The sequence below is a fragment of the Stegostoma tigrinum genome, chromosome 25 (genome assembly GCF_030684315.1).
Source record: "Stegostoma tigrinum isolate sSteTig4 chromosome 25, sSteTig4.hap1, whole genome shotgun sequence".
NCBI classification, from domain to species: domain Eukaryota; kingdom Metazoa; phylum Chordata; class Chondrichthyes; order Orectolobiformes; family Stegostomatidae; genus Stegostoma; species Stegostoma tigrinum.
Genome location: NC_081378.1, coordinates 42,862,984 through 42,935,072, shown reverse-complemented (window position 1 = coordinate 42,935,072; position 72,089 = coordinate 42,862,984). Strand labels below are relative to the sequence as shown.

General features: G+C 42.9%; 2 protein-coding genes across 6 annotated transcripts; both read right to left on the bottom strand.

Moving 5' to 3' along the window:
* Window positions 1–30,254: 30,254 nt before the first annotated feature.
* LOC125463293 (microsomal glutathione S-transferase 1-like) lies at window positions 30,255–39,875 on the bottom strand. Of its 2 annotated transcripts, none has more exons than XM_048554390.2 (4): window positions 39,738–39,875; window positions 39,323–39,451; window positions 35,036–35,136; window positions 30,255–30,654 (listed from the first exon to the last, which is right to left on the bottom strand). In XM_048554390.2, the coding sequence occupies exons 2-4, from the start codon at window positions 39,437–39,439 to the stop codon at window positions 30,408–30,410; spliced, it is 465 nt and encodes a 154-aa protein (XP_048410347.1). In that variant the 5' UTR covers window positions 39,440–39,451; window positions 39,738–39,875; the 3' UTR covers window positions 30,255–30,407. The 2 variants fall into 2 exon arrangements, with proteins under 2 accessions (XP_048410347.1, XP_048410345.1); XM_048554388.2 differs by having other exon boundaries at window positions 39,323–39,448; window positions 39,738–39,872.
* Window positions 39,876–60,647: 20,772 nt separating this feature from the next.
* On the bottom strand, window positions 60,648–67,959 carry LOC125463296 (microsomal glutathione S-transferase 1-like). Of its 4 annotated transcripts, none has more exons than XM_059654676.1 (4): window positions 67,763–67,959; window positions 67,454–67,580; window positions 63,220–63,320; window positions 60,648–62,778 (listed from the first exon to the last, which is right to left on the bottom strand). In XM_059654676.1, exons 2-4 carry the CDS (start codon window positions 67,568–67,570, stop codon window positions 62,532–62,534), a joined length of 465 nt encoding a protein of 154 aa, XP_059510659.1. In that variant the 5' UTR covers window positions 67,571–67,580; window positions 67,763–67,959; the 3' UTR covers window positions 60,648–62,531. The 4 variants fall into 4 exon arrangements, with proteins under 4 accessions (XP_059510659.1, XP_059510657.1, XP_059510658.1 ...); XM_059654674.1 differs by having other exon boundaries at window positions 67,715–67,830; XM_059654675.1 differs by having other exon boundaries at window positions 67,685–67,804.
* Window positions 67,960–72,089: the final 4,130 nt, after the last annotated feature.

Sequence of the window (72,089 nt, the reverse complement as noted above, 5' to 3'; positions counted from 1 at the left end):
CAGTCAGTTTCAAGATTCTTAGTTTTGTAGATTGATTAAGATTCTCAGCAGGTCTGGCAGCATCTATGGAGAGAGAAACAGAGCAAACAATCTGAGTCCAGCATAACTCTTCTGAAGAATGATCTGGACAAAGGAACTAGGGACATTGTTGCTAAGTTTGCAGATGACACAAAGATAGGTGGGGAAACAGAGAGGCTGCAGAAGGGCTTGGACAGGCTAAAAGAATGGACAAAAAAAATAGCAGATGGAGGCAAACATCATCACTCAGTGTGAGGTTATGCACTTTGGTAGGAACAATAGAGGTGTAGACTATTTTCTAAAAGGGGAACAGCTTCAGAAAACTGAAGCACAAAGGGACATGAGAGTCTTAGTTCACGATTGTCCTAAGGTTAACATGCAGGCTCAGTTGGCAGCTAGAAAGGCAAATGTAATAATAGCATTCATTTCAAAAGGGCTAGAATATCAGAGCAGAAATGTAAAGCTGAGGCTGTGTAAGGGTCAGGCCGCATTTGGAATATGGTGAGCAGTTTTGGGCCTCATACCTAAAGGAGGATGTACTGGCCTTGGTGGGGGGGTCCACAGTGTGTTTACAAAACTGATTCCATGGATTGCTGGGCTTATCATATGAGCAATGGTTGAATACTCTAGGTCTGTACTCAATGGAATTTAGAATGGTAAAGGGAGATCTCAATGAAACGTAGCAGAATAACGAGAGGCCTGGATAGAGTGGATATGAAAAAGGTGGTTCCATTGGTAGGAGAGACAAGGACCTGAGGTCACAACCTCAGAATGAAGGGACAACCCTTTAGAACTGAGATGAGGAGGAATTTCTTCAGTCAAGGGGTGGTGAATCTGTGGAATTCATTGCTGCATGAGGCTGTGGGTGTCTTTAAAACAGAGATAGATAGATTATTGTTTAGTTAGGGGATAAGGGGCACAGGGAGAGCCTTGGAGCATGGGGTTGAGAAACCTATCAGCCAAGATCAAATGATGAAGCCGACTCAATGGGCCAAATGGCCTGATTCGGTTCCTATATCTTACGATTAGATATCGTCTAAGACGCTGGAGATCTGAAATATAAATATTAACTGTCAACAGGCAAGAAAGTAGCTTTGGAAATGGAAAACCAGGATGGCTTTTCACCTGAGAAGCCAGGTGGAAATCTCATTCAGAGAAGTTAACTATTTTACACAATGTACAGTTTTGCATCCCAGTGTATACAATAGACAGGAAATAGACTAAAATTACCACAAATGTTTCAGATATATCTTTCAACAGAACTTAGTTACGATAAATTTAGAATCATAGAGGTACACAGATCGGAAACAGGTTCTTCGGCCCAACTCAACCATGCCAACCAGGTTTCTTAAACTGAACTAGTCCCATTTGCCTGCGGTCGGGCAACACCCCTCCAAACCTTTCCTATCTTGGAACCTGTCCAAATGTCTTTTAAAATGTTGTGATTGTATCCGTGTCTACCACCTCCTCTGGCAGTTTGTTCCATTTACCCACCACGTCTCTCCGAAAAAGCTGCCCCCGAGGTCTCTTTTAAATCTTTCCCCTCTCATCTTAAACCTATGCTCTCTAGTTTTGAACTTGCCTATCCTGGGGAAAAGACCTTGACCATTCACCTTATCTATGCCCCTCATGATTTTACAAACCTCTATGAGGTCACACCTCGGCTTCCAACATTCCAGGGAAAAATGTCCCAGCTTATCCAGCCTCTCCTTATAACACAAACCCTGTACTCTCAGTAACAGCCTTGGAAATCTTTTTTTTGCAGTCTTTCCTGTTTAATAATACTCTTTCTGTAGCAGGATGACCAGAATTGTATACAGTAATCCAAATGTAGCCTTACCAATGTCTTGTACAGCTATAAATATGCTTTCTTCATAAAAGCAGCCTGACAAGCTGAGTAGTACTGCTCTTCTTAGAAAGTGAAGTAAGCATCTGCAGAAACCAACAATACGATCTGAGAGAGAAAGAGAACAGGATGGATGACAGGAGCCTAATCTTCAAAGTGGTTAATCAGTACAAGTACTGAGGTCATGTGCTATTTTAATGGCTCCCATAAGAGTGCCAGGCCTTCATTTCACATTTTATACTGCTTGTCTAAATATTAACATGGAGTTTACCAACAGCACTAAAGCTGCATCACAAACTGAACCTGAAGTCACACCAGACATCCTGAATGAACACAACATGAAAGAAGTGTGAAAGCTGGAGGTCTGAAACGAGAACTGAAATTGCTGGGGAAACTCTGCATATCTGTCAGCATCCATAAGGAGAAAACAGAGTTAACATTTTGATTCCAGTTCTGAAGGACGACAGACTCAAAATGTTAACTCTGTTTATCTCTCCATAGATGCTGCCAGACCTGCTGAATTTCTCCAGCAATTTTCGCTTTGATCCAGAATTAAATGTTGCCCAATTATATTTAGCAATTAAATTGGGTTTTTAGCCTATTTCATTTATGTGTCGAGCAATATTGTTCAGGTTCCTGTTAGGATTTAACATACTTCTCCCAATCATAGTTGCATTTTATATTTCATCAACAGTAACTCTGATATTCTCTATGATGGGCAATGAATCATTTTCTTTTCATAATACCACATATATTTAATATTGGTAAATTAAAGATGTTAGTGTTTCAACATCTAGTGAGATGTTTCTTCCCCAGTAGGTCATACTTGGTGTGAATCATTGGAAGTCATGTGTAAACATGATAAATAAATTGTCATTTTGATTTTGCTGAGTAACAAAATAATTACAATGAGAAAACATGGGGAAATACCATAGATAATAGGAAATTTCCCCAAGCAATATACAATTGTTGACATTTTTTGATCCAAGATAACAAAGTGTGGGGCTGGATGAACACAGCAGGCCAAGCAGCGTCTTAGGAGCACAAAAGCTAACGTTTCGGGTCTAGACCCTTCATCAGAAAAGGGGGATTGGGGGAGGATACTGAAATAAATAGGGACAGAGGCGGAGGCGGATTGAAGGTGGATAGAGGAGAAGATAGGTAGGGACGGGATAGGTCAGTCCGGGGAGGACAGACTGGTCAAGGGGGCAGGATGAGGTAAGTAGGTAGGAAATGGAGGTGCGACTTGAAGTGGGAGCAGGGGATAGGTGAGAGGAAGAACAGGTTAGGGAGGCGGGGACAAGCTGGGCTGGTTTTGGGATGCAGTAAGGGGAGGGGAGATTTTGAAGCTGGTGAAATCCACATTGATACCAATGGGCTGCAGAGTTCCCAAGCGGAATATGAGTTGCTACAGGTGGCATCATTGTGGCACTGCAGGAGGCCCATGATGGACATGTCGTCTGAGGAATGGGAGGGGGAGTTGAAATTGTTCGCGACTGGGAGGTGCAGTTGTTTACTGTGAACCAAGCGGAGGTGTTCTGCAAAGCGGTCCCCAAGCCTCCGCTTGGTTTCCCCAATGTAGAGGAAGCCACACCATGTACAGTGGATGCAGTTTACCACGTTGGCGGATGTGCAGGTGAACATCTGCTTGATATGAAAATTCATCTTGGGGCCTGGGATGGGGGTGAGGGAGGAGGTGTGGGGGCAAGTGTAGCACTTCCTGCGGTTGCAGGGGAAGGTGCTGGGTGTGGTGGGGTTGGAAGGGAGTGTGGAGCAAATAAGGGAGTCACAGAGAGAGTGGTCTCTCCAGAAGGCAGACAAGGGTGGGGTGGGAAAAATGTCTTTGGTGGTGGGGTCGGATTGTAGATGGCGGAAGTGTCGGAGGATGATGCGTTGTATCTGGAGGTTGGTGGGGTGGTATGTGAGGACGAGGGGGATTCTCTTTTGGCGGTTATAGCGAGGGCAGGGTGTGAGGGATGAGTTGCGGGAAATGCGGGAGACACGGTCGAGGGCGTTCTTGACCACTGTGGAGGGGAATTTGCGGCCCTTGAAGAACGAGGACATCTGAGATGTGCGGGAGTGGAATGCCTCATCCTGGGAGCAGATGCAGCAGAGGCGAAGGAATTGGGAATAGGGGATGGAATTTTTGCAGGAAGGTGCATGGGAGGAGGTGCATTCCAGGTAGCAGTGGGAGTCGGTGGGCTTGAAATGGACATCGGTTTGTAGGTGGTTGCCTGAGATGGAGACAGAAAGGACCAGGAAGGTAAGGGATGTGCTGGAGATGGTCCAGGTGGACCTGAGGTTGGGGTGGAAGGTGTTATGGAATGGAATATTAGCCCTTATTTCAAGAGAAGGCTTACTGCTACTATACAAGGTACTGGTGAGACCATATCTGGAGGTCACAACTGTGAGGAATTTTTGGTCCCTTATTTAAGGAAAGATATAATTTCACTGGAGGCAATACAGAGAAAGTTCACCAGGATGATCCCCAGCTTGGAGGAGCTGTCTTATGAGCAAAATTTAAACAGGTCAGGAGTCTACTGACTGGAGTTAGATGAATGAGAGGTGATTGCATTAAAACATAGAGGATTCTTAAGGGGCTTTACAGGGTAAATGTTGTGAGAATGTTTCCTCTCATGGGCCTGTCTAGGACCAGCAGATATAGTCTCAGAATAAAGGGGCACCAATTTAAGACTGAGATGATTCAGGATTTCTTCTTCGAGTGGGTTGTGATTTTTTTGTAATTCCATGCACGGAGAGCTGTGGTAGAAGAGTCATTGTGTATATGAGACACATAGATTCTTGATCAGTGGGACAATCGAGGTTTACAGAGAAAGGGCAAGAAAGTTGACATGAGGAATGACAGATCAGCCGTAAAGTCTATTGAATGGTGGAACAGACTTGAGGGGCTGAAAAGTTTACTCCTGTTCTGCTACTTTTGGTCTCACGGATCTGGGATATATGAGCACTTATGTTTGAAGGTAGCAGTTAAAAATACATCAGGGCTTCTGAGTTTTACATAAACAGGCATAGAGGACAAAAACAAGGAGACTATGGTGAACATTTATAAAACATTAGTTCAGTTTTAATTGGACTATTAAGTCAAATTATCAGCACTACACTTTAGGAAGTTTGCAAAAAGAAAGCACAGTGGGAGTTTACCACAATGGTCCCAAGAGTGTGCAGTGTCAGTCCTTTTTTCTGATGAAGGGCCTAGACCCGAAACGTCAGCTTTTGTGCTCCTAAGATGATGCTTGGCCTGCTGTGTTCATCCAGCCCCACACTCTGTTATCTTGGATTCTCCAGCATCTGCAGTTCCCATTATCTCAGCGTCAGTCATGGTTGAGATCACAAAACTCCTGTTGTTTTCTTTCAAGAAGAGGTTGAAAAGGGATTTGTTAGAGATTCTCAAAATCATGAGGGATCTATAAAACTGTCCCCACTGAGGGAAGGATTGACAATCAGTGGCACTAAATTATGGTGATTGGCAAAAGAACCAAGGATAACATTTATGCAGGAAGTGGCTCTGATCTGAAGTGCACTGATTTAAGAGCCTAGGCTGACCCACATTCAAGTCTGACCTTCAAATGGGAAGCGGATAATGATCTAAAGACAAAAGTTTTGTAGGGTTAAAGGCAAACCATAAGGAAGTGGGACTAGGAGAATGTATCCAGCTTGTAACTGTGGTGCAAGCATTGAATGATTGTGAGAAGAGTCAGCCATAAAGAACAGATGGTATAAAATCATTCAAATACATGGTAAACAAAAATATATCACTCCAGAAATCATAGTTAATATGTAAGAAGTGAGCATATTATGGTGAAAATGATCAGAATTGGTTTTCTGGAAGCAACTACCAAGATTTTGTGAAATGTAGTTTTCAATCACAATGGTTACATTTTCTGTTGAAAAATCAGCCTTTCATTTGCAGTTACAATTTTTTTTAATAATGTGACCCACGTTGTTTAAAAATCAAGTTTTAGAATGAGTCCTGGGGAGAAAAAGTACAAAAGCAAATGTATAAAATGAAAGATGAAGCCTGTCAACAAAATGCAATAAATTACAAAAGCTGCAGGTTATCATCCACTGGAAGGTCATTACAAGATAAGCTTGAAATAATGGAGACCTGATTTATCCTAGAAAACTTTTCTAAATCTCTGTTTGCCAGTAATATTACACAGTTTAATGATTAGCTCATCAGTTGCAGTACTTTGCCTTGACTTATTTGACAAATGCACAATGTAAATAAAAAGAGACACTGTGATTCTGATGTTAAAAGTGAGCTGAAGAAATAGTGTGCATTAATCACACACGCACTGCTTAAGTGTGTGAAACTTCATCATTACAATTTTATTGGTTCATCCTTGGCTTTTTATTGTATTTTCTCCAATTCGGGCTGAACGAGTGCTGTGCTGATCTTCTGCCAATTGTTACTGAAGTGGATAACCACCGCATTACTGCAAATTCAATTAACAGTTGCATTGCATAACCAGCAGGAGGCATCATTTTGAGATAGGCAGACAATGCTGTGAATGGGGAGCAGCAACAGGGCAGGAGCAACATTTGGAACAAAGAGGAATGGTATTAAGCAGATGATCAGGAATATAACTAAAGTTAGGACAATGAGAAAACTGGTGAACATTTCCAAATTAATAGAACAGCATGACCAATTTGAAAATGAAGGTTTCTGATTACATTAGAAGTCCTTTGTGAGGATGGGAAATGAAGCTTGATCCACAACTAGGGGGAAAAGATATTTTTAGTTAAGTATAAGCTAGCAGACTGTAATAAGAATGTGAGGGTCTTGTTACAATTATGAATGCTGAACAGTTAGCAGAATTACTGCAAAATTATACATTCTGAGGAATGTTACGACCAGGTGTGGAGGTTTAATCAACTTTCCTCTCAGTTGATCGTAGCAAATATTTTTATTTTCTTTCAACATGAAGCCATATTGTACATCCACTAAAAATGTAGTTGTCTGCATCAAAATGACGGAATGAATTACGAGTTTTTAGAGACAGAGTCATAGAGGTCGACGACACAGAAAAAGATTCTTCAACTCTTTGAGCCTGTGCTGGTCAAAAACAATCACCTAACTCTTTTAATCCAGCGTTTGGTCCATAACCTTGTATGCCTTGAGTGAAGTAAAGAAGAATTTTATTAATTACTAACTCTGAGGATAAAAAATACAAATGCAACTTTAAACAAAACAGAAAAATAAGTAACAGGTTTAAATTAAATTGTTGTTTCCCCAATTTGCTTTTTCACTGGGCACTGTTTTCCAAAATTATGAGAGATGTGGGGAATGGGAGAATGTATTTGCTGTTATCAATCCACATTCTTTCTTTTTGCTGCACAATTACAGTTGTTGAACTTTAGCTCAATGTGTATTCCAGAGTCTAGTTCCATTGTTTTTCCAAGCTGGCTAACTGGCAGGTAAACCCATCATTTGCCCCTTTGTGAACATGGCATACAAGTGTAAATTAAAACATGAGCTGCAAATTTCTTGCTGCTGACTCTGTTGCCTGGATTTAATGTCCTTAGACAGGAATGGTGGTTTCAGTTCAGATAATTTAGTTTATTCTACAAGCATCATCTGTGGTCAGGTGGCAGCTCCAGCCATTTTAAATCCACATTTCTTCCATTTTAAAAAATTATATTTTTACCCATGGAAAGCCTCAGGTATAATAGTCAGATGATGGAAATTAAAATTAACAGTTCATATTTACCAGAATCATAACAGGCGGCACAACAGCAGCATGATAAAGGCTGGTGGAATCAGCTTCCATAGGACCTTTCAACAGCACAGCAATTGGACATGTATTTGCAGAATGCTTGCTTGCTTGCTTTCAGAAATAGGGAGAAAAACCACTTTATAGAACTCAAATTGAACAGATTTTTGTTTCAAAAAGCCCACACCGGCACAATGTCCTGAATGGCCTCTTGCCGGGCTAGAAGATTTTTGTAGATACGCTCTTTTCGTGCCTGGGGCTCAAAGTGCACCAATTTGAGAACTTAAAAAGTCCAAAGACGTATCCATTTTTGTCAGACAACTTTCTTTTTTCTGAGCCTTGGACTCTGAAATATTAATTGTTCTTGTCATGGTACATGAAAGCAAAAGCATCCAATAGCAAAGTTCCCTCATATTTCTCATGTATCGTGTGATGTCTCATAGCCACAGTTGTGGTGTTGCAATGAAGTTTCATACACTAATGCTGCAGTTGTAGTGTGTTATGGCCAAACCCCGACAATATTGCTCAAGAAGTAGCCTAGATCCTAGCATTTTCTTATTTTAAAGGTAGATGTGAAGTGCTGTGTTCCAGCTACAAAATGGTCAAACTATTTGATGTTAAGCAAAACACAATTTACTTAAATGCTATAGTTAGAATATTAAAAAAATTAGAATAACTTATCAGTTGGAAAACTTTTCCAAATAATAGATACAGTACCACTAACTAATTAACTGTTCCAATTTAGCAATAACCCATAAACACACCCCTTGGCAAAAAAGCAATTTCAGACACGGATTCTCACATGAAGTTCTTCAATCCAGGAGGGAAAAAAATATCAAAAGAAAATTGAGAGAAGATCGCAATTAGGAGACATTCACTAGAGCTTCAAACTCTTTTGAGGCCCCCAAAGGCTTCTGTTTAAAACTAAATCTAAAAACTAAGATAAGCTACCAAGCCTGGTCTCTGAGAGCTGGCCACAGCCAGGCTGGTTCTATTATTCAAACTTTCAAAGAAAACCCAAGACCTCACAAATTGCTTACCTTCGTAGTGACAACTCGACAACTCTGCCTTACAATCTCTCTCCAAAAAAAGGACAAAATAACCTGTTAAAGTGATAGCTTGATCACAAGTGCATACAACACAAATTCAGAATCAGAGCTCCAATGAAGACTTTATTAAGACCCCTTTGAATAAGTATCTAACGTGGTTTAGTGACACCTGAATTCACATTATACAAGTTTAGGAATGGCTTGAGGATGAAACTGCTTTAAACTTGTGCTGTAAGTTTACTCAGACCACTTTGTGCAATCGACCACCAAGTGAAAGAGATTAAAAAAATAAAAATATCATCACAGAGAAAGGTCTTCAGCTAAACTGAAGAGTTACAAGGCACAAAGGATTGAGCAATGTTAAAAGGTACAGGCAACAGTGCGGCATGTGATACCACAGACTGAACTGTGAACAAAGTTCAAAATCAAAAGCGTTAGCAACACAATTACTGATCAAAATATCAATTTTCAGGTTTCCCATAAATTCTGTCTTAATGTTCCCAAATAGGCACCCTGCAGTGTGGAGCTGGAGGAACACAGCAGGTCAGACAGCATCAGAGGAGCAGGAATGTCAACTTTTCGGAGTTTACATCAGGTCCCAATGCAGGTGTAAACCTGAAACATCGACTTTCTTGCTCCTGTGATGCTGCCTGGCCTGCTGTGTTCCTCCAGCTCCACATGATATTGATTTTGACTACAACATCTGCAGTTCTTGCTATCTGCTAGATATCCTGCAAGTTGAACAACCACTCTCCTAATGAATTGATGAAGAAGTTTTCACTCTTTCTAGGTCCTGTTATGCTGATGTTTACATTCAGATATGATGATGAAATGCATTTTGCTGTGGACAAAGTCAGCATTAAAAGGAATGATGGAAAGTTCAGTCTGGCTGTCCTCCCTGTGATTTTTTTTCAGAAATTGTTCAAATGATAATTGTATGAAATTCCTTAGGAGCTTCGCAGAATGATTATTGACACACATAACCACAGCTCTGCATGTAAAAAAGTACAGTGATGTTAATACAAATTCATTTTTCATGACCAGAACCTATGGACATAATCGATTCAGGACAAGAAAATCACCACCAGCTTCGTCACCAATGTCTTGAAATCTGATGTCCCCAACCTCTAAAATTACACATTCTCAATATAAAGATTTTCTTTCAGAATAAATAGAAATGTCCAATATGAATCTGTTCCCTTCTAAAGAGACAATTAATCTTAATGTCCCTAAGGCACAAAAACCAACCTTTTCTTCAGTGGTAAATACATTCATCTATTTCGTCATGCAAAGCAAACCTATATATTATACAAAACAAGCTAGTTAACCTAATTGATGAGTCTTGTAAACCTATTTGTGACTCTGTCCCTTTCATCCTTATCACTGTTTGCCTCTGCTCTTCTGCATTTACCTTTGCTTTCTAGCCTGTGTCTCTGTGCCTTTTAATGTTCTTTTCGGAGCTAATTTCCTTCGTTGTCTCTGCACTTTAAAAAAATCGCAAGTTTGCTTAATTATAAAAACTGGCCTTTATATTACATCCTTCATAAGCTTTCGAGGTGCCTACACCAATGAAGCACTTTGGAAGTGTAACAGATCCTTATGCATAGCAAGCTCCCACAAACAGCACTGTGGTAACGATCAGATCTATTTTCAAATGAATGTTGCCGTGAAGATCAATAATGCTCGGGACTCAAGGAAGAACTCCACCACTTTTCTTCAAAGATAGCACCATGGAATCTTTCTAAAATCCACGAGCACAGACCATGGTTCAGTTTGGGTTTTAATCTGACATTGCAGTACTGAGGGATCATTTGTTCAGGGGATGAAGACATCACTGGCTAGGCCAGCATTTATTGCCCATCAGGCACTTATGAGTCGACCAGATTTTTGTGGGGCTGGAGTCACATGTAGACCAGGTAAGGATGACAGTTTCCTTCCCTAAAGGACATTAGTGAACGAGATGGGTTTTTCCCCAACAATTGGCAATGGATTCATGGTCATCATTAAACTCTTCATTCCAGATATTTATTGAATTGAAATTCCACCGTCCTCCCTGGCAGGATTTGAACTCCCCAGAACTTTACCTGAGCCTCTGGATTAACAGTCCGGTGATAATACCACTAGGCCATCACCTCCCCCAGTCTCAGTGTAGATCTTGTACTCAAGTCTGCAGGCAGGATTTGAGCTCACAACTTTTGCTTCAGGTGAGAATCCTACCACTGATTCATGGTTGACATTTCAAAATTATGCTGGATACAATGGTTGCTGATTTTCTTTCCACTCTTCATGTCAACTGCACATTTAAGGCATTGGCTAGAGTTGGTGCCGATTATCTTCACCTTCTTTGTTATAGGCTGTCACAAGACCACTTTCTTACATCTTTAACTTCTAAGTTAAATACTCATGATATCCACCAAACCACATCTTAAAGGATGGCGCACAATGTAAGCTTCATTCTTTGGGTTAGCACTTTAAGAGTTAAGTACAAACAGCAAATCTGTGGGCAGCTGAACACTAAGAGGACAGACAGTGCTGAATATTATGTGTGAAAGTGACATTTCAAACAATCCACTAAAGACTACACAATACCAAAGGTAACCATTCTCAGCTCTGTGAATTATACTGTGGCATTTGGATTCAGCATGTGGTCCCAGTAGTTTATCGTAACCATTGTCTAATTTATCACCACCAAGGAAGGGGTCTAGGTACGAATGCATTAGTCTCTCCTGGTAATAAACTGGCTGTCACTACCTGGAGCACTAATCGTCTTCCTTCCTCTTTCACTAATAAATGCATCTACAAAGAGCTGTTACCCTATCTGACCCATATATAATTAGATCACTGTCTCCATATCATCTCTTGTACCGTCTATTGTAAATCTAACTGAATTTTTACCATCTCTCTCAATTTTTTACAAAAACCTAATCTGATACAGGACTATGTTTTAGCACATTAAACTAGTGGAAATTACTTAAACCTTAGTGGTTGTTTATCCATCATACCCATATGTCACTGTCCAACAGTACATAGGAGCAGATATAGAACCGTTAAGTCTCTAAAGCATATCCTATCTTAACTTTCAAAGTAATTACGGATGATATGAATTCCTGATTTCAACAGGCTCAGGAAAGATCTATTCAATGATAGAGTATCTTCTGCATTTTGTAGGAAAAAGCTCCACAATGTGACCACACTTTGCATTGAATAGTATTGGCGAATTACTTTCTTGTACGGCCAGGATCTATTTTTAACATCATGACCACTTATCCTGGACATCTGCATCAGTGGAAAAACATTTCACTTATCATATCAAACGATTTCAAAATTTTAAAAACTCCAATCACATCAAACCTGTAATTTTCTACATTCCAGGAAATAAAAGCCTATCTTAAGTAATCTTTACTTGCAACCTAGCCGTAGGTAATATTCTGGTGAATCTACACTGCATCCCATTCCAAGCTATGTGGCCCCCTCTACATCGGGGAAACTAAGCGGAGGCTTGGGGACGACATTGCGGAACACCTATGCTCAGTTCGCAACAAACATCTGCACCTCCCAGTTGCGAACCATTTCATCTCCCTCTCCCATTCCGCAGACGACATGTCCATCCGGGGCCTCCTGCAGTGCCGCAATGATGCCAGCCGAAGGTTGCAGGAACAGCAACTCATATTCTGCTTGGGAACCCTGCAGCCCAATGGTATCAATGTGGACTTCACAAACTTCAAAATCTCCCCCTCCCCCACTGCATCCCAAAACCAGCCCAGCTCATCCCTGCCTCCCTAACCTATCCTTCTCCCACCTATCCCTTCCTTCCACCTCAAGCCCCACCACCATCTCCTACCTACCAACCTCATCCCACCCCCTTGACCTGTCCATCCTCCCTGGACTGACCTATCCCTTCCCTAACTCCCCACCTAAACTCACCTTTACTGACTCCAACCCTGCGTCTTTGACCTGTCTGTCTCCCCTCCACCCTTTTTCTCCTTTATCCATCTTCTATCCGCCTCCCCATCTCTCCCTATTTATTTCAGAATCTCCTACCCCTCCCCCATTTCTGAAGAAAGGTCGAGGCCCGAAATGTCAGCTTTCCTGCTCCTCTGATTCTTCTTGGCTTGCTGTGTTCATCCAGCTCCACGCCTTGTTATCTCAGATGCTCCAGCATTGGCAGTTCCTACAATCTCCATTCAAAGCTAATGTATTTTTGCTGGAGTGTGGCTTCCCATAGCCACATTGTAAAACTCCTGAACAGCACCAGTATTTCTGACAATGGATTGTCATGAGCCTTCATATGCTCAGAACATTTTTTCTCTCTGTTATGTATATAGTTGGGTGTGCTGCACCTTTAAGAGAGATCATTAGGTGACCCAGCAGGGCAAAGCTTGGATCCAGTCTAGAACTGGCAGTGGAAGTGTGAGCATGGTCAACAAATTGCTCCTGTTTAAATTTACATCTTGTCTACCTGATCTATTATTCCCAGTTACAACAAAACAGCAGCACAACACTTTCCATTAATATAAATGATGGAGACAGAGATCAGAAGAATGGTGTTGAAGTTTACCCATAATAAAACACTAAGGGGCACAGCAAACTGTGAAAAAAGGACAAGAGATTACAGGAGGTAACAATTAATAATTGAAGTAGGCAGATGAGGGGATCCACAGGTCAGCACCCCACAGGAAAGTTAACTCTAAGCATTAAGATTCTGACAGAATATAGGCACAGGAAAGCCTTAAAGGCACAGAAAAGAATCGTCACTTGAAGTTTGTAATGCAGATAGTTTGGCAAAGTACAAAAGAGATGCTGTGTTTTATTTCTGTCCCTGCGTTACAACAGTGGCTACACTATAAAAATATTTCAATGTTGTTAAAGAGCATTGAGATGAGCTGATGTTGTGAAAGATGTATTTAAATAGTATTCATGAAAATAAAAAAAGGAAGTGATTCTCAATTTGTACAAGACATTCGGTAGCCTACACTTGAATGCTTGGGTGCACTAGTGCAGTTTTTCACAATGCATTGTCAGAAAAAAAATATAGTCCATGGGATGGGTAGAGTCAATACTTACTAATGATAGCTGGTATTCAAGGTTTTATAAAGAAAAATTCAAATAAGTTGGTTTTCTTACTTTTTCTGTATAACAATCAAAGTAGGGAAAGTCTACGAGGTTTTCAAAATCTCGAAGCATTTTGAGCAAGGAATCTACTGTTAACGAATAGAACGAACATATAGACACGGGAATAAATATCACTGCATAACTTGACAACAAAGTTTGTATTTTTAAACATTGTTCTTAGAATATGCTATTTCACCACTGAAGCGAAGATTTATACAATTCAAAAGTAAGTTAGGAAAGTATTTGAAAAAGTGTACAAAACGCCGAAGAAGTGGAATTAACTTGGGTAGCCCCACTAGTGGAGCTCCATGAATAATCTGCATGCTACATATTCTACGAGATGAATATCAGCTTAGTTTTTCCCTCCTTAGGACAAATCTACTCAGTATCTTTCACTTTTTCTGTACAGTCTTTTCGATATCTGTATTTTCCTTTTACTCTTCAAATAATGGAATGGGAATGGAGAAATCACTGTCCTATGAAAATTTTACCCTTCCCTGGATGTGGAAGCCAATAAAAATTCAGGGCCTATTCCCACATTACTGATTTGCTAACACCAGTCATTGCTAGCTAAAGTAGACCTATGATGTTGGATAGCTTCAAGATCTGATCCTATCTGTGTTCATGGAGTAATTGACCAAGACATTACAACTACGTTAAACATTACAAATGCAAAATCAAAAGCTCAAATTATTTCTGTCTAAGCAATATCATGGGAGAAACATTAATGGCCACTTTAATACAGGAGGACCAGGAATTGGTTTTAATCGCCCAAAGTGCACTACATAATCAAGATCTCACAAGAGCTTCCCTGTCAAATTACAATCCTTTTGACTTCAAGAAGTGCATGAAGTCTTGCATTAAAGCTCAACAAAAATCATCGGGATTCAAAATGCACTTAAGCAACAACTGTGATATTTGAGAATGAAACTGTCTCCACCAACCCTAGATAAAAATTACTTTTCTTCGGAAAACCACAATGAGCCGGCAGACTATAATCTGAAGAAAGTATCGAAATGTTGCTTTGCTTTCTAAGCTCAAGCAGAAGAAGATGCATGGTAAAAGTGAGGGGTGAAGAATTTTCAAAATCAGCATCCTCTTAAAATATGTTGAACACTGGAGTGTTTTCAACAATTTTATTTTTCTTGTTGCAACCTTTTTTTTGTTTCATTGAGTCTCCTGTTCATCTAGATGAGAATTAGTAACTCCGGGAAAATATTTATTCACAATCTTTCATGGGGTGTGAGCATTGGTCTAGGGTTGGCGGAGACAGTTTCGTTCTCAAATGTCACAGTTGTTGCTTAAATGTTTTTAGAATCACAGTGATTTTTATAGAGGTCAGTATATGTTGCCATCCCTACTTTTTTCAAACTGCTGCAATCAATCTGGTACACACACACACACACACACACACACGCACGCACACGCACGCACACACGCACGCACGCACGCACGCGCACGCACGCACGCGCACCAGTAAAATAGTTAGTTTAGCTTGGATGGCTGGCTGGTAATACAGAAAGTTGCCAACAATGTGGGTTCAATTCCTTCACCAGTAAACGTTACCATGAAGGCCTTCTCAAGCTTTCCCCTTGCCTGAGATAACTCTCAGGTTAAACCACCACTAGTCCCTGCTCTCTAATGATAAGTAGCCCTATGGTCTGTCAGGACTATAGTGACTTTAGCTTTACAGACACCAGCAGTGCTGATAGGAAGGGAGTTCTGATTATTTGACCCAGAGAAAGCAAAGGAATCACTTGTGGTTTGGAGAAGAACATGTGGATATTGATGTTTCATTGCACTCCTACCCTTATCCTTCTGGGTGCAAGAGTTTGAAATTCAAAAAGTTCAGTCACAAGAGGGTTGGTGAGTTGTTGGAAGGCAATTTGTGTATGGGACACATTGTTGTTACTGTGTGCTGTTGGTGGAGGGGATTAATGTTTAATGTAGTAGATTGATTGCCAATTAAGTGGACTACCTCATCCTGGATAGCACAGCGCACATTGGATTCAAAATTGACTGAGAAGCAGGAAGCAGAGGGTGATTTCAGAGAGATGTTTCTGTGGCCAGATGTCTGTTTCCAGTGGGTTTCCACGGGACTCGGTGCTAGGGACCTTGAAGTTTGTGGTGTGCATTAAGGATTTGGATTTATATGTAGTGGATATGATTGAAAAGTTCAGTAGTGACATGAAAATAGTAGTGTTGTAAATTGTAAGGATAGCTGTAAATTGCAGAAGGATATCAATGAGCAGATCAGATGGGCAGAGCAGTGGCTAATGGAATTCAACCCAGAAATGAGTGAGGAGGGCTAACAAGACAAGGGTGATGGACCTCAGGAAAGTACTGAAGATGACAAAGATCCACAGATATATATCCACAGATTCCTGAAGCAACAGGGCAGGTAAATTAATGGCTAAGAAGGCACATGAGAATCCTGAATTGTTAATCTCCTTCAAGTTGCAGAATTAGTGAATGTGCAGCGAAACGGTCAGAAAGGTACATTTTCTTTGCTCAATTCCATGTAAAATGTAAGAATGAGGAAGTTATGCTGCAATTGTATAAAATGTTGGCTAAGTCGCATCTGGAGTATTGAATGCAGTTCTGGTCCCAACATTAGAGGAAAAATGTGACTGCACTAGAAAGGACGTAGATGAGATTTACCAGGATGCTGCCTGGGCTTGACAGGTTAAACTATGAGGAAAGATTGGGTAAATGAGGGTTGTTGTCCTTTGAGCAGTGAAAGTTGAGGGAGGAATCTGATAGAGGTGTATAACATTACAAGACAGATAGAAAGGGTGGTTAGGAAAACATTTATTCCATTAGGAAAGGGAGCAATAACAGGGAGCAAAGGCTTAAATTACAAAAAAGAGGAAAGTTGAGGAGATTTGTTTTGACCAGGGATAACAAGGTGTGGAGCTGGATGAACACAGCAGGTCAAGTAGCATCAGAAGAGCAGGAACGCTGACATTTCGGGCCTAGACCCTTCTTCAGAAAGGGGAAGGGGATTCTGAAATAAATAGGGAGACAGGGGGAGGCGGGTAGAAGATGGATAGAGGAGAAAATAGGTGGAGAGGAGACAGACAGGTCAAAGAGGCAGGGATGAAGCCAGTAAAGGTAAGTGCAGGTGGGGAGGTAGGGAGAGGATAGGTAAGTCCAGGGAGGACGGACTGGTCAAGGGGGTGGGATGAGGCTTGTAGGTAGGAGATGGGGGTGGGGCTTGAGGTGGGAGGAGGGGATGGGTGGGACGAAGGACTCTTTAGGGGGGCGGGGATGAGCTGGTCTGGTTTTGGGATGCGGTCGGGAGAGGGGAGATTTTGAACCTTGTGAAGTCCACATTGATACCATTGGGCTGCAGGATTCCCAAGCAGAATATGAGTTGCTGTTCTTGCAACCTTCGGGTGGCATCATTGTGACACTGCAGGAGGCCCAGGATGGACATGTCATCTGCGAAATGGGAGGGGGAGTTGAAATAGTTCACTACTGGGAGGTGCAGTTGTTTAGTGCAAACCGAGTGGAGGTGTTCTGCAAAGCTGTCCCCAAGCCTCTGCTTGGTTTCCCCAATGTAGAGGAGGCCACGACAAGTACAGCGGATGCAGTATGCCACATTGGCAGATGTGCAGGTGAACATCTGCTTGATGTGGGAAGTCTTCTTGAGGCCTGGCATGGGGGTGAGGGGAAGCGTAGGGGCAGGTGTAACACTTCCTGCGGTTGCAGGGAAATGTGCCTGGTGTGGTGGGGCTGGAGGGGAGAGTGGAGTGGACAAAGGAGCCACGGACTCAGTGATCCCTCCAGAAGGCAGGCAAGGGTGGGGATGGAAAAATGCTATTGGTGGTGGGGTCGGATTTCGGATGGCGGAAGTGTCGGAGGATGATGTGTTGGATCTGGAGTTTGTTGGGGTGGTACGCAAGGACGAGGGGATTCTGTTTTGGTTGTTATTACAGGGATGGGGTGTGAGGAATGAGTTGCAGGAAATGCAGGAGACATGGTCAAGGACGTTCTCGACCACTGAGTGGGGCAAGTTGTGGTCCTTGAAAAATGAGGACACCTGAGATGTTTGTAGTGGAAGACCTCATCATGGGAGCCGATGCGGTGGATGCGAAAGATTTGGGAATAGGGGATGGCATTTTTGCAGGAAGGTGGGTGGGAGGAGGTGTATTCTAGGCAGCTATGTGAGTCGGTGGGCTTGAGATGGATACGGGTTTCCAGATGGTCTCTGTTTAGATCAGGGGTTTGTTGGAGTCTGGAACTCACTGCCTGAAATAGTGATTGAGTCAGAAAGACAGAGATGCAATTAAAAAGTTCATTTTCCGAACTCAACTCTACCTTTCCTCAAAAGCTTAAGGAAACATTAGTGAAACATGTTCACTGCCCCTTTCATTAATTGTTTTAAACATTTTTGTTATTATTTCTCCTCCAGACTATGCACTGCAAAAACTAAACGTTTGCAAATTTGTTTCCAGCTCCAGGTTAAGTCTTAAATCCTCTCTGCTCAAAAACATGGCTGCTATATGTACTTTTGGCTGTCACTTGCTCATTGATTGTGGCCACAGGAAGTAAAAGAGGCGCTTGCCGATGCAGACATTTGTAAACAGGCCCATGGCCCACAGTCAAAACCGAAAACACAGGATGCTGGAAATCAGGAACAAAAACAGAAGTTGAGTCCTGAAGAAGGGTCACAGGACCTGAAACGTTAACTCTGATTTTTCTCTTCACAGATGCTGCCAGGCCTGCTGAACCTTTCCAGCAACTTCAGTTTTTGTTCCACAAACCACTGAAACAGCTCAATATGAACAGAATATGTCCATTTTTGGCCACTCTAATCAAGATGTCCAAGGTCATCTCACCAATATTTTTGGTTTCAAAGAATCTGTGAGCAGTGATATTCTTGAAGCCAGCTCATCTCTACTTTATGCAATATTTCCATTTTCCTGCAACTTTTCATTGAAGCCTTCATGTAGTTATTGCTTTTAAACATGATCACAAACATGGCTCAGTCTCAAAACCCTTGCTTTAAGAAAAATAATGATCCAAATTCTGAAATGAAACTTTGCTATTTCTTCTCTTCTTGCTGCTGATCAGTTTCTTTCCAATATTGCTTTGAGCTGAAAGACAACAAACAAATAACATCTCTTAAAAACGCTTGAAAGTGCTAACAACTTGATAACAGAATAATAGTGTGCTATTCTTAAACTTGTTAGATATGATATTTAAAGACAAGCACAAAGCCCAGTTGACTTGAGCCAGATGGGAATAAATCACAACTTTGCATTTGCAAGAACAAGTTACCTATGTAGTAAAATAATATCTTCCATGTTCTATAATTTATTTGATTATATGCTTTGATTACACAAAGTATACAGCACAAAAATAGGCCATTGGCATGTGCAGACCTGATTTATGCCCAAAGTTAGCCTCCTCCTATCATTTTTCATGTAAATCTCCCATCATAACCCTTTATTCCCTCCTGTCTCATCTGTCTGCCTAGATTTGCCTGAAATGCATCTATTATTTTGTTTCAACCACTTTTTATGTGAGGAAGTTTCTTTTGAATTCCCTGCTGAATCCCTTGGTGCCTAACTTGTATGGATGGCCTTCCGCTATGTACTTCCCTACAAAGGAAACATTCTATTTGTAACCACTGTCTTAAAACCTCTTATCATTTTAATGACATCTCTCAGGTAATCCCTCTGGCTTTATTTTCATTACCAAAAGGATCAACAGCCTGTCAACCTTTTCCTGATATGCATACTCCTATATTTCTGGCATAATTCTTCTTAAAATTATCTCCAGTTACTCAATATCCTACTAATAATATGGTAAACAGTCCAATACACATTCTTTCTCTTCTCTTCAATTCTATCATTCTAGAAATAAAGCCTCCTACTTGATTTGCTGTTTTGTAAATGAGCCATTCTAACTTGAGTGCAATTTGTTGGGATTGGTGTCTTCATAGCCCATGATTCCTTTGTTCCTCTATCCTTGGTTAGTTCCATTTGTTTAGTGTCCTCACATCTCTCAAAATGTCCCTCTTTGACTGCATATTTTTCTATTTTTCATAACTCATTCATTACCATATCTTCCATTTGACCTCAGGCTGCCCCAACAGTTGTATGTTTTTGCCAACTATCTGTTAAATTTCCAATGTTCTTGGAACATTGCAATGGGGTGGGAGGTCAGGAAGTAACAAACAATGATAGGTTTGTACAACAGCTGAACCAGAGACATGAAGTATAATTTGCTGGAGTTAAAGTCCAATGGTGAATTTTGAGAAATTGAACTCAGCTGGTACTTCTTTCAAACCATATCTTTGGGCATTTGGTGCAAACTCCAAACCCCATCAAACCTAGCTCCACACCCTATTTAGCACCCCCGCTAGATCTTCCTCCCCAATAGCATGACTGGGGATGCAGGACTGAGATTGGGGTTGGGGAGTTGGGATATGGCAGTGGTGGGGGAAGGCTAGAGGTTGATAGGAGCCATTCAGGGACTGGCAGGGCAAAGGGAAGGGCATCACAGAGTCAGGGCAAGGATGTGCCAGTTGTACAGGCATAATTGACATCCTGAAATAACTGCACAGAGGCCAGTACTCCATCACCAAGCCAACCTTGACTTACTTGTGCACAGCACACTGGCTGTTGGCAGCCAGCTCAGAGTCAGTCCACTGAACTGACGAGATTCTAAATCCCCGTTTATATTATTATTCTTTCTTTCCCTGTGTGCGTGTGGGATGCAGTAAAACAACACACCAGGTGCACAAATAACTTTATTGACATACCGCTAACAGAAAAAAAAAACCATGCATCCAAAAAAATCAGTATCAAGCAGAACCCCTAGGGGGCAAAGACTACATGAAAGAAAAAGTGAGGCAGAGGGAAAGGATCAAATCAAGGTGGTGGGGCGATGGGGCGATGGGGCGATGGGGCGATGGGGCGATGGGGCGATGGGGCGATGGGGCGATGGGGCGATGGGGCGATGGCACTCCACAACCTCGCAATGTCTATCTTCCCTGACAGACATCAAGAGCGCCAGTGCACGCCGCTTGATCCCCTCCTTATATTGGTCAGCGGTAGCTTTCTGCTTGGCCCAGGTTAATAACCCCAATCAAGGCCTTTGTAGTCCACGAGGTCCACCTGGTAGCAATGACTACACATACCCTTTGAGTTAAAAGACTGCGCCCCTCATCAGGCTCTTCCCCTGCCAGGAGTAGACCTAAATAAAGTAGAAGTGGAAGTAGAGGGAAATTTTTTTGAAGTTTAATTTTAAAACTGTGGACATTACTGGCTAGGCCATCTCTAAATGCCTCCCAGATTGTTGTGGTAAGCTATATTCTTGAGACCCTGCGGTCTTGAGGTTTACAGACACCAACAGCACTCTTAGGAAGGGAGTTCCACAATTTTGACCCAGTGACAGTAAAGGTACAGTGATGTTGTTCATCAGATCAGTGAGTGACTTGGAGAGGCACTTGCAGTGGGTGGTGTTCCAAAGTATCTTCTGCCCTTAACCTTCTTAATCTAATTATCTCAAGTGTACACACTTGATACTGATGCTCTGGTCACGTGGGGGATTTTCCTCGTCGTGGCAGGTTAGTAAAGTTATTTGCACACCTGCTGGGGCCATGAGCATGTGAGCTCACAAAACTATGTCAGTCAAATCACAATTGCTGGATTCAGATGTAAGTGAACCCCCACCAGTTGTAGTGCTGTTATTCACCCTTAATAGCAACAACAGTCACAGTATTCACTTCTGTTAGGACCACAGGCTGATGATGTGTAAATCAATTTCATTGTACACCAGTTGGAAGAGAATTATATTAGAAAGAAATACCTTGAAATAATAGATTCCCATTTTCTGCAATAGGGCTGGCTAAAGCATTGGAAACAAATGTTTTTTAAAGAGACTAATCCAGGAATTAAACTGTCTGCAACTGGGTCTTAAAATGTGATAATAATTCTTCCATAAACTAGTTGTTGTATTTTACATGAGGATCCACCCATTGTTCACTTTAACTTCTTCAATACAGTTCTCCAACTGATACACAACCATACCTGACGGTTTATTTAAAAAAAATTAATTTGGGCTTCACATTCAGCAGGTAGCATTCAATACAACAGGTTCTTGGATTTTTGAGGAGGAATCTTTGGTATTGCGACAAAAATGTCAGATATAGCTTACCAACCATTTGTCAGTACAATACCAGGGTATGCAAGCTGAGTGTGGGATCCTCAGATGGAAAGAGAAATAAATAAATGGACCAAATAGCCAGCTTCCACACAGTAAGGATTCTACGGTTCTATTCTATGATAAAGTAAGTCTGGATAAATCAGTGTGGGAGATGTACCACTGTCACACCCTGGATCAATTCAGGTGGGATGAGGCGGTCTCATGTTAGTGTCACTGGATTATTAATACAAAAGCTGAAGCTAATATTTTGGGATCATGGGTGCTAATCTCACCGTGCCAGATGATGAAGTTTGAATTCAATGAAATGTCTGGAATATGTTCCAACAGTCACGTTTGCCATGAAACAGGTGTAGGAAATCTTTGCCTGGTCTGGCCTATATGAGATTCCAGGCCCAACGCAATGTGGTTGACTCATAATTACCCAATGATTTGGAATGGGAATCAATATAGCAAAGCCATAGACTGAACCATAGACTGAGCATGTTCCATTAAATATGGAATGGACTGTTGAAAATTGACAGGAACAAGTACCTAATGTCATCTGGCAATGAGAAAACATGCAGCAGCCATCTACACAAACTACAAAGACCAACTAAAAACAGACAAGTAAAACTAATGTAAAACTATGTTTTCCAGACAGTGTTTCGACAATCTTTCTTCACAAAGCCAACTCCATTATGAAACAAGCTGCCAGAGAAAACAATCACATCCTCTTCACTTGAAATTTTCAAGGCTACCTTCAATTGCTTCTACTGAAATGCTTTCATTTTGAGGACTCCCACCTCAGTGGCTCATGCCTAGTTTAGCTGGAGCTACTCACCTAAATGTGGATGGAATATGGCTATTAATCTGTGATTAATAATCACGCAGAGCCATACCAATTAGTTAACATAAAATGAGTCACTGGCCAGGAAGCTGAATGGTATGTTTTGAAAAGACTACTGATCAAATACATTGGATCCTTCACTTGTATGCATTTTAAAGTCTTAGCCTGTCACTCTTTCAGGTAAAGGGTGCTACACTCTCACCGGATGGTTGTCGGGGGGGGGGGGGGGGGGGTCAAGATCTGCTCCAGAGACGTTAACAAAGGTTTCTGAGGCCAACACTGAACTGTGTTACTAAGGGAGTGCAATACTCCTGACATGCTGCCATTTGGGTGAGTTTTAAACTGTATGCCTTCTTACCTGCTGCAAACAATCCCCTAGCACTATTTTTAAAAAATACTAAATTCTCTCTATTGCCGTGCACACATATTGTGTAACAGATCAAATTGCTGCTTATAGGAACTTGCTGTGTGCCAATGAATCATAGGACAGATTATTTGCAAGCCATTTGCTGTGTACAGTGACAAGTCAGTTGGGAAAATAACACAACCTCAGAAGAGTTGAAATTCTTGACTTCAAGAGCAACAAGTCCAGTCTGCACCTGCATTTTGAATGATGACTGGCCTCTTTGTATGCATTTTCCTATTGTCCCACAAGCTGGAGAGAAGCTACGTAGTGACATTGTCTGACATGGAAGTCAAAGGACATGCCTGGCAACTCCCGAACACTGCTTGCACCTCTGGGCCTCCTCCTTGGGCAGCAATCCCCAACATCTCAGAGCACGCTTCATAGGCGGCAACTGCCAGCATCCATTTGCAGACATTGGCATCAGTCAAGTACCAGCCTCTGCGTATCATCATAGCTCATTTCCGACCCAATTATAATTTAGTTCTGCACAGTGGCTCTGGCGTCGCGGATCTGCGTTCAATCCTAGCCTTGGGTGATTGTCTGTGTGCAGTTTGCACATTCTTCCTGTATCCGTGTGGATTTCCTCCATGTGCTCTAGTTTCCTCCGACAGTCCTAAGATGTTCAAGTTGTGAGGTTGGTTGGCTCGCCAAGCTGCTTTGTTGTTCCACAGATGTTTCATTACCGTGCTTGGTATCCTCAGTGCAGCCACTGATGAAGCGTCGGTGTATTTTCCCACTGGTTTTTAAACTCTGGGGTCCATTGTGATGGATTGCCTCACTTCCGGCTTTCCTTCCACTCCCTGCCATGGACAGGACCAATGTCATCTACAAGATCCCCTGTAGAGACTGCAAGAAACACTACGTTGGACAAACAGGAAGGAAACTGACCAAGAGTACATGATCACCAACTGGCTACAAAAAGCCACGACCAATACTCACTCATCTCAATCCACAGGGACAAGGAGAACCACGACTTTGATTGGGACAACACCAAGATCCTAGGACAGGTGGAGACAAGCACGAGAATTCCTGGAAACATGGCACTCCACAATGCAGGCTATTAATAAACACATTGAACTGGACCCCATATACATTCCACTATGGAGGAAACCCGGAAGTGAGGCAATCTATCGCAACAGACCCCAGAGTTTAAAAACCAGGCAGGAAAATATACTGACACTTCATCAGAGGCTGCACTGAGGATGTTACCAAGCATGGTAGCAAAACGTCTGCGGAATAACAAACCGGCTCAGCGAGCCAACCAACCTCAACACCCACAACCCGAGCTACAGACCTACTCCAAAACCCTAGATGTTCAGGTTGGATGGAATGGCCATGCTAAATTGCGTGTTGTGCCCAGGGATGTGCAAACAATGTGCGTTAGCCATGGGAAATGCAGGGATAGAATGGGACACTGGGTCTGGGCGGAATGCTTTTCAGAGGGTTGGTGCAGACTCAATGGGCTGAATGGACCCTTTCTGTACTTTTGGATTCTGTGATTCAATGCAGCACTTTAGAGCAGAACAGCACCTTTCATTACCACAGTACTGTCAGGACATTTTGCATGCCAAGACAGGTGCCCACCCAGTGGATTCGAGCAGCATGCAACCCAGACTACTCATTTGTTCTATCAGTGCTCACTCATGTGGTGCCTCATTGGATGCTCATAGCATCTCTGACTTGCCTTGCTTTTTTGCTCTTAGCCCCTTCATTCAGAACTTAAATATTTTTGTACTTCTGTCTTACCTTGCAGATTAACACAGACACCAACCATTGTTACGGTTGTTAGCAGTGATCAGTCAAGGGATAGACATGTTGATGTATGGCACTATGCTATATCAATTTAGCCAGGTAGCACTGATGTAATAGGTCAAAGGCAAAGTCCAATATCAGTCCAGGTGCTCAGACCTGCTCAGTTGGCTGTTTGGGACAGTCAGGATCAAGGGGCCTATGTCACTACAGTCCAGGTCTTGCACCACAGCCAATCCTGAATATCCAGTGTGACCAGTCCAGGCTTCTGGTAAGTTAATTGGGGAACTGCACACAGATTGGGCAAAGGTCATGTCAGCCATCAGTTGCGACCATCCATCCAAGCTGATTATTTGTGGAGGTGGGTGGGGGTGGGTGGTGGTTGATCAGTGTCAGACTTGAGGGTTGTCTCAATGAAAGTCAAGGGAAGTTATCAGGGGCCACTGCTGTGTTAGGGATATTGGGAATTTTTCTTTTAATTACCTGTGGAAGGTGGGTGTCACTGGCCAGATAGTGTTTATTGCCCATCCCTAACTGCCCCTGAAAATATGGTGGTGAGCTCCCTTCTTTAATCGCTGCATTCCATCTTCCTAAGGTAAAGCCACAATACCCTTAGAGAGGGAGTTCCAGGGTTTAGACCCAGCTACCGCGAAGGAATAGAAATATATTTCCAAATCAGGATTGTGAGTGATTTGGAAGGGAATTTGTAGGTGGTGGTGTTCCCTTGCATTGACTGTCCTTGTTGGCCTAGATGGAAGTGGTCATTGGCTTGGAAGGTGCAGTCTAAAGATCTTCAGTGAATTTCTGCAGTGCATCTTGTGGGCAGGACATACTGCTGTTATTGAACATGGGTGGTGGAGGGAGCAAATGTTTATGGATATGGGATCTTTATAGGGGGAATTCATGGAGGAAAACACCAATGAATGTTATAGGCCCTGTACTTAGGTTGTCTCTTATTGGAGGCGGTCATTGCCTGGCATTTCTGTAATGTGAATGTTATTTGCTACTGTCAGCCCAAACTTGGATATTCAGTATGTGAGAAAATGTAGATGATGCTAAACATGGTTAGAATTGTCCAGTTTTTTCTGTACAGGGCATACAGGGGCAATTTTCCACATTGTCAGGTGGGTACCAATGTTAAAACAATACAGAAAGAGTTTGACTAGGGCAGCAGCCAGTGCTGGAGCACAGGCCATCAGTACTTTTGCTGGAATGTTGTCAGGGCCCATAGCATTTGCAGTATTCACTGCCTCCAATTTTTTCTTGATATCACATGGAGTGAACCATATTGGCTGAAGACTGGTATCTGTAATGCTGGGGAACCACTGGAAGAGGCTGAGATGGATCATCCACTAGGTACTTCCAGCTGAAAATTGCTGCAAATTGCTTTTTCATTTGCACTGATGTGTTTGGTTCTTCCATCACTGAGGATGGAGATATTTCTGGAGTCTCCACTTCTAGTGGATGTGGCTGGATGGCAGAGCTTAGGTCTGATTCTTTGCTTGTGGGATCTATCACTTACTACCTTAGCATGCAAGCAATCCTATATGGCAGTTTGACATGCTGGGCACCTCCTTTTTATATATCCCGATTCTGCTCCTTGCGTACCCTCCTGCACTCTCTATTTGAACAGAGTTGTTCCTCCTGGGCTTGATGGTAATGGTTGAGTGGGGGATATGCTGGGCCATGAGGTTAAAGATTGTGTTGGAGTACAATTCTGCTGTTGTTAATGGCCCATAATGCCTGACAGATGCCCAAACTTGAGTTGCTAGGTCTGTTTGAAGTCTGTTCCATTTAGCACAGTGATAGTGCTGCACCGCACAATAGAGGTTATTCTTGTTCTTCCCAAGGACTGTGCAGTGGCCCTCTTACTGATACTGTTATGGGCAGATGCATCTGTAGTCAGTCTTGTGGCTATGTCCTTTAGGACCCAATCAGCTCGATCAGTAGTGCTGCTGCCGAGCCACACTTAGTGGTAGACATTGAAATCCCCCCACCCAGGGTACATTTTACGCCATTGTCACCCTCACTGCTTTCTCCAAGCAGTGTTCAACATGGAAGCATTTCAATTCACCAGCCAAGGGTGAATGGTCTGTGGTAATCAACAGGAGGTTTCCATACCCATAATTAGCCTGAAACCACGGGACTTCAATGGTCCAGGGTCAAAGTTGAATACTCCCAGCTACTCCTCCCTGACTGTAAATCATTCTTGCTGGTGGTCAGGACATACCCAGGGATGGTGATAATGGTGTCGGGGACAGTGTCTGTAAAGATGATTTCATGGACATGGATGACAGACTGTTGCTTGACTAATCTGTGAGACAGCTCATCTAGTTTTAGTACTAATCCGCCAGTGTTACTGAGGACTTTGCAGGGTTGACAGGGCTGTTTCTGTCATTGTTGTTTTGGTGCCCAGGTTGATGCCAGGTGGTCCATTTGGTTCCATATCTTTGTTAAGATTTTGTTATTATTGATACAACTGAGTGGTAGGCCATCTCAGAGAGCAGTCCGGATTCATCCACATTGCTGTGGGTCTGGAGTCATATGTTGGCCAGACCAGGTGAGGATGGCAGATTTCCTTCTTTAAAAGACATTAGTGAACCAGATGGGTTTTTCTGACAGTTGACCATGATTTCAGTAGATTCTTGATTCTAGATTTTTTTATTGAATTCAAATTCCACCATGGTCTATGGTGGGACTCAAACCCAGATCCCCAAGACATTAGCTGAGTTTCTGGATTAATAATCTAGTGATAATTAGATTACTATCTCAATGGAGTCAAGTTAGGTAAAGGTGAAGCACAATGAGATCTAGGTGTTCTTGTACATCAGTCAATGAAAGCAAGCATGCAGGTACTGCAGGGCGTGAAGAAAGCTAATAGCATGCTGGCCTTCATCACAAGAGGAATTGAGTATAGGAGCAAAGAGGTCCTTCTGCAGCTGTACAGGGCCCTGGTGAAACCGCACCTGGAGTATTGTGTGCAGTTTTGGTCTCCCAATTTGAGGAAGGACATTCTTGCCATTGAGGGAGTGCAGCGTAGGTTCACAAGGTCAATTCCCGGAATGGCGGGACTATCATATGTTGAAAGATTGGAGCGACTGGACTTCTATACTCTTGAGTTTAGAAGGATGAGAGGGGATCTGATTGAGACGTATAAGATTATTAAGGGATTGGACACTGTGGAGGCAGGAAGCATGTTTTCGCTGATGGGTGAGTCCAGGACCAGAGGACACAGTTTAAAAATAAGGGGTAGGCCATTTAGAACAGAGTTGAGGAAAAACTTCTTCACCCAGAGAGTGGTGGATATATGGAATGCTCTGCCCCAGAAGGCAGTGGAGGCCAACTCTCTGGATGCTTTCAAGAAAGAGATAGACAGAGCTCTTAAAGATAGTGCAATCAAGGGTTATGGGGAACAGGATACTGATTGTGGATGATCAGCCATGATCAAAATGAATGGTGGTGCTGGCTTGAAGGGCCGAATGGCCTACTCCAGCACCTATTGTCTATTGTCTATAATACCACTAGGCCATCGCCTCCCCTGTTCTGGAGTTTGGAGATAGCATGCTGAGATGCAGAGTGGGGCATTTCAATATATAAGTGGGGTGAGGTGGAAATTGAACTTAATTTGTAGGGGCTCTTGTGGCATTGTGGTAATGTCCCTACTTCTGGGCCAGGGGACCTGGAATTGGGAGTCATCTGCTCTAAAAGTGTTCAAAAACATTTCTCAACAGGTTGACTAGAAATATCTAGAAGTGCTGTGGAGTTCCAACTGAATACTAAAAACTGTGTAGCCCATTTAACTGCATGTGATTTTTAAAAATAAATTTGCTTCATCTTTTGTTCTGTCACATTGTACAGTCCACTCTATTTAACCTGATCTTCACATTCTTCAGGCAACAGACCAATACTTTGCAGCTAAAACTGAATGTTTATATCTCTATATTCCCAAATTAGTTCTTCTTTGCAAACTAAAACATTTCAACAGTATGATTGTCTTGGCTGTTTGATATCGTTGCTGTTCACACCAGTCAGACAGCTATGCGCCATTGCCATTCTCCAACAATTAAATTCTGAGTGATAATGGGAACTGCAGATGCTGGAGAATCCAAGATAACAAAGTGTGGAGCTGGGTGAACACAGCAGGCCAAGCAGCATCTCAGGAGCACAAATGCTGACGTTTCGGGCCTAGATCCTTCATCAGACTAAATTCTGATCCTGTTTTTGATACTCCCTCTATCAGCTTCTAACAGCCCAACCCAGGACCACACCCTACCCTTCTTTGATATCTTAGTCCTGGTCACTGCTGCTGGCTTCCATTTTTCTAAAGTACTGAGCATGAAGGGTGATAAGCTTTGTCAGTGCTAAAAACTTAAACGTGTCCTTAAACCTGCATCCCTGCACCAATAAAAACCTTTTAAAAAATGGAAATCAATATGTTACCTGCCTGAAACTTCTAAACAATACTTTGTGCAAAAGTTAAATTTTCACTTGATTCTCTCTATATTGAATCACTAGGTGTTAGAACAAGCAATTCAAGATAGATGAGCTAACATCAGTGTTAATCCAGAAAACAGTGCCACATGGCTTTTTCTGAACTGTAAGGGTAGTTCAGTATTTAGATTTAGGGTTTGTTGAACACGCATCCAAGTTCACTCTGTGGCTCGTTTTCAAACAAGATGCTCTTGCTCAGGAATACAGATTCACAATCATGCTGAAATGACAGAACACTCGACAGCATTAGAGTTTACCAGGTACTATGTTTTTAACTATCATACATCTCCTGCTTCTATTTTGAGGGACAACAGAATCTTTGCCTCAACTTCTTACATGAAGCCAACTTTTCTAATGCTAAATGCAGTGTTGTAGGTGGATGAAAGTGTGGTTTTCACAATATCCTAGGAAGTCTTCACACTGTCATTTCCTTCCTGCAGACCAAATGACTGCAGCACCAAGGACCAAAATCAATACAAACATCAGATACACTAGAGGGTCAGAGTCCCAAAAAGCAACTTCTGTATGTTTAGCTGACTTGAATCCAACCCTAGTACTTGACTGAGTACTAAATATTAATACCAAGTTTGAGCTACACACACGTGATACATAAACTGTTTGGTAAGCTTGCCCATTGTAAGCCAATTGCCTACTTGACATTAGTTGTATTTTCTGCTGCCCCACAAATTGTACCAAAGAGTCTGGTGGGGGACACAAATGTAACTTAAGGAACCCTGGCCAACAAACACCAATGTGCCAAGAAACACAGCAAAAAGCAGTATTTTTCACACAAACAGAAATTGATACCAGTGAATCACACATACAAGCAAAAAACGAGAAATCTGACAGATTTTTTTTATTCACTTATCTTTTTGCATTTTCAACATTTAATTTTAAATCGTGCATCTCAGTCGCTAATGTGCAACTAGTGGTTTCAATACATGCAAGAAAAGAAATGAATATAATATGCTGTGATTACAATTGTTGCTTTCATTCAAAGGTGCACTCCAGCCTTCAGCACTCTGTAAACCATTGAAAAGGTCACTCCCATCCCAACTATCCAGCTCAAGCCACGTGATGGCTGGGGAAGAGGAACCAGATAAGCAATGCTGTGGAAGATTCTGGAAGCAGCGAAGATTCTGAAGTGCATTACAGCTGTACTCAGGTCAGGACCAGAGAGGGCATACAACAGACCAATGCCGACAAATGGTACAATATTCTCCAGGTCATTCTGATGACATCTACAGGAAGCAAAAACAGGCAGCAAACACTGAAAACTGATTCAAACAAACATAAGTTAACAATCCCATCCTTACATTGAAGAAGTTTTAATTGCTGAACTGTAATTAAAACTGAAAAATATAACAAATGTCAATATCTAAAAGTAACAATGAACACAGGAATGACAAACCATTCTGCTCGCGTAATACAGAATTAAAAAAACTGGAGATTGGACAAGTTTTCAGGCTTGGAATCTAAACAAATGCAAAAAGAATGTATCGGGCATTAAGGTAACTGATACAAAGAATGTTATTTTATTCAACTCTTCAATATATTCATTTATATGTACATTAGAAATTAGTTCAAATAAAACAAAATTATTTCAGTATAGTGGTCTTAACATGTTGGACATTCAGAATTTAAAAGTGACCAACTTTGTGGTACCCCTCCAAGGCCCATGGAAAAATCATTAAATAACCTCCTTGTGGAGCTTGTTGAATATGAGTTCCCTGGGTAACAGGCAATAGTTTGCCAAGCCAGAACCAAGCAACGGCCCTTATAAAACAGGGGAGGCAACGGTCTAGTGGCATTATTGCTGGACTGTTAATCCAGAGACCTAGATAATGTTCTGTGGGCCTGGGTTTGGACCCACCACAGCAGATGGTGGAATTTGAACTCAATAAATTTCTGGAATTTGGATTCTAATGATGACTGTGAATCAATTGTTGGGCGGAAAACCTATCTGGTTCACTAATGTTCTTTAGGGAAGGGAAATGCTATCCTTACCTGGGTCTGGCCTACACGTGACCCCAGACCCACAACAATGTGGTTGACTCTTAACTACTGTCTGGGCAATTTGGAATGGACAATGAGTGCTGCCCAGCCAGCGAAGCCCTCATCCTGTGAATGAATAAAGGAAATCCACCGCAAGGGTACTTTTACTGGTGGTGGCTAATCGTTTTGAAAAAATACAAAATAAATCACAGTAATTCTTGTGGTCAGAATGTATGTTATAGTAGTTCAGGATATGAAATGTTTTTAAAAGTAGACCCAGGTGAACCACGTAGATACTGGCTGTGGGAAATTGCACCGCCTTGTTAAATTATTTGAGAAATCTTTTGTTGCGTTTTCGGTTACACTGCAACACCATGCTCCTGATCTTTGGCCAGCCAGTGCAGACGGTGTGGGCAGATTGGAGGCCATCCTTTTAGCCTGCTCCATGCTGGCTATAGACGCATCCTGGCAGCGGGCTGCAGAGGGAGTGATCTCTGCAACAATGCTTTGACATGCTGCAAATAATAGCAACAGGGTAACTGTGACATTCCACAGTGCTGTTGTGACCAGCTAGGAAATGTAAATGCAGCTTGCAAGCAAATGGCCTATTTGCTGCTTTAGAGTTTTAACTTGTAGAACCAGATGATGAGATATTTTCTAGACCAATCTGTTTGGAGATGTTATCACACACCTATGGAGCAGTTAGGACTTGAGCCTAGGCCCCCTGGTTTGGGGGTAAGGACACTACCATTGTACCACAAGAGCCAATAATATTCAGTTTGCGTTGTATGTGCAGTTTCAACTTTCTTTTAAAACCAACTTCTGATAAAAATACATACTTCGTTTCACCCAGCTGTTGAATAGTTAATGCACCAAGTAGCAGTTGGCTCAATGCTCTATGCAAATAGGGGCACAGTTTTGAAACACCATACTGAAATTACAAACCAACAGAAGCAAAAGACATGCTCAGTGCAAAGTTGAATATTGCAAAAATAGTAAAACCCAGAAATTAGCCAGCCACTTTCTTATTTGTGGCTGCTCTTGCATCCACACATGGTGGGGTGTTGGGGATGGGGGTTGGCACTAAACCTGTCTGGAACACTGGCTTTCAGAGTGCCACCAGTTGTTTATCTTCAGATCCCTGAACTATCCCCATTGTGAAACTGGAGCCCAGCTGGCTACTTTTAATCGGAGTTAACATGGCATTAGAGTATCCAGCTCCAACACTTCTGGGCCCCAACTTCCTCCCCTCCCCCACAAATCCTCAACTCCCACCTCCAAACTGCTTCCCCAGCTGGACCTATAAATCCTGCCCTCAGCATCTGATAATAGAGAGGGCTGCTTCAGGTTTCAACTGGATTCTTTCATCAGTTGTGAGCTTGCACCTAAAGTACTGCATACAGTTTTGTTCTCCTTACCTAAGGAGAATTTGCTATACAGAGAAAGCAACTGAAGCCCAAATCATTGAGTGCTTTCAAGGAAGAGTCAGATATAGGTCTTCGGACTACAGGTATCAAAGAGTATATGGATTAAGTGGGAACAGGCACTAAATTGTGATCATATTGAATGGCAAAGCATGTTCAAAGATCTGAATACGTCTAAGTTCTCAGTTTCTATGATGAATGAGATTCACCAGTTTATTCCCTGGGATAGCAGGATGGGGAGAGTTTCAGGAAACTGGCTCTGAATCCCAGGTGTTTCAAAGGAAAGGAGGTGATGTTGTAGAAACTTATGAAAGTTATGTTAAATTTATAAATTTTTCTAGGACATGGAAGGGTATATATACATATCGGCTGTTATCCCCTGCTGGTGACTCTAGAACAGGAGACATTATCACAGAATAAAGGAAGTGCTCTCATGGTGGTCCTGAACCAGGAGATCTAGGTTCACGTTCCAGCAGCCTCAGAGGTGAGTAACGAGTTGATTTCAAAATATCTCTGAATAAAGCAGAGATATCTCAAAAGAAGAGGATTTTTTTCCCTGAGTGGATGGTGAACCTTTGAAATTCTCTACCCCAGAGAAATGCAGGAGTCAGTCACTGAGCAGGTTCAAGACACAAATCAAGTGTCACAAATTTGGGAGACTAATGACAATAAGCAATATGGAGACAGTACAGGAACGTAGCATCCAGTTGGAAGATCAACCATGGTCTAGTCAAAAACAGGGATATGCCAGGTGGGCTGAATGGTTAACTCCATTCCCTATGCCTTACGTTCCTGTCTAATTCAAAAGCTTGAGGTGAGCAAGGCTTTTAATGAAACAGAACAACAAAGAGCAGGGGAAAATTAACACAACACTCAGCGTATAACATAGACAAAAATGTATTCCTCAGTTTTAGATTCCCCTTAGAAATAGTGAAATGAAAATTTAATAGAATCTTAATAGAATCCCTACAGACACAGGGGACACATAACTCCTGTGGGGCTGCCTCTCACTAAAAAGTCATTACCACCACTTTGAAGATCCCTGAACATTTGTAGGCCTATTAAATCTCAGATTGTTTTGACACGGAGATAACATCAATATTTTCTCTGCAACTCTATCAAAAAGTGTAAAATTTGCCACCCTCAAAATAAAGAGCATTGACATCTCCCCAAAGAGACTGCATTACCTAAAGCAGAACTTGTATTTCTGCAGCGCCTTTAACATAATAAAATATTCGAAGGTGCTTCACGATGGCATCTAAAGAAAAATTCACATAGAACTAAAGAAGGAAGGGAGGTATTTAAGTTTTTGTTGTTCCCACACAAATGGTCCCATCACTGAGGCAAAAGCCCCAGCACATGATCACAGCCAAGTGTCCTCAGCCAAAAGACCAAGAGCAGTACTTGGTCTGAGCCAATAGGGCAAAGGTAAAGAAGGAGACAGAAGGACACATGACCAAAAGAAGCTTTATGAGCAAAACTGAAGAAGAGAGTAATTCCAGTCATTGTCTTATGTCATCATTTTACTCATTGCTACAGTTCATGGTGGGTGAGTGGTTAGCACTGCTGCTTCACAGCATCAGGGACCCAGGTTCAAGTTCACCTTGGGCAATTGTCTGCGTGGAGTTTGCGCATTCTTCCAGGGTCTTTGTGGGTTTCCTCCCATTGTTCAAAGATGTGCAGATTTAATGGACTGGCCATACCAACTTCCCCATGATGTGCAGGTTAGCTGGATTAGCAGGGTTCCAGGGATAGGGTAGGTGGGTGAGATGCTCTTTGGAGAGTCGGCATAGGCCAAGTGGCCTGCTTCCACACTGGAGGGATTCCATGTTTGTCCCTCAAGAGTGTGTCACCACCTAAAATGATATGGCAAAAAGGCAGCCCGCAATTTCCAACCAGATCTTCATTCATTTGTAAAGCACATGAAATGCTTGTTCAAGAGTGTAAAAAAAAATCAGCCCTGTAACCTGATAACCCAACTTAAGTAATATTCCTTATTAAAGTTCAACAAATATTTATAGATAAATAATTCTATCAAAACATTGGATATATAATAAACAATTAATGGAGATTGCTTATGCTGAACAGCTATTTGCTATAAAAATGGATGACAACGAAAGATTAAACATGGGTGGAAGAAAGAGAAAAGTAGCATTATGGGAATAAAAGTGGTTACATTGACATTTTGACCCATAAATCTCACCTTCTCACACGCTCCACATAAGGGTTTGTCCTCATCAATTTTTTTTTGGATTCTTCATCAGTTGCACCATGTGCCCAAGCATCTTCAGCACTGACAAAAGCCTGTTCACAAATAGATTATTAGGCGTTATCTACCAACACTCTAGGCCTCATTTGTATATAGGTGGACTGGTGTCCAGAATATAAGCCATTTCTCATGACATACAATTCATAATTGTGGCTTATTTTCTGTTGACTCGTGTAAGATATCCAGTTTTCAGTTCGAGGGTCACAGGAGCTATTTATTAATAGACAATTCATTTAACGAACCACTAATTTTTATGTGGACACTCAACTCTTACTTGGCAGACTCAAATCACACAAGTATCTTATTCATTCCTAAAACAAATCACAACTGAAACTGATCTTCTCGCTGAGTTTAATGAACTAACATACCAGCCCCGAATTAGTCAGCTTTTTGATTTACAAGGGCATCCAAGGTTCCAGGGAACAAACAGGAGAGTGGAATTAAGACTACAATCAAATCAACCACGATCCTATTCAATGGCACAAGCGGGCCCAAGGGGCCAACGGCCCACTCCTGTTCCAGTTTCTTATGTAAAAGGAAGAGCTGGGAATTTAAGAGCAGCCAATGACCAGTGGATTCCCACAGAGCTCAGTGTTGGGACCATAACTATTCACATTATGCATTAATGATCTGGACAAAAGGAACTGAGGTCTCCTTTTCTTTACTTTCATTCTTACTAATTTTGCAAATGACATAAAGATTGCTGGAGGGACAGGCAGTGTTGGCGAAGCAGAGAAGCTGCAGAAGGACTTGGACAGCCTAGGTCAATGGGCAAAGAAATGGCCATTAGAGTACAAAATGGGAAAGTGTGAGCTTCTGCACTTTGGCAGGAAAATAGAGGTGTAGACTATTTTCTAAATGGAGTAAGCTTCAGAAATCTGAAGCACAAAGGGACTGAACAGTCTTTGTTCAAGATTCTCTTAAGGTTAAGAGGCAGATTCAGTTGACAGTTAGGAAGGCAAATGCAATGATGTTTCTAGAGGGCCAGATTACAAGAGCAGGGTTCTACTGCTGAGGCAGTATAAGACTCTGGACAGACTGCATTTGGAACATTGTGAGCTGGTTTGGGCCCTGAATCTAAGGAAGAATATGCTGGCATTGGAGGGTGTCCAGACGGGGTTTACAAGAATGATCCCGGTCATATGACGACTCTGGATCTGTACTCGATGGAGTTAGAAGGATGAGGGGCGATCTCATTAAAACTTACAGAATACTGAGAGGCCTGAATAGAGTGGGCATGGGGAAGATATTTCCACCAGTAGGTCAGACTAGGACCCAAGGGCACAGAGTGAAGGGATGACTCTTTAGAGCAGAGATGAGGAGGAATTTCTTCAGCCAGATGTGGTTAATCTGTGGTACTCATTGCCGCAGAGGCAAATTCATTGAATGTATTTAAGACAGAGATAGATAAGTTCTTAAGGAATAAAGGGATCAAGGGTTACAGAGAGGAGGTAAAAGAATGAAGTTGAGAAACACATCAGCCGTGATTGAATGGTGGAAAAGGCTCGATGGGCCAAATGGCCCCATTCTGTTTCTCTATCTTATGGTCTTACGGACTGCGGCATTAAGGGACTTTACTAAGTACCCGAAATTAGTCGCTAATTGACTTTATACATCTGTATAGACCTAGTCTACATAAGGAGGGCATAGCTTTAAAGGACATGCCACATCAAACACAGCTCTACCTTAGTCAGGAAGACAATTGTCTCCTGATGAGAGGGGCAATATAAAGCTGGAAATATTATCCTTATGTAATAGATTGTTTGTTTTAAACTGGAGAAGATCTGCCATGTTATGAACAGCAAAACAAATATTCCATAAAGGGGCTTATTATCACATGCAGGTGGAAGCAAGTGCAAGTTTCAGTTCCAGCAGTTGACTGAAAGATGAAACCTCAAGACAGATCAGAAAACAGAGTGCAGCAGTTCAAGTAGGTAGGCCGTCACTTTGTTTTCAAGAGCTATTCGACATGGAAATAAATGCTGGCCTTGCCAGTGACATCCATGTGCCATAAATTAATAAAACTGAATGCTTATGCTGTAGAGCATTGCTCAGAGTTCAAGGACATGGGAGGAAACTTTTATACAATAAGAAATTCAGGGACAAAATAAAGCATGGACTAATTCCATATTTTTAGGACTTCCTTCTGGCGAGCAGAAACAAATGACTAAAATTCATTATCACTTAAAGTGTGCAAGCTGAACCTATGGCCAACTTAGGTTAAGTTTAAAAACAAAGTTGCTGGAAAAGCTCAGCAGGTCTGGCAGCATCTGTGGAGGAGAAAAAAAGAGTTAACGTTTCGGGTCTGGTGACCCTTCCTCAGAATGGATCACCGAGTCACTGGACCTGAAACATTAACTCAGTTTTCTCCTCCACAGATGCTGCCAGACCTGCGAGCTTTTCCAGCAACTTTGCTTTTGTTCCTGATTTACAGCAAAGGCAGTTCTTTTGGTTCTTATTAGGTTAAGTATATTTGTGGAGCAGGGTTTCAAACTCAACGCTAAAAGCCATGGTTTACTGGACAAGAGTCATCCCCATGCCCTGAAGCATCAGACACTGAGGGGTGATCTTGTCAAAGATTATAAAATCATGAGGGGCATAGATAAGATGAACATTCAAGGTCTTTTCCCCAGGGTGGGGCAGTCCCAAAATAGTGGGCATAGGTTTAAAGTGAGAGGGTAAAGGTATAAAAGGGGACTAAGGGGCAATTATTTCACACAGAGGGTGGTGTGTGTGTGTGGAATCAGCTGCCAGAGTATGTGATGAAAGCTGATACAATTTAAAAGGCAAGATAACAAAGTGTGGAGCTGGATGAACACAGCAGGCCAAGCAGCATCTCAGGAGCACAAAAGCAGACGTTTCGGGCCTAGACCCTTCACGAGAAGGTCTAGGCCCGAAACATCAGCTTTTGTGCTCCTGAGATGCTGCTTGGCCTGCTGTGTTCATCCAGCCCCACACTTTGTTATCTTGGATCCTCCAGCATCTGCAGTTCCCATTATCACTGACACAATTTAAAAGGCATCTGGATGGGTCTATGAATAAGAAGGGTTTAGTGGGATATGGATCAAATGCTGGCAAATGGAACTAGATTAATTCAGGGTATCTAGTCAGGATGGACTAGTTGGGCTGAAGGGTCTGTTTCTGTGCTGTATAAATCTATGGCTCTATATGCTTTGGAAAACTGAACTATCAAAAGCAAACACAACACTGGAGAAATACCAGCAACAGTGCATTCACAATGTCCTCCAAATTCAGTGGCAAGAAAAGCAGCTTAATTCTCGCCAGCCAACATGCTCAACATTGAGGTGCCAACCTCACAAAACCAGCTCCTGTGAATGGGATCCATTGTTTAAACCTGCCCGACAACTGATTCCTGAAGCAACTGAATTCCACTCGGGATACGGTTGCAGCAGGAGGCCCTGAGAAGGATGACGACCATGTTTTAAGGATGTCCTCATGACATCCCTGTAGAGGTCGAACATCCCTGCTGATTCATGAGAGCCCCTTGCCCTGCGACTGACCAAAAATGGAAGCGGCTTTCACTTGGAAAGGACCTCAAACACATTGACTGACTTCATTGTGATCATTAAGGAGTGATGCCAAGGTATCAGAGACAGCAATGCTAACCTCCCAACAATTCATCTACTCTACTTTTCACAGAACACTAACCCTGAATGTGGGGTGGGAGGCACACTGGACTTAGCAGCTGTATCAGAAACCCTCAAACCAGAGGGGAAGCAACTCTTCCATTTTCATGGACTGTCTGGGAGAAAGAGCTAAAACAGAAATTGCTGGAAAGCTGGACCTCTGGACAGAAACCTAAACAAGGGTTTTGGTTTCAGATCCAATTGGCAGCAGTTCTGCAGAAGGGTCACTGGACCTGAAACGATTACCCTGCCTTCTCTCCACAGATGCTGAGTTTTCCCAGCAATTCCAGTGTTTTTTTATTGTTTCTGATTTCCAGCATCTGCAGTTCTTAGGGGGTTTTTTTCTTAACAACAAGAACCCTAGCCCTGCCTTCTAGTTTCACCAGGTCGTGGGGGAGCCTCTCAGCCATGCCTTGACTGGCAATGCAAAACATTTGCCAGCATTCAATTCCAAGAAAACAAAAGTGGAAACAAGTACAATAGTGGGAGGGGGAGACGGAGGACGGGAGGCGAGAGAGAGGAGGTTAGGTGCCATCTTAACTAAGCTCCTTTAAGTCTGGCTGTTAGATCTTACCTTCCGTGTGACCCTGAAGTATCCCGTCAGGGGTCCCATCAACAGCATCTTCAGCAACACGACGGTGCTGTAGGTAGAGTATGCGAGGAAAACCTCGCTGCTGAACACCTCGGCCATTTCCAAACACTGCTAGAGAATGAAAAGTGGTTAAGATACAATGAAGATAAAACCCATAATGTGGAAAATAGAGTCTTGCATTGATATAGCTCCCTTCACCTCAAAGCGTTCTGCAGTCAATGGTGTGCTTTTTGTTTTGGTTTTAAAAATGTGCAGCTACTTCTAGTAAGAAATGAATGAAACCGAAGCACTGAGTCGCTTTTAACCCTCAGACAAGCCAACAATTTATAAATAGTACATACAACAATTAAAGACTAAATGGGTCTTTTCCCAGCTTTTATATAAATGATGAACCCACCCCAGCGCTGCTTTCCCTCTCTGCTCCGGACTCCTGAACTCAAGTGTGTAGCTTTTACTGTGAAAAGGTGCGGCAGCTCTCAGCTACTCGAGCGGACGCGAAGTTGTTAGACTTGACCATTCAGGGGCGGATCTCCCTGTTTGCCACCTCCTATTAAACACAACCACCAGAATTTCTCTCAGCTACACTCTGCAGGTCGCGTTTCCTCAGGGTCGATGCTGGTTTATGTGTGCACGCCATTCATGCAAATGATTGGCGCATCGATAAGAGGAAAACAGTGATGGGGAAGTCTATCCACCGTAGGAAATGAAGAGGCAAACCAGAACAGGAATTGCTGGAAAAGCTCAGCGGGTCTGTAGGGAGAAGCCAGAGTTAACGTTTCGGGTCCAGTGACACTCCCTCAGAACTGGGAAGGAGGTAGAAACCAGCTTAGAATGCCTACAGTATGGAAACAGCCGTTCTACCCATTAAAGTACACACAGACCCTAAGGGCAACCCGGCCAGGCCCACCCAGCCTCTAACTCCCATGGCTAACCCAACTAATCCACACATCCCTGGAAACCACAGGCAATGGCCAATCCACCTAACCTGCACATCTTTGGACTGTGGGAGAAAACCAGAGCACCTGGGAGGAAATCCATGGAGACACAGGGAGAACATGTAAACTCCAAGCAGGCAGTCACCCGTGAATGGAATTGAACCTGGGCACTGTGAGGCAGCAGTGCTAACCACCATACCACCCTCTGCTGCACAGTGTCGGAAGACTATGAGCTTGGAGGCAGTGGGGAGAGCGATCACCAGGTCAAATGAGGTTAGCGACAGTGGTGGGTGCAATGCCCTGATGTTCCATGGTGGAAACATGGTCCAGGGGAGATAGGAGGAGGTATCTGAGAGCTAGCACTCAGCCTCTGCAACGTAGAGGCCAGCCTACCAAACAACAACAGCATCACCCTAAGCAGCACAAGCTTAATCACAAAGCCAGGATTGGATGTGACAGCGCGGAGTGTAGTCTGTTCACAGGGAGAGAGGATGGGATGTCTGAAGGGGCCAGACAAACTGAGGCAATCAATGTCAAGTCAACAATTCTAATGAATAGGTGGAGTGTAGGTAAAAGGCCGGGGGGAGGGTTCAGGTGGAGGGAGAGTTTTGGAGGTGGGCGAAGGGGCTCTGTGGGACGGGGCGAGGAAATCTTGTCCAAAGAAATGGCCACGGAGGAGAAGGTGACAGAAGAAGAGTCATGCCGTGCTCGAAACTCAATAAGGTGGGGTCGCAGAGGTATAAAACTGAGACCTTTGCTGCGTACAGAACATTCAGCATCAGAGAGGGGTTGGGAGAGGAAATGGAGTCAGAGGGAAGGGGACAGAAGGAATGTTCTGGAGGGCCATTGGTATCTCTGAGTTGTTGCATCTTGGGTTCCTTAATGCTTGAAAGGAAAAGAAAAGGTTTTTTTTAATCATCACATCACACGCGCCAGAGGATGAAGTGGAACTGGGGAGCAGTGCAGCTCTGAGCCAGCGTGAGGCGGTGTTGTTGGAGAGAGAGGTTGAGAGTGTGCATATGACAGTTTATGGCACTGAGTGTGGATCTCAGGATACGACGAGAGCAGCTGTCTGTAGAACATTGAACATCACGGAGATACCTATCTGTTGGATTCAAAACACGAGGGATGTACCTTGAGATAACAAAGTGTGGAGCTGGATGAACACAGCAGGCCAAGCAGCAGCTTAGGAGCACAGGTTGGGATCCATGTGGAGTGAGTCTGAGCCAGAGGCAGTCACTGAGAAATGCGATGTGGCTGCGGAAGTGAGTTTTAGCAAATACCTTATTAAACACCAGGAGCAACATTGTAATTAATGTCAGTGGATAAGGAAAAAAGATTTGATTGGAAATCCTGTCAGAGAGAGGAGCAGAACTTCTCCAAGGTGGGCATGCTTGGAAGAGATGTGGCAGTGAGTTGAATACTAAATGAAAACGGAAAGAATCGTGGATGCTGGAAATCAGACACAGAAACAGAAATTGCTGGAAAACCTCAGCAAATCTGGAGCGAAATCAAAGTTAACTTCTCAGGTCCAGTGATCCTGCCTCAGAACGGAAGGAAATGTAGGGGGACAGGAATCTATGGGGGCTCTGGTGGAGCAGTGATAGTGTCCCTATGTTCAAATTCTGTATTCTCCAAAGCTGTATCACAGCATATCTGGACAGGTTAATTTTTTAAAACCTCAGTCATGAATCAAGGAGATAAAACATTTTTAAGGACTTTTTCAGCTCTGTGTCAATGTCCCTACATCTAAGTTTAAAGGTGTAGGTTAAAGACCCACCTGTTCCAGAGCTGCGTGATAACATCTCTGAACAAGTGGATTAGAAAATATCTGCAGGGAGAATGAATACCAGAAGTCAAAGGAAGGCCACCAGAGATAATGGGAACTGCAGATGCTGGAGAATCCAAGATAATAAAGTGTGAAGCTGGATGAACACAGCAGGCCAAGCAGCATCTCAGGAGCACAAAAGCTGACGTTTCGGGCCTAGACCTTTCATCAGAAAGGGGGTTGGGGAGAGGGTAGGAAGGCCACCACCAGTTATTGGCGTTGACAGTACGTGAAGATGCAAATCAGCGCAGATTGTTCTGAAGTGTCACAATCACGTCAAGGCCAGCAGCTCCAGCCTCAATGTTATAATCCTTTATAGACTAGAGGAACAACAATACCTTAAAGGAGGCTGAAAAACATTGCTTTAAGGTTTAGAATGCACGGAGGAATGTGATTTAGCCCTCAGAATCTGTTTAACCATTTCATAGCATCCTAGCTAACCTGGCTGTGATCTCAAGCTTCACAAAAAACCGAAGATAAGTAAAACTCTCTGCTTTAATCTCTCCCCCACATTAGTACAGAAACTTAATTTCGAATGTAGTCCACTGGCATGTTGGAGTCTTGCCTCCAGTCCTGGGTGACAAACATTAAGAATGAAGGGAAGGCATTAGAGAGGCTGAAGAAAGGATTTCCAACAATGAGGGACTTGACTTAAATTGTAAGTTTGGAGAGCCCAGGACTGTTTTCCTTGGAGAAGGTAGGGGTTTGCAGGAAGTTTGAAAGGAATGATCATAATTCTAAGGAATCTGGGCAGACCCGATAGGGAGAAAATAGCCCGGATATTCCAATGGTCGGCAGATGTTGAAGCACAATAGACTGGGATTGAATTCCAGGATCATATGGGATCTCAAGCACAGCTCACACTCAGAACTGGTGTTCTGAAAATATTAATTAAGAGTTTGATTTTTCCCTTCGGAAGGATTCCTTCTTCCATTCTCACCCGCTTCCAATTCCCTCACTGAGATACAATTAATTGATGAGTTAGTGAATGCTATGGCTTTTACATTAAAACAAGTGTTCATTATTCATTCTTATCAGTAGAGGACAAATTCTGTTTGTTGATTATCACATGTGGTCTGTTCCAGAATTGTAGAATAGAATCCCTACAGTGTGAAAAATGGCCGTTCAGCCCATAACAACTGCAATGGCCCTCTGTAGAGCATCACACTCAAACTCAGATCCCTACACTGTCCCAACATTTATCATGACTAAACCACTTAGCCTGCACATTGTTGGGAGGAAACCAGCGTGCCTGGCAGAAACTCACGCAGCCGCAGGGAAAATGTGCAATTTCCACACAGACAGTCACCCAAAGCTGGAATGGAACCCAAGTGCCTGGCACTGTGAGGCAGCAGTGCTAACCACTGTGCAAGTGTGCCCCTCATATAGCCTTATGTTCCACATGCCTGATTTCAAAATCTCATTGATTTTTGTCTTATAACTGACTCATAAGATGAGTAAAATATGCATTACTGGGGTGTAAAGTGGAGGCTAACTCCTAATTTGATTGTGACATTTCTTCCGGAGAAAGGCAGCAGGCGTCAATATACATGTCACATATGGCCCTACATACAATGTGGCACCGAAAGACTAGGGACACCTCATGTGCTGGGTTACTCATATGCCACAACCTTTGGTAACAGGCTCTTTATTTCTGATTTTTGTTTTACGAACTGAATTAAAATTCTCAAATTACCAACAGTGGGATTTGAACTCAAATTCTCAGAAGTATTAGAACATGCCTCTGGTGCAAAAATAAAACTGTTGCACAGCTAAACAACAACGGAACATGCATGTCTTTGGTTCCCTTCCCTTTTGTTTTTATTCAGTGGGAACTCTAGCATTTGTTGCCCATACCTGAATGCACTTGGCAAGTTGGTGGTGAGCTGCAGCTTTGATCTGCTACAGTACTTCTGCTTTCGGGACTTACACTCACCGCACCCCCCCCCCCCCCCCCCCCCCCCACCAGTGTTGTTGGGAAGGAGTTTCAGGATTTTGATCCAGTGAAAGTGTTGGAACATCGATTCTACTCCAAACTAAATTTGCAAACTCCGAGCCTCGTACTTCCATTCATGGCAAATTCAAGAGCACAAGTTCAGAATCATATAAAGTGCAGTAACAGTTTTGAAACACAGAAGAGTGCTGGGCAAGTCCGAACAATAGTTGTAACGAGAAGCAGTCAGTGAGAGATAAACAACGATGTAGCCAAAGAAACATGTCTTGAGATGCAAGCAAGTTAAAAAATGGAACAAATATTTGCCACAGATCCAAAACTGAGCATCCTATCAATGCATCTTACACAGTTGATGCAAAATAAACAAAGGCATTGCTGACTAATACGAGAAATATGAGAAAATGTTTAATCAGCTGTAGATTTAAAATAGTTGCGCACCACTAGCATAACCAATGGCATTCTGTGGCGTTCTGAACCACTCCTGTGTTATTCTTTTGCACAGTGAGTGTGCTGCTGGCTAATCCAGCCATTATTCCCTATCTGCAATTGCTGTTGTGAAATTGACAGTTAGCTACCTTCTTGAACTCTTACAGTCCAAGTTGCAGTCCAAAGTCCAGTTAGGAAGGGAATTCCAGAATCAGTTTGTACGTAGCAGATAGGGAGAATCTGTTCCTGCGGGCTAAAGGATTGAAAATACATGGACATAGTTTCAATATAATTAGCTAAACAAAGTCAAGGAGAAATAGGGGAAATCCTTATCCATGCAGTGAGCATCGTTTCAGAGTGTAGTGGAGGCAGGTTTAAATAAGGTAATCAAGAAGGAATTGGCTTTTTATCTGAAAAAGAAACATTTCAGTGTCCACAAGGAGAAGTGGGAATGACTCTCAGCTACTTGTTCGTTCAAGGAGCCACACAGTCACAATGGGCTGAATGGCCTCTTCCTGTGCTGTCACCATTTGATGATATTGCCCAACCACAGTGAAGGTACACCATATAGTCCTACATCAGGATAGTGTGCGACCTGGAGTAGAATATGCAAGTCATGAAGTTCCCATTTTTCTGCTGTCCTTGCCTTTCTGAGGGACTTTAGAAGAAATTTTTGTAGGAACCTTACCAAATTGCTACAGTGCATCCTGTAAATGAGATGTGGTGTTGTCAAAGTGCAATTGAGGCACTTCATATCCAGAATCAACTTCGTGAAACTTCTCTGCTCTGCCTCAAAGACTAGTTTATCTTTCTGTGAGTTGACCAATGCCTTGTATAGTTTCAGCAACACCTGCCTGTTTATAAACTCCATTCCCTTTGAATTTCTATTTGACTTCCCCATTACCTGCTGAACTTGAATGCTAGGTTTTTTTATAATTCATTCACTAGGACCCCCAAATCGCACAGTGCTTCAGCTTTCTGCAGTCTTTCTGCATTCCCCATGTTCCTCCCTAAATTCCTTATGCCACCCTCACCACTTGCCTTCCCACTTATTTTTGTGTCATCCACAACTTCACTTCCATCATCTAAATTGTGAATATTTATTGTAAATATCGCACAGTCTGTTGTGGCACTCCACTAATTACAGGGTGCTGTCCTGAAAATGCTCCATTTATCCCAACTCTTTCTCTTCCATCAGTTAGCCAGTCCTCTATCTATGTTACTATCCTACCCCCACTCTTAACCTTAAATAAGGTAATCATGAGGGAATTGGCTTCTTATCTAAAAAGGGAACATTTCCATGTCTACAAGGAGAAGCGGGAATGACTCTCAGATACTTGCTCCTTCAGAGAGCCACACTGTCACAATGGGCTGAATGGCCTCTTCCTGTGCTGTAACCATTCGATGATATCGACCCAACCATAGTGAAGGTACACCATATAGTCCCAAGTCTCTTATTTTATGAGTTAGCCCTGTGTGTGGTACCATGTTGAATCTCTTTTGAAATCCAAATACATCAATCTACTGGTTGCCTTTTATCTAACCTGCTTGTTACCTCCTCAAAGAACTGTGTTAAATTCAGCTGGCATGATTTCCTCCTCATGACACCATGCTGACACTATTTGATTATATGATGAGTTTCTAAATGCTCTGCTTATGCATCCTTTATAATAGACTTGAATATTTTTCCCAGCAACAGATGTTTAGTTAACTGGTCTTTCGTTACCTGATTTTTCATGCCCTTCCTTTCTAGAGAAAGGGTGATCATACTCACTGGGTCATAGACATCTACAGCACAGAAAAAGGCGCTTTGGCTCATCGAGTCCACACCAGTCAAAAAACAACCACCTTCCTATTCCAGTGATAATGGGAACTGCAGATGCTGGAAAATCCAAGAACGTCAGCTTTTGTGCTCCTGAGATGCTGCTAGGCGTGCTGTGTTCTTCCAGCCTCACATTTCGTTGTCACCTTCCTATTCCAATCTTATTTCCAGCAGACAGCCCATAACCCTCTATGCCCTGGAATTGTGAGTGATGAAATACTTCTTGAGTGTTATTAGAGCTGCACTTACCCAGGTAAGTGCAAAGAATTCCATCCCAGCACAGGCTTCACTCTCATACTAACATTTTCTTTCTCGGCCAGCTGCAGTGTTCCAGTGAAGCCCAATATCAACTGGAAGGCCAGCACCTCATTTTCCAGTTCTCAACATTGAGTTCAACAACTTCAGGTGACAAACTCTGCCTCCATTTTCATCATTGTTCCCCACCCCATATCTTGGTGGCATAGGTTTGCTTTCAAACGAGAGCTGATCTATTTTCTGCTATAAATGCTGACTCTTCTCTAAAAGCTTTGCCCTTTGCTCTAGAATACCTTCACCATCTGTTCCACCTCCTCCTTTATCTACAACATAATCCCAGATTCTCACTTTTGCAGCCCCCTTTTGTTCTGAAGAAGAGTTATATTGGGCGTGAAATGTTAACTATTTCTCTCTTACACAAATGCTGCCAGACCTGCTGAACTTTTCTGACACCTACTGTTTTACTATTTCACACCTTCGACTTGTGACCTGTAGATGGTGCCTAGGCTTTGGAGAGTCAAGGTGTAAGCTATCTGTAGCAGAACCTCTAGTCTGTGACCCACCTTTGCAACCACAATGTTTGTATGAAGTTGAGTTTTTGATAAATAGGGACCCCCAGATGTTGATGGTGGGGCACATAATAGTGATGGTAATGCAATTGAATGTCAAGGGGAAATGGTGAGATTTTCTCCTTTTGAAGACAATCATTGACTGGTGCTTGTGTCTTACAAATGTTACTTACCATTCACCACTAACCAATCCAAGTGTGAATGCTTTTCTGGTTTATATACACACAGATATGAACCATTTCAGAGTCGAAGTGTTAAGTTCGATAGAGGGTCATGATGAAATAGTTGAAGAGGGTGGAGCCTAGTCAGACCCTTAAAGCATCGGTAATATCTCCAGACTGAGTTGATAGCCTCTATCGACCACTGCCATTTTATTTGGTGCTTTGTTCTTGCACTAAGGCTTGTTTTACAGTCCTGCTAGCTGTCTAAAAGTTTATAAACGTTAGGTCAGAGAACATAGTCTCTCCTCTCTCTCTCTCTCTCGTATTGATTGTGGTTCAGTAAGTAAATTCTCACCTCTGAGTCAGTAGGTTGTAGGGTCAGGATTAGATCTGGTATTGTGTAATGGGACAGGATTAATTAATGATGTCAGAGTAAAGTCAACCTTTGGAGCAGTGACCAAAATATTATCGAATTGCACATTAAGCCTGAAAAGCAGAAGCTGGACCTAAGACTTGTTTTTTTGGGCGGCACGGTGGCTCAGTGGTTAGCACCGCAGCCTCACAGCGCCAGGGACCCAGGTTCAATTCCAGCCTCAGGAGACTGTCTGTGCGGAGTTTGCACATTCTCCCCATGTCTGCATGGGTTTCCTCCGGGTGCTCCGGTTTCCTCCCACAGTCCGTAGATGTGCAGACTGGGTGGATTGGCCATGCTAAATTGCCCATAGTGTTCAGGGGTGTGTGCGTTATGGGGGATGGGTCTGGGTGGGGTGCTCCAAGGGGCGGTGTGGACTTGTTGGGCCAAACGGCCTGTTTCCACACTGTAGGAAATCTAATCTAAACTTTCACAACTGCAACAAGCAGGAATGAAAGCAGAGCTAGCTGAAGTGATTAGGCACATAATGCCAAGGAAGAGGTCAATAGAGATCCATGGCAGACAATTAGGGGATATCTCAGAATGTGCAGAATACATATATCGCTACAATAATTTTTAAAAATCCAAGGAAGGTCCATCATCTGTTTTTAACGAAAGAAATGAAGGATACCCTAACACCGTAGGAAAAAAGCGTATAATTACACAAAGATATGTGGCTGGTCAGATGACTATACAGAATTACAGAGAATAGCTCAAACATTAATTGGGAGAAAGAAATTAGAATACAAGAAAAAGCTAGAAATGTAAAATAGGGAGAGGCTGAATAGACTCGGGTTATTTTCCCTGGAGCGCCAGAGTCTAAGGGATGACCTTATAGAGGTTTACAAAATCATGAGGGTTATAGGCAGGATAAATAAACACAGTATTTTCCTCAGGGTGGGGTAGTCCAAAACTAGACGACACAGGTTTAAGGTGAGAGGGGAAAGATTTAAAAGAGACCTAAGGAACAACTTTTTCACGCAGAGGGTGATATGTGTATGGAAGTGGTGGAGGCTGGTATAATTACAATATTAAAAGGTATCTGGATGGGTATATGAATAAGAAGGATTAGGAGTGATATGAGCCAAATGCTGGCAAATAAGATTAGATTTACTTTGGATATCTGGTCAACATGGCGAGTTGGACCGAAGGGTCCATTTCCATGCTGTGTATCTCTATGTCTCTCTGACCCTAAGCTATCTAGACATACTTCCTTATAAAATGAAAATCTAATCTCATATCCTAATTACTCATTGCCCCCACGATTACCTTGCTCCCACTGTACCTTCAATTCTTCACATCATTATCATCCTTTCATTACCGTTACATTTTTAAATTATAGATAGGTTGTTTAAGTTTACTTTTATTCACTCATGTGATGTGGCTGAGTCAATATTTATTGCCCATTCATAATTGCCCTTGAGAGGGTGGTAGTAAGCTGCCTTCATGATCTGCTGCAGGCCATATTCCATTAGATTTCAATGCTTTCTTCATCCTCACGCATCACACCATATACATTCCAGCAATTCCATACTCGCTGTTTCTTGAAATAACAAAGGTGAAGAGATTTAGACACCTTATTTGCAATTTTACTTCTCCAACTCTTCCCATATTATTTTCCTCTGTATTTCCCTCACAGCCTTTTCCTCCACTTACAAAGTTCCAGGCACAGTTACAATGAAGAATTTTTCCTCTGTATTGTCATTTCCATATCTTACAGGTAGCAGCAAATAATATTTTAATTTCACAGATGTAATCAAATCAGACTTCTCCAAAATATCAGAAACACAAGGGAAGTATCGAGTCATTTTTATAACTAGCACTTTTACTTAGAAACCGAATGAATGACATTCATTCATTTTTTAAAAGTAATATTATAAACAATACAGGCATGCAAACAGCATAATTTTTGTTCCAATATAAAACTTCCTGTTCTTGGAAAAATCCCCCTCTCACCCCATTGACCAATCCCCACCACTCCCTACTTATAACCATCCCACCTATCTTCCCCAGCCCCACCCCACCTCTCTCTATTTATTTCTGAGATCCCTTTCCCCTCCCCATTTCTGAACAAGGGTCCCAACCCAAAGCATCAGCTTTCCTGCTCCTCTGACGCTGCCTGGCCTGCTGTGCTTCTCCAGCTCCATACTGTGTCATCTCTGACTTGAGCATCTGCAGTTCTTGCTATCTCATGTAAAGAAAAGGTTTTGCAGATAATAACCCAACTTTTATTCAGACTAAAAACTCAAAATACCAGAATCTTTAGAAAAAACAATTCCATCAGCGCAGCTAGTATTGTAACAACACGAATATATCGAGAAAAATTAGTGATATTGTGCTAGGACAACATAGCATATATGTGTTATCATTCGTTATAAGGGGAATGGAATACAAAAGTAGTGATGTTATGTTGTCAGATATACAGGACAGTGATGAGACTGTATCTGGACTATTGTGCACAGTATTGGTCAACTTAAGGAAGGATACAAAAGCATTCGAAGTAGTGAAGATAATGTTTACTAAACTAATATCGTGAGTGTTTTTTCTGAAGAAGAGTCTCGACCCAAAACGTCAAACATTCCTGTTCCTATGATGCTGCTTGGCCTGCTGTGTTCATCCAGCTCTAATTATCGTTATCTCTCATATCGTGAGTGAGTGTGTTGTCTTATGAGGAATGGTTTGTAAGGTTAGACTTTTATCCCCTGGGATTCAGAAGACCAACATATCTGATCATGAGCATCCTTACAGGGTATGCAAAGAGAATGTTTCCTCGTATGGAAGATCTTAGAACTAAGGGAGTCACCAGTTAAAAATAAGTGGTCAACCATTTAAAACAAAAATGGGAGTAATATTTTATCTCTCAAAGGGTCATGAGTCTTTGGTACTCCTTTCCTGTAAAGGGGGTGGAAGCAGACTGCTTGAATATTTTTAAGGCAGATATATATAGATCCCCAATAATATAAAATCAAGAACTGCACGTGCTGGAAACCTGAAACAAAAACAGAAATTGCTGGAGAAAACTGAGCACGTCTTGTAGTGTCTGTGGAGAGAAAGCACAAGCAACATTTTGGATCCAGTGACCCTTCTTCAGAATTACTAATAGCTAGATAAGGATGGTATGACAGTGAGTGGTTGGGGGGGGGGGGGGGTGCTTAAAGGACTGAGAGGATAGGTGGAGACCAGAAGGAGAGAAAGACAGTTAGGCAAACAAAGGCAACACAGTATGGAGCTGGAGGAACACAGCAGATCAGGCAGCATCAGAGGAGCAACAAAGTCAACGTGCCTTCAGAAATGAGGGGTTCTGACCCAAAATGCCAACTTTCCTGTTCCTCTGATGTTGTCTGGCCTGCTGTGTTCCTCCAGCTCCATACTGTGTTGTCTCTGACGCCAGGATCTGCAGTTCCTGCTATCTCTAGGCAAACAAAGGGATGGATAACGATATATCAGGAAAGGGGAAAAGCTGTTAATGGGGACCATCGATGAGTGAAAATAGGTTGGCTGTGCTGAAAGTAGCCCATGTGATGACAAGGGCTGGCGTCTGGGGATGAGTAAAGGACATGGAGCGAAGTCCTGAAGGCTGCAGGGTCACAGAGTGGAAAATACGGTGTTGGTCTTCCAGCTTGTGCTGAGCTTCACTGGAGCACTGTAGCAAGCCTGAGACAGAGAAATGGCCATGGAACAAGGTGGTGCATTGAAGGTGGCAGGCAACTAGATGTTTGGGGTCATTTTTGCAGACAGAGCATAGGTGTCCTGCAAAGCGTTTCTTCTCCCCAGTGTAGAGGAGAAAAAACTGTGAACAGTGAATGCATTAGACTCGATTGACTGAAGTGCAGGTAAATTGTTACTTCATCTGGAAGATGTATCTGGGGCCCTGGGATATGAGGAGGGAGGAAGTAAACTGAGGGGTTTTGCACCTTCTGTGGAAGGTGTTTCAGAAATTTGGGGAGATGCAAGAAGTGCAGGAGATAGATTCTTGGAAAGCAAGTGGGGTAAAGATTATTAGGGTTTGGTGCATCTGAGATTACAATCATTGGCTATGACCATGAGAGCTGGGTGGCCTGCTGTTTGATCATGTGTAGCCAGCATTCAGACCGAAGAATCAGAGGTGATCTCATTGAAACGTAGGATTCTAAAGGAACTTGACAGTATAAATGCTGAGAGAATATTTCCCCTCATGGGAGAGTCTAGCACCAGAGGGCACAGTCTCAGAATAAATGGGGTGCTAATTTAAGTCTGTAATGAGGAGGAATTTCTTCTCTCTGAGGGTTGTGAGTCTTCGGAGATCCTTGTGACGAAGAGGTCTGGGGCAGAATCTTTATGCATAGTTTCTTGATCAGTAGGGGAATCAAGGTTTCTAGGGAAAGGGCAGGAATGTGGAGGAATGTGGGTTCAGCTATGATCCTATAGAATGTCAGCGAAGGACTGAACTACACCTGTTCCTATTTCTTATGGTCTTTGTTTGCAAAATCAGATGCATGGATTTTCATTCTGTACAAACCTTGGTAAATACTGGCAAATTTACTAACTAAGATGAGTCAACAAAGCTTGTTGAACAATGTTGGGGTAATGTAGCACCACCTGTTGGCCAGACCATGCACTTCCTTCTGGATGAGTTTAAATACATTGTGTGGAGCTGGAGGAACACAGCAGGCCAGGCAGCATCACAGGAGCAGGAAAGTTGACATTTCGGGTTGGGACCCTTCTTCTGCTCCACACCATGATTGTCTCTGTCTGCATTTCTTGCTATCTCTGAGTTTAAATGCATGGATCCTTTACCAAAAAAAAGGTGCTTGTGACACAATACCAGTGTCCTTAGCTCTGGAACAGAAGATGCAGGCTCAAGTTCCACATACACCAGAGATGCCTAAGAACATTGCTGAACATATTCATTAGAAAATATCAATAATGAAGAAGGTGAATGCAAAAAAAAGTGATTATTTTTAATGAGCTGAAACATTCATCATAACGGAGGATTCAACATCTTATGAAGGGCAAAGGTGGAAATTAAACTCTCAAAACCAAAGATTCAAACCCATCTGAACTCCAGCATAAACAGATCTAACTGATCTTCATGAGTTAATGCGCTTACACCAAGTATCAGTCGAGCAAACATTCTCTTTGCGCTTTCCAATGCATTTATACTTTTCCTCAGATAAGGTGACAAAAATTGCATATTGCCCTAACCCCGTTCACTTCTCAAAGAGAGACAGTTGATGATGGCTTAACCTGAGGACGACACAGTTCAGGCAAGGGTCATGTTGGGGCCTTCATGGTGAACTCAGCTTGTATAGGAATTGAACCCACACAGCTGGTGTCACTTTGCATCACAAACCTACCATCCAGTCAACCAACATCCCAATACTATGTGCAGTAATCCAGGTGTGGTCCCATCTGTGCCCTGTGAAACTGAAGCATAACCTTTTGTATTCAATTTCCCTCTTGTTTATTAAAATAAGAAAGGCTGTTTCTCCAGCTGAGTATTGCACTGTTGCATCTGCTGATGAGATACTAAACACAGGTCCATCAGCCAGGTCAGGCACAATTTCAAAGAAGAGTTATCCCCAGTCCCCTGGTCAATATTTACCACAGAAAACATATATGATTATTACCACATTGTTGTTTGTGTGAGTTTGCAAAGAGAAAATTGGCTGGCATGACTCCTAAGCTACAACAATGTCAACACTATAAATAGTCCTTTAATTGACTGTAAAGTGATTTGGTCCATTTGGCAGTTGCAAAAGTATTATGTAAAAAGAAGTTTTCCAGTTAAGATGGCAGGAAATTTAAGAAAACTATTAGTAAATGTGGAAAATGTTGTTCTGGATGTGAGTTTGCTCGCTGAGCTGGAAGGTTAGTTTTCAGATGTTTCGTCACCATTCTAGGTAACATCATCAGTGAGCCTCCGATGAAGCGCTGGTGTTATAGAACATAGAAAAGTACAGCACAGTACAGGCCCTTCGGCCCACGATGCTGTGCCGTGGAATAATCCTAATCCAAAAATAAAATAACCTAACCTACATTCCCCTCAATTCACTGCTGTCCATGTACATGTCCAGCAGTCGTTTAAATGTCACTAATGACTCTGCTTCCACGACTTCCACTGGCAAAGTATTCCATGCGCTCACAACTCTCTGGGTGAAGAACCTCCCTCTGACGTCTCCTCCATACCTTCCTCCTAACACCTCAAAACTATGACCCCTCATGGCAGTCAATCCTGCCCTGGGGAAAAGTACTTGGTGTACATTTGTAACAATATTTAACGTACCACCTCATGCAGAACTGCTACAGTTTTTGCCCACAAGATGGAAGTCTCCCGTAGTACACTGAAAAGCTAGGAAGCAGGAGTAGGCAATTTAGTTACGTTATGTCCCGCTTTCTAACCTAAACAGATAAATAGAAAGCGGGACATAACACCAGCGCTTCGTCGGAGGCTCACTGATGATGTTACCTAGAATGGTGATGAAACGTCTGAAAACGAACCTTCCAGCTCAGCGAGCAAACTCACATCCAGAACCTCAACCTGAGCTACAAATCTTCTCAAAACTCGCTAGGAAAGTGTTGTGTAAATGTATTCTTTTCTCACATGGACAGTACACACTTTGGGGAAAAAAAACTGCTACTTCTCAACAACATGAAAAACAGATCAGATAATGAAATGGGACTCAAATCAGGTTCAGGAGACCTTCCAGCAGACTGTTTTAAGGTCAAATCCATTTGATTATCCTGGGCATTTGGATAAATCACAAGGAACGATTATATGCTAACTTTGTTGCTTCAGCTTTAATTCTTGTAATTTGTTTCAGATCATCAAGCTTTGACCCTGATTCATGTCCCACCTGCTCCAGATGTGTGCAAAACATCTCTGAACAGGTTGATTAGAAAATATAGGAGCAAATTACTGCTGAAATCTGTATTGTAAACAAAAATGCTGGAGATCTCAGCAGGCCAGTTCCCTGGCCTTAACTGCCTCCTGTTCACCATGGATATCCAATCACCATATATCTCCACCATGACAGCTTGTGAGCTCTTGGCCTTCTTCCTCAACCAGAGGCCTCAACAAACCCTGTCCACCTCCGCTGTCCTCCAAATGGCTGAACTTGTTCTCTCACTGATCAATTTCTCTTTTAATTCATCTCACTTCTGCTAAGCTAAAGGAGTGGCTATAGGCACTCACATATGGGTCCCAGTTATGCCTGCCTCTTTATGGGGTATGTGGAAAAATCCTTGTTCCAGTCCTACACTGGCCCCCCTCCCACAACTCTTTTCTCGGTACATTGACAACTGCTTTGGTGCCACTTCATGCTCCCATCAGGACGTTGAAAATTTGCTCATTTTGCCTCCGATTTCCACCCCTCCATAACTTTCACATCATCCATTTCCAATGCTTCCCCTCCTTTCGTTGACCTCTCTGTTTCCATTTTGGGGAATAAACTGCCAACCACTACAAAGTCACCGACTCCCATGCTTCACTACAGCTCTTCACTCCTCACATTCTGCAAGGACTCCAACCCATGCTGCGAGTTCCTTCGCCTACATCACATCTGTTCAGATGATGCCACCTTCCAAAACAGCACTGCAGACATGGCTTGCTTCTTCCATGGCCATGGTTGCCTGTCCACAGCTGTTGACAGGACCCTCAAACGCATCCAACCTATCACTCTTGCTTCCGCCCTTCTCCCTTCCCATCACTCACAACAATGTGATCAGGCTCCCTTGTCCTCACCTTTCATCCCACTGGCCCTGCATTCAAAGGATCATTCTCTGCCATATCTGACAACTCCAGCAGAACATCACCACCAAGCACATCTTCCCATCACTTCCACTGTCTGCATTTTGCAGCCATCGTTCCTTCCAGTCAAGTCCCTAGTCCATTCCACGACCACCAGCACCACTCACCCTCCTCACAGCACTTTCCCATGTAACTGCAGAAGGTGCAACACCTACCCCTTCATCCACTCCTTGCTCACCGCCCAAAGGCCTACACAGTCTTTCCAGGTGGAGCAGCATTTCACCTGTACCTCCTCCAATCTTGTGTATTGTATTCACTGGACCCAATAGGGCCTACTGTAAATTGGAGAAACCAAACACAGACTGGGTGACTGTTTTGTGGATTACCTGCCATCTGTGCACAAGCAAGACTGACCATAGCCGTTCGTTTTAACACAGCGTCATGCTTGTATGCCCCTGTGTCTGCCTTCGGCATGCCCCAGTGTTCCAGTGAATCACAATGCAAACTGAAGTAACAACATCTCGTCTTCAGGCTAGGCACTTTACAGCCTTCTGGACTTAATATTGAGTTTAACACCTTCAAATTGTGAGCCAAGTCCCATTCCTTCCCTTTCTTTTAGATTACATTCTCTGTCACTATGTCCTCTCTCCCCTCCTTCCACTCCAGTGGGACAGTCTATCCTTTCAGATCTGGCACTCAGACGCGCCATTGTTAAGAAATAGAAATAGAACATTACAGCACAGTACAGGCCCTTCGGCCCTCAATGTTGTGCCGACCTGTCATACCAATCTCAAGCTCATCTAACCTACACTATTCCATGTACGTCCATCTGCTTATCCAATGACGACTTAAATGTATCTAAAGTTGGCGAATCTACTACCGTTGCAGGCAAAGCGTTCCATTCCCTTACTACTCTCCGAGTAAAGAAACTACCTCTGACATCTGTCCTATACCTTTCACCCCTCAATTTAAAGCTATGCCCCCTCATGCTCACCGTCACCATCCTAGGAAAAAGGCTCTCCCTATCCACCCTATCTAACCCTCTGATTATTTTATATGTTTCAATTAAGTCACCTCTCAACCTCCTTCTCTCTAATGAAAACAGCCTCAAGTCCCTCAGCCTTTCCTTGTAAGACCTTCCCTCCATACCAGGCAACATCCTAGTAAATCTCCTCTGCACCCTTTCCAAAGCTTCCACATCCTTCTTATAATGCGGTGACCAGAACTGTACGCAATACTCCAAGTGCAGCCGCACCAGAGTTTTGTACAGCTTCACCATAACCTCTTGGTTCCGGAACTCGATCCCTCTATTAATAAAAGCTAAAGCACTGTATGCCTTCTTAACAGCCCTGTCAACCTGGGTGGCAACTTTCATCTACACTACTAAGAATCTTACCATTAGCCCAGTACTTTGCCTTCCGGTTACTCCTACCAAAGTGCATCACCTCACACTTGTCTGCATTAAACTCCATTTGCCACCTCTCAGCCCAGCTCTGCAGCTTATCTATGTCTCTCTGCAACCTACAGCATCCTTCGTCACTATCCACAACTCCACCAACCTTAGTGTCGTCTGCACATTCTAATCACGTGACCTGGACTATCAAGATCCTTTTCCACCAGCACTCTACACCCCACCACCCCCATTGCCCCACGCCCCCAGCAATAGCATAAATGCTGTCCCCTCCACATTTTGCTTCAGTTCTGATGAAGAATCAATAGACTCAAAACATTAGCTTGCTCTCTCTCTCCATGGATGTTGTTGATTACAAAACGTCCATCTCTGCCAGTTGTAGCAAGAATTCGATGGGACAAACAAGATCAGGCCAGCCTGTATTCAGTCACTATGAAATCACTGTACCCTTTGGGAGTAGAACTACCTAGAAAAGCATAATATCCCTTCAACGAACTCCCAACAAATTGATCAAACATAATTTCCCTTGCCCATGACAAATGCAAAAACCAACAGCCCACAGTTCCCTGCCAACTTCCCTTCTAGATGCGTTATATTTGCTTCATTCAAGTCTAACAAAAAGTTTCCTGAAATCACAGAATTTGAAAAGTTAGCATTCAAGCATCTAATAGTTCATTGGCCAGCTCTTTTAAGACCCTCGGTTGAGGTCCATCTCAATCCAGAGTCTTGCCAGGCCACACCTCTACCCATTTCACCAGTTACTGCAATTTCACCAGGTCCCTTCCAGTTTCTGAGTTACAACTGATACTCAAATGATTTTGTCATCCTCTAAAGTGAAAACAGACGCAAACAATTTGTTCATTTCATACACCATTTCTTGGCTATCTACAATTACTTCCCAATTCTCTCACTCTTTCTCCCTAGAGGACCAACACTCACTTTACTTTGGAGTAATTGAAATGAACGCACGGATGTCCGTCAGACATGCATGTGCAATTTGACCCTTTGATGTCATTTATTGGTGTCAGACGCCCATGAGTTAGAATGCATCTGCACATGCCCAGTCGAAGCCATTACATTCTGTGTATAATAATGTCACTGTCTGCACATGCACTGATGGCTCTACAGAGACATACCCAAGGCAACTTGAGACTGCGGGGTCAGAGGTGTGGCTAAAGACTGGCAACATGGTCAAAGGCTGGGTAGGTTGAACTGAGCACTGCAGATGGGCATGGTGGGTGAGAGAGGCCGACTCTGTGTTGATTTTGGAGTTGGGGCAATAGGGGTAAGTGCTGACTATAACAAAGTTCTTCTCTTTTCCACACCTTGTCAGGGTGAGAAGGGTAGAAAACAAAGCACCTCATTCCCTGTCACTCTGCAAACCAGAGATTACTCTCAGCTTTTGAGATAACATGGCGTAGTGCTGGATGAACACAGCAGGCCAAGCAGCATCGGAGGAGCAGGAAGACTGATGTTTCAGGCCTAGACCCTTCTTCAGAAATTCAGCTTCCTCAATGGTACATTCTTCTCTCCAGCTACACTGAGCGACTCTTATATTTACGGTCAACAGAACTGATAACACAGCTGAGAGGGATGGTGTGGACAGGGAATGCATTTTATAAAATGTAATCCATAACTTTCCCATTAATTTGAACTGGGAATCACAAGTTGTGCATTTTTGTGAATGGAGTTTTAAATCTAGGATCACCCATTATACACACAATTTTCCTCCTGGTTAGTATCTGTGTCATCAAACATTTGGCTCTGTCACTGTGTTTCTATATTACGCTCTGACATTTGCTCTAGTGATAAGCTGGGAAGTTATTGCAGGTACAAAAGGGCAATGTTAGAAAGTGCACAATCAATTTGCTATTATGCAGAATGCAACCATGGAGCACTGCAGTTTATAAGCCAGAATTTCAGTTTACATCACATCCAGATATGATTCCACAATTTTGAAATAGAATCACTCAAACATCAGAAAAAGTATCTGCACTGTAATTTTCTATTCCTCCCGTATCAACTAGATTTTGATATCTGCAATCTTGTCAAAGGATCTTCAGCCATTTTTTCATTGTGCAAGCTAGTGCAGCTCTGGTTTATGTTTTTGTCTCACCTACTGTGCTTTGTTATTTTCGTACTGTTTATCGTTCATTTGTACCCGTTTCTTTCTTTCCATCCACTTCCACTTTGCTTTGTTCAGGTGGTCTCTGACATGCAAGCACAATGTTAAAATTTGAGTACAAGGTTGTCCTGTGGGATTAAGGCTATCCTGATCATTGCTCATCACACGTGCTGCTGTATATGCCCAAGGCCACCAAATTGCCCTGAATGAGTAAAACACCCCTAATTAATATGAACAATGGGCAATGTCAACAGTTTTATACTGCTCCTGCTAACTAGTATTTTGCACTAAGAAGATACTGACTTCATGCCAAAAAGATATTCTTCCATCAGGTAAATGATTAATATGGGATAGAAATTTTAGTGTCAGTGCTTCATACGTTGGGACATACAATGACTGGAGCATGTCCCTTCGTCTGTTCACAACACAGAGAGTATTGAACACACAACCAGTCCTCGCTTGCAAAGCTCAGAACCTATATAAATGTTGTGGGTCTATGACTGCATTTACTGAACAATCCTGGGTCAGCTAAGAATTACGCTAACAACCAATCAATAAGCTTCAAAGAGGCTTAATTACACTTACTAAAGGCTGCACTTAATCGATCACAGGGTAAAAGGGACGGGTTCCTGTGTAAAGGACAAGTCCAGGCATTATGATTTTCTTAAATAAAACAGTGGGGGAACTGAGGTTTTTTCTCCATGGTAATGCCTCAACCAATCAGCACTCTTTACGTGCACATTGTTCCCTTTCAAAGTTGGTATTCTTGTGACTGTCCTGATGCACGCACAACCAAAAAGCACAAAACAGCATGAATCATTTGTCAACAACACACAAAATTCCAAATTTCTTTAGTTTGTCATTATTCTCCTAGACTATTCTAGTTTAGCTCACTAAACTGTTGAGTTTAATCTATTATTTTAAAATTAATGATTCATAACTCAATCCTCCACCTTCCTTTCCCCCCCAAAATCTGGCCTTCTCAGCCAGTCTTCTAGCAAGTATAGAACTTTACACTGAACCTCAACACTTTGAGTAAAATGAAGTAACAGTTCACAGCAGATCTCAATGCTTCAATGAGCACCAGGAGGCAATCCTGTAACCCCATCTGTGATTTCTGTATCTCAGCAAAATTCTGCTCTAGAATGGATTGCACATAGATAGCATCTTTCGTGACCAGCTGTTAAAAGTGCATTGCAGCCAATCAAGGGCTTCAAGGTTGTACATGAGAAGTGACATATGCAATAAACTCCAAATAACATTGCCTGGTCATTATCAAAATCTGTTTTTAAACTGTGTAATTGAATGGGAATTTAATAAGTTACTATTGTCATAATTTAATTTGTTGAGGATATAGCCAGGATTGTTACAGCCTACCCACCATTGTACCCGAACAACATTGACAATAAAAACTGTTTCAGATGTAATAAAAGAATAGAATAATTATACCACGATATATTGTAGCACCTTCAGCGAATCACAACTCAGACAAGGCTTTCAGCTTTTAATAAGTCATCATCATCACTTCTCTTCATAACAACCATCTGCTCTCCCCGTTCATTTATACATTTTTTCTTAAAACAGTAAAAATATATCTGTAGGTATATTCACTTTCTCAACTGGTATCCAAGTAAATTCTAAAAAAAGCAGGTTCTGGTTTATTAAAACATAACCACAAAATAGATTTCAATCAAGTGTTTATTAATATGAAGTAGAATATAACAAGAAATGTGTGATGAAGAAAACTTGTCAGAACTACAGAAAATGCAATTCCATTTAAAGCATAGCTTTATAAAATCATAACCCATTACCAGCCCAAAAATCAACACTAAAACAACAAGTTTAAGTAAGTTACAACTGAGGAGATGCCTTAAAGTGTTTATTTTTAATTCTCTGTTATCCCCGGTGGAGATGGGGTCATTAGTGCCATTTTGAGAAGTGTCACATGATCCACGGCAAGCAGTACAATTGTAAGGTCTAATCCCCATCAAACATTCACAGACAGCAAATTTAATAGAGGTGAGGGACGCCATGAATCCTAGCCCATCTTTCCAGACCTCTAGGGCAGGACTTTTGGGTGTGGGGGGTTGCAAAAAGGATGTGACTAAAGCCAGTTAGAAAGCACCACAAAATTAGGAGATCATCTGCGATGGTCTGAACAGCACCTGCTGCAAAACCACTCGACTTGCAACAGTTACAGAACTTCACAGATCATCTCTCCATCTGTCATGACCTTTACACTCTGATAGATAGGAGACAAACCTACGGCTTTTTGACTGGGAAACCACTGTAGAAGCATTCAACATTTTGACTAGCTAGCTACTCTCCTGTAGTCATCATTCAGACTAGAAGTGTGAAGGCTTAATGTGTACTGCACATTTATTAATTCATAAACAGTTTAAACAAGATGTAAATTTAAGATATATTTCACTTCAATGCAACATACGCACAGAACAGCACAGTAAGGGGGCTGGGTACATTACATCTTTTTAAAACAACACATGATTGAAAAGATTTAACTTTCTATAATCACGGATTGTGAAGCACAACATCTAGGATTGTTCTGATTTTGTCACATTATGCAGTCAACTTTATTTAATCTAAAATTCAAACTCCTATCAGATCAGAACATTGCACTTTGCACCTAATAAACCAGGAAGTTCAAAATTCTACGGCTCCCAAATTAATGCTTTGCTGTCTGCTGGTTTTCAAGATAAAAATGACAACATTTCAATTGTGCAAGTGAGATCAAACACCATTTATGCTATTTAATACTGCATGCCTTTAACCAATCTCTTAAGAGTGAAGCCACCCAGCCCTGTTCTATGACAAAGTAGCCGTAACCATCAGCACTAACTTAAACCAGCAACATACTTCATCTTTCATGCACAGATATTCTTTACTTCATCTATTTTTCTTTGCTGTGGCTGAAGCTGTTGTGGAGCAGTGGCAGTGCCCTTAGCTCTGAGCCAGGAGGCTGTGGATGAAGTACCACCTGCTGCTATAACATTTATGAACAGAACAGAAAATATCTTTTGCTGCAGGGCATGGTCAGTGGGCCATCTACCTCCCCACTAAAAGTAGTCAGCACATACTGGAGGATTGAAAACCGGATCAACAGCGCACCAGTACTAATTACGCATTTGCAAAGTTAAGACCCCTTTAATGAGCCAGAAGGCAAAATGGAGGGATGCCTGACGGTGCAATTAATTCACACAAGATGTGTTTGATATTAATTTAAATCATTGCAGAGCCATTTGTTGATCAGACACTGTACAACTGCCAAATTGTCATTGTTCTAATTGCTCTTGGAAACTTGTCCCAAAACAGGTTTAACCACTTAAAAAGAAAAAAAAATAGACACTGGCTAGTCTCACACACACAAGTACTAAGTTAAATCTGGCTTAGAGAGTTTGTTTTGTCTTCCGTTTCCCCTTCATTTTCACCTATGAATTACATTTCATACTTGCATTTTAATCAACATGATTACAGAGACTAAACTTGAACAGAATGAGTGGAACAAAAAAATGGTTTGGAAAGAGAATGCTGTGTTAATCAATGCTTTCAAAGGTGCACTCCTGCCTTCAGCACTCTGTAAACCATTGAAAAGGTCACTCCCATCCCAACTATCCAGCTCAAGCCACGTGATGGCTGGGGAAGAGGAACCAGATAAGCAATGCTGTGGAAGACTCTGGAAGCAGCGAAGATTCTGAAGTGCATTACAGCTGTAGTCAGGTCAGGGCCAGAGAGGGCATACAACAGACCAATGCCAACAAATGGAACAATGTTCTCTAGGTCGTTCTGATGACATCTACAGAGAGCAAAAACAGGCAGCAAACACTGAAAGCTGATTCAAACAAATGTAAGTTAGCAATCCCATCCTTACAGTGAAGGAATATGGAATGAATTACTAAAGTGTAATTTAATATAGGAACAGATAATGAATGTGCTCAGAATTAATAAAAGCCTCCCATATATAATTAATCAACCAGAATTCAGTCATATATGAAACACACAAAAATGTCTGAGCAGAATGCAGAAAATGTCAACCCTTCAATTTTTTTTAAAAACTTAATATGAGCTGCAGATTTCATTTAAGTTTACCAAGCATTTTTAGATTAATCATGTATTAAATAGCATGCTAAACAGTTATTAAATTGTGTAAAATTGATATCCACAAATGTAGATCAATTGTCAGTGAAAGCAGTGTTACGGACACAAGTTTTTAAACCAATGCCAGAACAATCCCCACCTCCTCACACGTTCCACATCCGGATCAGTCCTCAAATACATTTTCTTGGATTCTTCATCCTTGGCGCCATGTGCATTGGCATCTTCAGGATTGACAAAGACCTGTTCAGAAAATTGGTTGTAAATTCTTACTGGTTAATGGACCACACCCCATCATGTATCCATAACTACATATGTAGGCCGGTTTCAGACTACAAACTATTTCTTCTGACATGCATATCTATATTCTGGGATCTCTTGAACCTATCACTGTTTCAGTTTATAGATCCAGTACTTAGGTTCTGAATAGACAACTTACTATCAAAAATCACAGCCTCAACAGTTAGATTCTGTGCACATATAGCTCTGACTTATTGCACACAAATCACACTAGCACCTCAACAGCTCAAGTACCATTCACTAAGTAGATCACAATTCAAAACAAGCTTATTGGTGAACTTAAGCCTAGCCCAGAGAAGTGGAGCTGGGTATTTAAGGACAGTTACAATAGAGGTACGGACTATCCTTAGCACCTGCAACATGTCTCTAGCCGATGTTGGGGTGTCCATATATAGCATTTCCCCATAAGGATTGGATAACAATTGCTATAAAAAGTGACACACCAAGTTAAAAGCTGCTCTACTTTGTAAATCCAGTAGAGCTGAAGGGATTTTCTTAAAGACACCTTACCCCTAAAGGTAAAAACAAGAAGGAAGATTACTACCTGAATAGCTGTAAATTGAGGGAGGGAAGTGTGAAGTGGGACCTGGATCTCCTTGTGCACCAGTTGCTGAAGGTAAGCATGTAGGTGCAGCAGGCAGTAAAGAAGGCAAATGGTAAGCTGGCCATCATTGGGAGAGGTATTGAGTACAGGAGCAGGGAAGTGTTGTTGCAGTTATACAGGGCCTTGGTGAGACCACATCTGGAATACTGTGTGCAGTTTGGTCTCCTGTTCTAAGAGAAGATGCTCTTGCTCTTGAGGGAGTGCTGTGAAGATTTACCAGTCTGATTCCGGGGATGGTGGGTCTAACGTATGAAGAGAGTGACTAGGTTAGGCTTGTTTTCACAAGAGTTCAGACACGTGAAGGGGAGGAATCTCAGAGACTTAAAATTCTAACAGGACTGGACAGGGTAGATGCAGGGAGGATGATCCCAATGGTGGGTATGTCCAGAACAGAGATCTCAGTATGAGGATCTGGGATAGACCATTTAGGGTGGAGATGAGGAGACATCTCTTCATCTAAAGAGTGGTGAGCCTGTGGAATTCATTACTACAGGAAGTAGCTGATGTCAAATATTGAGTGTATTCAAGAGGTGATTAGATACAGTGCTTAGGGTGAATGGGAACAAAAGTAATGGGGAGAAAGCAGAATTACGCTATTGAGTTGGACAACCCACCATGGTTGTGAAAAACGGCAGAGCAGGCTTGAAGGGCCAAATAGCCTCCTCCAATCTATGATATTGTTCTTAATAAAATGTTCTAACCTACTGTGAGCCACAATTCACAAATCCACTGGAAGGGAAAATATTAACTTGTCCATTAAATTAGTAGTTACTATAGAAGGTTTAGCTCAAACACTAAATAGAAAGCAAAATGCTGTTAAAAAAAGTTAATGCTGTAAGAAACTAGTCATGCACCTTTTTAAAAAAAATGCACTTTAATGACACAGAACAACCAAATAAATCATGGTTTTGTATACACCTACTTTGAAGAGATACTGAATAAATTCTGACTCTTTATTTTCCCCCCACAAGATCATGTTGTCACTGGTTATGTTGGCCATCCCCTATTGCCTTCCAGAAGGCGAAAACAAGCCTAACCTAGTCACTCTCTCTTCATACGTCAGACCCACCGTCCCTGGAATCAGACTGGTAAATCTTCACTGCACTCCCTCACGAGCAAGAGCACCCTCTCCTACAACAGGAGACCAAAACTGCACATAAACCTTCCACAAACCACTTTCTAAAGTTGCCATAGTCCATCATATTGAGGTATAGTACTGTTAGAAGGGTGTTCCAGAATGTTCATCTAATAATACTGAAGGAATATCCTATCAGGGTCTAAGTCAGGATGTTGGATATCTACCTACAGCCCTTATCATTCTTGGTGACACCATTCACAGGTTTGGAAAGTGTTATTGCATTTTTTTTTGGAGAGTTGCTGCAGTGCATCTTGTAGGTGGTTAACAGTTCTGCCACAGTACGTCAGTGGTGAAGGGAGTGAATATGGAGTGGAGTGTCATTCAAGTTGGCTGCTTTGTCCAGGATGGTGTTAGGTTTCTTGAGCGTTATTGGAGCTGCATCCATCCAGGCAGGCAGTATTCCATCACACTCCTGACTTGTGCCTTGTAGGTGGTGGTCGAGTTTCAGGGATACAGATGAGGGGTTACTCGCCACAGAATTCCCAGCCTCTGACCTGATCTTATAGACACATATTTAAACAGCTGGTTCTATCTCTGGTCATTGATAACCCCACAATGTTGACGGCAGAAAATTCAGTGATTACTGTCAAAGGAAGATATAGTTAGATTGTTCCTTGTCAAATATGGTCACTATTAGCTGCTTGTATGGCACAAATCAGCAATGAAAAATGTAAATGATACAAATATCAATGATACTAAACATATTATTACACATAACACCACTTCTTATTTCAGAAGAATAATGACTTTGATCACAAAGATGGCTAGTGTGCGACGTGACGGAGGATGGGGGGAGGTGAGGTGAAAGGGATGTGAGGATAGACAGAGTTTAGAGTTAAGTTGAAGTAAGGGGTTGAAAAAAAATTACTTTCGTTGGAAACACTGATGTAACAAACAGGGCTTAGAGAGTACTTATTTGGGAGTGACTATGAGTCACGTGAGCAAAGGCTAGCTCATCAAGTCTACCCTGTCATTCAACTCCACCTTCATGCATTTTCACTATTTTTATCAATTCCCTTCTAGGTGAGTCAATCTCAGCCTTGAATTAACCTAATGATTCAGCCTCTATAGATAAGACTACAAGATGTAGGAGCAGAAGACCTGTTCAGGAATGTACAGCCACTGGTAGTTAAGGTCATGAGGTTTACTGAATATGACATCAAGGAAGAGATTAATTTAATTTGATTTATTTATTGTCATGTGTATCCTGTCACAAAAATACAATGAAAAAAATGTTGTATCGAGCGGGTGTGGTAAAATGGATGAGTAAAAGCTTCTCGGGATTGAATTAATGGAGTACTTCAGTGGTCACAGGATTGTGGCAATTTCGATGAAATGGTCGTTATCAGAGAAAAAAGGAAGCTTATAAGTTGAATTACACCAGGGATTTTTGAAAGGCTAGAAAAGAAATAACAACTGCTTTTTGGGTGCACAGAGGGCCGGCCAGCCCTCTACTTCTGTAGATTGTGGAGTCTGCACAGGGAAGGCATTGGGGTGATAAGCAGAAATACTTTAGCATCTGGGAGTGGGGCAGTGCCAGTACGTGGAAACGGCTGAGCACGTTCCCAGAATCAGGGCAGGAGCCAGTTAGAGGGATAGCAAAGCAGCAAATTGAATGAGACACCCAGGTGTTCAGAGATTAGGGTTGGGGGCAAACCGATTCAGAAAACAGCGTTAGCTCAAGCAGCGGATACAAAGCAGAGTTGAGAATGAGATCATCCAGGTGGTTGGAACAGGAGAAGCTAACCCACATAGAAAAGCAGTGAGACTGAATCAGACACAGAAACACAGCCCTTAGTCCTGCCAAAGTACAACAGGAGTCCGTTCAGTTATCAGAGCCTCTCGGTGCCTCAAATGTATGAAGATACTGTACTGCATAAGTAAGTTTTGCACCTCAGGGAAAGATAAGCTCCAACGTTTGTTTTTCATGTGCAAAGACTGTACAGAACTGCTTCTCAGTAACTGTACGTATACATAAAAGATTACCTAATGAAATAAGTACGTTCGAGGCATTTAATCTGCTATTAGATAGGCATATGGGTGATAGTATAAGGTAGGGGCGTTAGACCTTAGAATTAGGGTAAAAGTTCGGCACAACATCGTGGACCGAAGGGCCTGTACTGTTCGACGTTCTATGCGTGATAATACACACGTGCACACATCTTTTAAACCGCAGACTGAATCACTGCTAGCGTCTGAGAAGTACTTCATTTTCCCTCAAACTATTGCAAAAGCACAAAAGGAGTTCCTGCCGATTTGGGGAAGTGCAAAAGAAACAACGGAGCGAAATGCCATTTTAGCTGATTTACTTTAAGTCTGACTGTTAGATCTTACCTTCCGTGTGACCCTGAAGTATGCCGTCAGGGGTCCCATCAACAGCATCTTCAGCAACACGATGGTGCTGTAGGTAGAGTATGCGAGGAAAACCTCGCTGCTGAACACCTCGGCCATTTCCAAGCCCCTGGAGTGGGGGAATTAAAGTGTACAATTACACAGAGTTAGGATCTTTAAGTGAAAACCAGACACCGGGGTACGCCTTACACTCTTGACTCAATTAATTTGCACCATTCAGATTACACGTTGAGATTAATCCACCTCTCAGCAATCCGGATGTTGCAGGATCCGAACTCTCTACAACTTTACCCGTGGTGTAGGAGGAAAAGGTCCAAACTGCTAGGTCGATGGGATACTGGAGGACTAGAATCTCCGGTGACACGCCTCCCAGCAAACGCAGGAAGAGAATTTCTCTCAGCTGCGAATTGTAAGGAGTGTTGTGACTTTACACTCAGTTCTAGGTTCTTGAAACACGAGAAGGTCTGTGTCTGTTCCTAACAAGAAACACACAGCCAGGGAATCTAAACTGACCCTAGAAAAGGGGAACAAACGTGACTTCTAAAATTGATGAATTTTGGGTCCTTCAATTTCCCCTTTCCAGTTGGAAAGGACCCCAGATTTAAAGGGGAGGGGTTGCTGTTTTGTTTCAGTTTCATTTTAATCCAACCAGAAGAGAGTTAATTGCCAACAAAATGACAGGACACTACTTATATATTGTAACAAAATCAAAAAGAAATGGCTATAACATTGGAGATAATGGGAACTGCAGATGCTGGAGAATTCCAAGATAATAAAATGTGAGGCTGGATGAACACAGCAGGCCAAGCAGCATCTCAGGAGCTCCTGAGATGCTGCTTGGCCTGAGATAATGGGAACTGCAGATGCTGGAGATTCCAAGATAATAAAATGTGGGGCTGGATGAACACAGCAGGCCAAGCAGCATCTCAGGAGCACAAAAGCTGACGTTTCGGGCCTAGACCCTTCATCAGAGAGGGGGATGGGGGGAGGGAACTGGAATAAATAGGGAGAGAGGGGGAGGCGGACCGAAGATGGAGAGTAAAGAAGATAGGTGGAGAGGGTGTAGGTGGGGAGGTAGGGAGGGGATAGGTCAGTCCAGGGAAGACGGACAGGTCAAGGAGGTGGGATGAGGTTAGTAGGTAGCTGGGGGTGCGGCTTGGGGTGGGAGGAAGGGATGGGTGAGAGGAAGAACCGGTTAGGGAGGCAGAGACAGGTTGGACTGGTTTTGGGATGCAGTGGGTGGGGGGGAAGAGCTGGGCTGGTTGTGTGGTGCAGTGGGGGGTGGGGATGAACTGGGCTGGTTTAGGGATGCAGTGGGGGAAGGGGAGATTTTGAAACTGGTGAAGTCCACATTGATACCATATGGCTGCAGGGTTCCCAGGCGGAATATGAGTTGCTATTCCTGCAACCTTCGGGTGGCATCATTGTGGCAGTGCAGGAGGCCCATGATGGACATGTCATCAAGAGAATGGGAGGGGGAGTGGAAATGGTTTGCGACTGGGAGGTGCAGTTGTTGGTTACGAACTGAGCGGAGGTGTTCTGCAAAGCGGTCCCCAAGCCTCCGCTTGGTTTCCCCAATGTAGAGGAAGCCGCACCGTGTACAGTGGATGCAGTATACCACATTGGCAGATGTGCAGGTGAACCTCTGCTTAATGTGGAATGTCATCTTGGGGCCTGGGATGGGGGTGAGGGAGGAGGTGTGGGGACAAGTGTAGCATTTCCTGCGGTTGCAGGGGAAGGTGCCGGGTATGGTGGGGTTGGAGGGCAGTGTGGAGCGAACAAGGGAGTCGCGGAGAGAGTGGTCTCTCCGGAAAGCAGACAGGGGAGGGGATGGAAAAATGTCTTGGGTGGTGGGGTCGGATTGTAAATGGCGGAAGTGTCGGAGGATAATGCGTTGTATCCGGAGGTTGGTAGGGTGGTGTGTGAGAACGAGGGGGATCCTCTTGGGGCGGTTGTGGCGGGGGCGGGGTGTGAGGGATGTGTCGCGGGAGATGCGGGAGACGCGGTAAAGGGCGTTCTCAATCACCGTGGGGGGAAAGTTGCGGTCCTTAAAGAACTTGGACATCTGGGATGTGCGGGAGTGGAATGTCTTATCGTGGGAGCAGATGCGGCGGAGGCGGAGGAATTGGGAATAGGGGATGGAATTTTTGCAGGAGGGTGGGTGGGAGGAGGTGTATTCTAGGTAGCTGTGGGAGTCGGTGGGCTTGAAATGGACATCAGTTACAAGCTGGTTGCCTGAGATGGAGACTGAGAGGTCCAGGAAGGTGAGGGATGTGCTGGAGATGGCCCAGGTGAACTGAAGGTTGGGGTGGAAGGTGTTGGTGAAGTGGATGAACTGTTCGAGCTCCTCTGGGGAGCAAGAGGCGGCGCCGATACAGTCATCAATGTACCGGAGGAAGAGGTGGGGTTTGGGGCCTGTGTAGGTGCGGAAGATGGACTGTTCCACGTAACCTACAAAGAGGCAGGCATAGCTGGGGCCCATGCGGGTGCCCATGGCCACCCCCTTAGTCTGTAGGAAGTGGGAGGAGTCAAAAGAGAAGTTGTTGAGTGTGAGGACGAGTTCCGCTAGGCGGATGAGAGTGTCGGTGGAGGGGGCCTGGTCGGGCCTGCGGGACAGGAAGAAGCGGAGGGCCTTGAGGCCATCTCCATGCGGAATGCAGGTGTACAGGGACTGGACGTCCATGGTGAATATGAGGTGTTGGGGGCCAGGGAATTGGAAGTCCTGGAGGAGGTGGAGGGCGTGGGTGGTGTCACGGACATAGGTGGGGAGTTCCTGGACCAAAGGGGAGAAAATGGAGTCCAGATAGGTGGAGATGAGTTCGGTGGGGCAGGAGCAGGCTGAGACGATGGGTCGACCGGGGCAGGCAGGTTTGTGGATTTTGGGAAGGAGATAGAAACGGGCCGTGCGGGGTTGGGGAACAATGAGGTTGGAGGCTGTGGGTGGGAGGTCCCCTGAGGTGATGAGGTCATGAATGGTGTTGTACCGGGGCAGGCAGGTTTGTGGATGTGCTGCTTGGCCTGCTGTGTTCATCCAGCCTCACATTTTATTATCTTGGCTATAACATTGTACTGGATACTGATGCACCCCAGTTTGCCCAGTGGTCACCAGTTGTGAATGGCCTCAACTATACTGGCAGATATCTGTTGCTCCTTCTCCTGGGACACTTGAGAACAGAAGAGAGAGGCAGTTGGAGAACAATCCCTCCAACATCGACTGCCTGAAGCTCATGACAGCCTCATCTGTTTCTGGCTACGCTTCAATCCTTATCTTTGGCTGTATGGAAGTGGTGGGGATTGGGCAAGATATGATGTCACCCGCAAAATCACCCTGAATTTTGCTTGAGTAGGTGGTGACAGCCTGTCACTGCAGTACAAAGGAGCAGGGGCAATGGTAGATACAAAAACAAAGTTGCTGGAAAAGCTCAGCAGATCTGTGGAGGAAAGAACAGAGTTAATGTTTTGGGACTGGTGACCCTCAGAATTCATGTTAAATACAATGATATACAGTAGAATGATGGTAGATACATTCACCATGCTGTTAGGGAAGGAGTTCCACAGTTTTGACCCAGTCTCAGTGGAGGAACGTTGATATGGTTCCAAATCAGGATGGTGTGTGATTTGGTGGTGTTCCCATGTGATAGAGATAACAGGTTTTGAAGATGCTGTCTCAGAAGCCTTGGTGTGTTGGTAGATGGTACAGATTTCTAGTCCTGTACACCAGTGCTGGACGGAGTGAATGTTTGTGGATTTGGTGCCAGTCAGCTTTATCCTGGGAGTGTTGAGCTTCTTGAATGTTGTTGGAGCTGCAGTCATCCAGGCAAGTGGAGATTATTTCATCATACTCCTGACTTGTGCCTTAGAGGTGTGGGAAGTCAGAAGCTGTGTTACTTGTGACAGAATGCCGAGTCTCTGCCTTGGTCTTGTGGCTACGGTATTCATTAGATTAGATTAGATTCCCTACAGTGTGGAACCTAGCCCTTCATCCCAACAAGTCCACACCGCCCCTTGGAGCATCCCACCATCCCATCCCCCAATAACTCACACGCCCCGAACACTACGGGCACTTTAGCATGGCCGATCCACTTAGCCTGCACAACTTTGGACATCTTTACACAGCTGGTTCAGTTCAGTTTCTGGTTAATGGTAACTCCTAGGATGTTGATAATTGGTATTTCAGCAATGGTAATTTCATTAACCATAAAGCAGTAATGATTAGGTTCTCCATTTTAGTAATTACCAAGTACTTATGTGATACAGTTGTTCCTTGCTACATATCAGCCCAAGATTAAATGTTGTCCAGGTCTTGCTGCAAGTGGACACAGATTACAGGAGTATATTGGGAGTCAAGAATGATGATGAATATTGTGCAATCATCACCGAGCATTTTGATGGATGGAAAGTCATTGATAAATCCGTCAAGATTATTGGGCCTAGGGTACTACCCTGAGGGGCTCCTGTGGTGATGCCCCAGGATAAGATTGACTTCCAAAAACCGCAACCATCTTCCTTCATGTTTGGTATGGTTCCAACTGGCAGTTTTCCAAGAGGTTCTTGATGGCCCACTCGGTCAAATGCTGCCTTGATTTCAAGGACAGCCACTTTCATCTCACCTCCTGGG

Bases quoted from the DNA above. Each gene is read 5' to 3' on its own strand.
- LOC125463296 (XM_059654676.1), bottom strand. From the start codon at position 67,570: ATGGCCGAGGTGTTCAGCAGCGAGGTTTTCCTCGCATACTCTACCTAC. The intron at 63,321-67,453 runs GTAAGATCTAAC...TTTTCTGAACAG, and splicing joins ACTTCAGGGTCACACGGAAG to GTCTTTGTCAATCCTGAAGA. The intron at 62,779-63,219 runs GTGGGGATTGTT...TGCTCTCTGTAG, and splicing joins GATGTGGAACGTGTGAGGAG to ATGTCATCAGAACGACCTAG.
- LOC125463293 (XM_048554390.2), bottom strand. From the start codon at position 39,439: ATGGCCGAGGTGTTCAGCAGCGAGGTTTTCCTCGCATACTCTACCTAC. The intron at 35,137-39,322 runs GTAAGATCTAAC...ATTTGTGAACAG, and splicing joins ACTTCAGGGTCACACGGAAG to GCTTTTGTCAGTGCTGAAGA. The intron at 30,655-35,035 runs GTGAGATTTATG...TGCTTCCTGTAG, and splicing joins TATGTGGAGCGTGTGAGAAG to ATGTCATCAGAATGACCTGG.